This window comes from Sarcophilus harrisii, chromosome 6 (genome assembly GCF_902635505.1).
Source record: "Sarcophilus harrisii chromosome 6, mSarHar1.11, whole genome shotgun sequence".
Taxonomy (NCBI): Eukaryota; Metazoa; Chordata; class Mammalia; order Dasyuromorphia; family Dasyuridae; genus Sarcophilus; species Sarcophilus harrisii.
The window spans coordinates 234,617,693-234,686,100 of NC_045431.1; the positions used below are offsets into that span (position 1 = coordinate 234,617,693).

Consider the following 68,408-nt stretch of genomic DNA (forward strand, 5'->3'; position numbering starts at 1 on the left):
TCTCCTCTGCGTCTGTCCCTTCTGCTGTCTCCCCTCTTCCTCCCTTCCTCCTCCCCTCCTCCCTTCATCTTTTCACCCTCTCCCCTCCCATTCCCCCCATTCCTTCTCTCCGCCTCCCCTCCTTACTCTCTTCTCCTCCCCTTTTCCTCCCTTCCTCCCTCTCCTCTCTCACATCCCTCTCCCCCTCCCTCTCCCCTCCCTGCCTTAACCCTCTCTGCCCCCTTCCACCCATTCTCGGCAGCGTCCCCGGGCACTGCCAAAGCTCCGGCTCTTTCTCTTGCTGGAGAATGGCCCTTTCTCTAACAAGAAACGACGGCTCCCGGCTCCCGGCTCCCGGCTCCCGGCTCCCGGCTCCCGGCTCCCGGCTCCCGGCCCTGGCCCGGCTCCGGCCTCCTGGCTCCCGGGCTCCCGGCCCCGGCCCGGCCCCTGGCTCCCGGTGGTTCGCGGCCTCCGCCTCCCGGCCTTCCCCGGCCCGGGGCTCCGGGCCCGTCCGGCTGCCCGGGTCGGCCCTCCGCCCGCGGGTTCCCCCCGCGCTGCTCCTTCCCGGGGCGGCGCACCGCTCAGCCCCCGGGCAGGGGCAGGGTCCCCTCCGCGCTGCTTCCTCCTCCGGGCAGCGCGCATCCCTTAGCTCTGGCAGGGGCAGGGTCCCCTCCGCGCTGCTTCCTCCTCCGGGCAGCGCGCATCCCTTAGCTCTGGCAGGGGCAGGGTCCCCTCCGCGCTGCTCTCCCACATCCCCCGATGCTTCCTCTGCGTCCCGGCCTGCGCGTGTCCACAGTAGCCCCGGAGACGGGCGGCTCCTTGTGGGCCCGAGCTCGCAGGGTTTTGTTCCTCGCTTTTTAAAAATGTTATTTTATTAAAAAGACCGGGAAAGGCTGTAAAACAAGGCGAGCGAGCGGCCCGGCAGGCTCCCCAGGGAGGCTCCCCAGCACCGCACAGCGAATGACCCAGAACTGTCCCCGCGGGTCCGCGGGGTCTGGTTCCCGATCGGCTCCCGAGTGCGGGCGCCGGCTCAGGCCAGGCGTGAGCTCAGGCCGGCGCTCTGGGTAAGGCGGCAGGCCGGCTTTGGCCGCCAGGGGTCACTGACGCCCTCCGGACCTTTGGGCCCAGGGCCCCCCTGCCCCAGCCTGCTGAGTCCCTCTCCATTGGCACAGTGGAAACCGAGGAACTGCAGCAGGGCCACAGGAAGGCGCTCAGACTTCAGTCCCCAAGGATTTGATGCCGTTTCCCCAAAGGAAAGGTGGACAGTTCTTTCCCCCATTTCAGTCTTTTCTGAGCCCCTGGTCACCTGTGGGGCCAAAGCTGACCCAAAGTCGTCCATTGGCCCTAAGTCAGCGGGGGATGGGCCGTAGGAAGCAGAGTTGGCCCAGCCAACAAGGAAGGCTCCCCTGCCCCTCCTGGACCTCTGTGGGAAGCTTCTGGAACAGGTCCCGGGCCGTGACTTCCCATCTCTTTCATCTCCCAAGAAGGGTTGGAAATGGAAGAGTGGCCCACATGGAGCCAGCCAACATCTCCAGTCAGCTGGCCCCCTAGCTCCCGTCGGGCCGGCTCCCTAGCTCCCGTCAGCCGGCTTCCTTCCTCATAGGGCCCCAAGCAGCTTCCTCTAGGCTACCCCACCAGCCCGCCAGCCTGAGCCAATCCCAGCCCCCAAATAGGCCAGAAAGGCCTCCCTGTGGTGGCAGGAAGTAGGCAGTGGGTCAGAGAAGGATGCCCAGTGGGCAGAGAGGCCTCGAGCCTTATCCGTTTTAGCTCTTCCCCAAACTGGGGACTCAGTGGGAGAGACATGCTGGAGGCCGCTGGGGGATGGATGGACTGACATGAATAAGTGGGAGGGTAGATGGAGATTCGAGAGCATTGATTGGGCGCTGAGCTTAACTGCCGCCACAAGCAAGCAAGTCAGACCCCTGCTGGAGGGAGCCAAATGCAGGAAACGACTCACCTTACTAACCCTTTAACCCTCCCCGCCCCATCTCCCCACTGCTGTAGAACACTTGGTCCTCCCAGCTCCTTAAGCTCCTCTGAGACTCCTCACCATCTCCCCCTCCCCCAATTCAATATGGTACCAAGTGGTGTTGATTTTACCTCCCCAGCATCTCTGGTCAGTTTGACCTTTGCAGCATCTCTGGGATATGCCCACTTTTCTCCCCCGACATGGCAGGCTGGTACCTTCACCCCTGAACTCTTGGCAATAGCTGGGGGGGTCTGCCTCCCCCTTTCAGTCTACCTTCCATTCATCCACTAAAGTGATCTTCCTAAAACCCAGTTCTTATGTCACCCACTGCTCACTCCGATAACTCCAGTGTCTCCCTAGACAGGGATCCTTCAGACCATATAGGTAAGATGCTCTGTTTGGCATTCAAAGCCCTTTTAGCTCCCCCATATCATCCCAGTCTTCTTCCCCTTTGCTCCCCACACACCCTGTGTGCTCCCCTGTGCTGTTCCCGGCACGAGCCATTCCCTTGTGCCCTCTCTGGGCATTTCTCTGACTGCCCCTTCTGCCCTCCCCCCTGCTAGTTGCCTCCAATCCGCCCGCTCTCTCCTGTTTGCGGGACGTGCCTGTCACCAGACTCCCAGAGCAGAAACCGCCTTTCGCTTCTTCTTTGAAGAACTCTGATCAGCTTGTGGTTCTGATGACGGGAGCCCCCCCCCCCCGACTTGGGGGGCTGCCTGTGCCGAACCTCCTCAGCGCCACAAGGGCGCCAACAGTTCCCCGCTCAGGGTGTTCGTGGCCAAGGCAGAGAAGCACTAGACACCGTGTCCTCCGCGGATGAAAGAGCCCCAGAGGGGTTCTTGAGGTTAGGAAATGACTGACCCAGTGGCATTAAGAGTGACATGGACCCCGAGGCCAGTCACTTAACCCCATTTGCCTCAGCAAAAAACAAACAAAGGGACACGGCCCAGAAGGGTACCCACACCCAGAAAGACTTCGTGGAGGAGAGGACCCCAGTGAGTGGAGGCGGGGGGAGGAAGCTGGAGTGGACAGTCCCTGGGCCTGGCATTCTCTGTCAGGAAGACCCTCCCTTCTCATCTCTACTTCTTGTAGAGCTGAGACCAGCTGCCACCTCCTCCAGGAGACCTTCTCTGATTGCCACCCCCTAACATCCCGCACTGGAAATTAGTTACTTTGTGCCTGTTTGTATATACTCGCTGTTGTGTTCAGAGAAAAGATCAGGGGCCTCTGAGCCGCAAAGGATGCTGGGCTGGGGGAGGTGGGCCATGGGGGTGTTTCAGTGTGAATAGTAACAAAGAAACCTGGAGATTGTGCTCTGCTGGATTTTTCCTCAGTCTCCCTACGGGGCTCATCAGCCAGCTGGGATGCCCAGTGGTGAAAACGTTCTGGGAATCTCGCTTCGTGACTTTTCTGCAGAAAATAGCCCGGTGGTGCTGGGCGGCTCTGCTGTGACTCATGGGAGGCTGGGGACGGGTCGCTGGGGGCGTGTTCTTGGAGGAACATCCCAAACCTGGGAGGACCAACCTTTCCCCACATTGGGAGAGCACCATGATGGGTGAGGAGGTGCTTACCGCCGGAACGAGGTTCCCCCGATCTTATTCCATGGCGACAACATCTTTCTGATCAATCATTGGAGAGAGGGGGGAAGAGCTTGATGCTCTTCTTGTTCCTGCTGATTGTTTCTAAAGGGTCTGCTTTGCAGCGTCCGGAATTGCAGTTTCCAGGTTGTCCAGTGAGCACGTGATGCTCTTAAATGATTCCTGGGAACAGGCAACACAGGGAACTCCTTCCACGATGCTCTTATTAGGACTTTAGAGAGGGAGGTACAGTGAGAAGCCATGGCTGCGGGGTTTCCAGCCCTATCGCACTCGGGTGCCCTTCACTCCTCTGGGCCAACCAGAGGGACCTTCCAGCTACTCCTCGTTTGCCCCAGCCTTTCATCTCCTGTCTCTGCTGCTGAGGCGATTGGAGTTAGGTGACTTGCCCAAGGTCACAGCTAGGAAGTGTTAAGTGTCTGAGACCAGATTTGAACTCACCTCGTTCACCTCGCTGCCCTGTCTCTGTAACTTTTTGCTGGCTGCCCGTCACACCCCGGGGCCGGTATTTCACCTCAGTGGGTTGTTTCCTAATGGAAGGAGCCCTCCTTCCCCTACCCCCCTTCAGAGCAGCCAGAGATCTGACCTTTGTTGGCTGTCAGGACTTTCAGAATTGTCTCCTGAGCCAGAGGGGCGGGGGGAGGGAGACCTCTGCACTTCAGGTCTCTCCTTCCTGCCAGCCTCAGGGGGTAAGGATGACTCTGAACTGGGAGAAGGGGAGGGAATTGCCCTTTGCCCTATTGCACTGAGCTCTGAGCACGTGGGGAGCCTGTGTCTGGGACAGGACTTGCTGCCTGGTCCCGTCTCCCTGCCTCCCAGTCCCATCTCCCTGCCCTGTCTCCCCGTCTCCCTGCCGCCTTGCTGCCCAGTCCCGTCTCCTTGTCTCTTAAACAGGGTCTTGGGAGATTTCTAGGACAGCTGGCATCTTTGCCCCCGCCCGTGCAACCATTGGCCACCAGGGCACTCGTAACAGCTGTGACAGCAGAGACTGGCCAAGGAGGGAGGAGTTGCCAGAGAGAAATGATGGAAAAGCCATCACCCAGTTGGCACCGGTCGGGCCGTCCCGGGGAGGCGAAAGGGCAGCTCTGAGCCCCGGGCCTGTGGCCAGGGTCTCTGGAGGCTCAGACACAAAACTCTTGCATGATTGCAATCACCCCATGGCCTTTGGCATTTAACATTATCCCTTTTTCTCTGGGGTGGGGGGGGGGGAGAAGCTGCCCATTCTGGGCCTGATCCCCAGGTGGGCTCTGTGGTGTGGTCCACCTGGAAGGAGCCTCCCGTGAGGCTGGGATTGAAGCCATGGAGTCTGACTATCCTCCCGCGTCTGGGATCCTGGGAGGCAGGGGACAGGGACTACCCCAGGATGACCTGGGCCTGGCATCCTCATTAGGAAGACCCTTCCCATCTCTTTCTCTTGGAATCTAGGGCTCCCTTCAGAGCTCAGCCCAACTGCCACCTCCTCCATGAGGCCTTCTCTGATTGCCACCCCTGCCACCCCCCGGAAGCTTCTGGAGGGCAAGGGCTGGCTTTGGGGCTTTTACCCCCAGCATATGCCCGGCACGTGCTAGACGTTGTCCAAGAAGCCTTTGCAAACATGACCCCACGCCCCTCACTGCCACGAAGCTGCCCTGGGCCTTTCCAGCACCTTTAGTGCTCATGAGAGGCTTTCTTCTCTCCACGTCTCCTTTGCCCCTAGATGGGCCAAGATCTTGGGCTGCCCAAGTTGCCAAGGGCATTTAGGCTCGGGCCAGTAAGGGAGCAGCGAGAACCTCAGGAACTTGAGAGCCGAGCGCTCTGCTCCGAGGGGCGGGTGACGGGCGCCCGGAGCGGATGAGCGGGCCCAGGAGAAGCTCCCTGGCGGTAGGACTGCCCAGCCCCAGGCTCTCTCAGACCGCCTCCATCTGCTTCCCCAAGCACTGGTCCCCCACTCCCCACCGGTCTCCATCCCCTACGACCCTCCAGGTGAGCCCCGGGCAGCCCCCACGGCCAGGAGGCCTCCCGGGTAACAGCCCCGTGTGGCCGACAGGAGAGAAAGAGGCTCCTTTCCGGGGTGTTTGCCCAGCATGAGAAGCTGCCTTCCCTGTTCTTCCCTCAAAGGAGGATTTTCACAAAGCTCCAGGCCAGCCCTGAATCCGGTTTTTGTTTTTTGTTTTCCCAGGAAACCCCGGGCCTTGCCGTGGCCCCGGAGAGAGCATGACTTCTCTTTTCTGAACTGGGTGGAGACCTCGGCTTGGCCACGGTTGCCCAACATCTGTCCCAGCTGTGGAGGAGCCCTTGGCCAGGAGGAGCTTTGTCCCTCAGGGGGCCCGCCCTCACTTCCCGGTCCCAGAGCCATCTTTCCCAGAGTTCCTGGCTGGTCAGGAGGCTCTGGCTCGCCCCTTCCCCCTTGACCCACCTCCCCCAGGCTCCATTTCATTTGGCCCAGGCCGAGGCTGGCTGGGACCTTGGTCAGGAAGAGCTGCACAGGAAGGGGGAAGATCACGTTTTCCTCCACCCAGATTTCTCAACCGTTCTGGACAAAAGCATTTGTCATCCCTCTTTTCTGGGCAGCGTGCCTCCAGATGAACCCAAGTCCCCCTCCCTGCCCCCAGAAACCCCCAGCACAGCTTCCTGCCGCTCCTTTCTAAGCACTCAGCAGATTCTGCCCTGGCCCTCCCTGCCCCCCACTGGGCCGGCTGGAGGGGCCCTTCCTCGGGAAGGGCGCCACCCCCCGTCTGGGAAGACCTTTTCCTTCTGCAAGGTTGTCCGCTCGGCGGGCAAGCTCTGGGCACTGCCCTGGGCCCCGGCTGCCCCTCCCCTGGGCAGCCTACCGCTGCTGGGCAGGCGCTGACTCAGTGCAAGGGCCCTGGGGACCCTGGGGACGGCCTCCTCTTCCAGGCCAGCAAGGGTTTGGGAGAAGCTGAGTTACTCATCCACCCTTTTGTCCGTCCCTCCTTTACAGAGTGGGAAACTGAGGCCCAGTGAAGAACGGGCCGCCCAGACCCTCTGCAGCAGGGACAGCAGGTCCTCCTTCCCTGAGGCTGCTGGGGGGACGTCAGGAAGACCGGGCTCAGAACCCTGATCAGGTGGCTGGGCCAAGGCCGGGCCCGGCAGGGACCCGAGAGACAAGGCCCGGGCCCAGGGAGCGGCTTCTGCAGCCCAGGAGGGCCCCAGGGCTCCCTTCTCCCAAGCCGTGGCCCGGGCTTGGCTCAGAGGGCCAGTGACTGGGGGCAGGAGCTCTGTGTGAAGTCTTTCCTGCAGGGGAGGAGGGGCTCAGCCACGGAGGCACACAGCCGGCGCTTAATAAATGCTTCTTGGCTGACTGATGAACCGAGCCCCAGTTTCCTGAGCGAGAGGGAAGAGGGGAGTGAGCCTTTGGCAGGTGTCCAGGGAGAGCCGGAGTAAAGGCTCAGGCAGGGAGAGGGGGGGGGGAGGGGGTAGAACCAGGTCGGGCAGGAGCAGCGAGGGGGCACCAGTGCCTACAACTCTGGGACTGAAGTGAGGAGGGCCCGAGTTCAAGTTCTGCTGTGCGGGTCTTAGCCATTTAGCCTCTGCCTGCCTCGGTTTCCACCACCCGGGGACGTCATCGCGCTTCTCTCCCAGGGGAGCTGTGAGGCTCTGCCAGCCTTCCAGCCTTCACGGCTAAGGGGGGGGCAGAGCTGAGTCATGGGGGGGGAGGCTTCCCAAGGGCTCATGCTGCCCCCACTCCAGTGGAGCTGGCTGCTGGGCAGCTGCAGGTGAGCCCTGGGAGACTCAGCAGGCACCACTGACCTCCCCCAAAGAGAGGCCAGAGGAGGGGGCAGGGCCTCCGGCCGGCTCGTGCGCCTCTGATTTCCATTCTGAGGAAGGCTTGGGCGGCCAGCCGCTTGTCCCAGCTTGGTCTGGGCTCCACCCCCCCTCCCCTCCTCCCCTTAGAGGGGGAGCTCCCCCAGGGCCCCCGCTGCCCCTCTGCCTGCATTTGGCCCCTTCTGCTGAGAGGGGGCGCCGAAAAGCTCCGCCCTGGTTTTTAACTGTGGATTGGGGGAGGGAGCTTGGCCCCTGTGGACAGGGCGACTCTCACTGGGTGGGAAGTGGGTCCAGGGGCCTCCGCCCAGGCCCGCCCTCTCGGTGCCCAGGTATGGGGGTGGGGTGGGCAGGCCCTCCTTTCTCTGCCTCCCCCCTCCCCGGCATGGGCAGCGCTGCTCAGCCCGGCTCCAGCTCCAGTGCGTGGCCCACAGGAAGCCCCTCCTGGGGGCGGGCGGCCTGAGCTCCTGCCGCTGGACCAAGGTGGACAGGGGCCTTCAGAAGCAGAAGGGGCGGGTCCCGGGACAGCGTTCGGGACTGTTTGTGCCGCTGACTGCGGACCCTATCTGCACTTATTAGGCGCCTGCTGTGTGCCAGACTATGGGTCCAGGGGGTGAAGACACAAAGACAGCCAGCAGACAGGGGAGCGGACAGCTCTGTGGCCCGTGGGCAGGGGGGACTATCGGGACTGGGCGGAGCCAGCGGCTGGCAGGTCCTTCCCGAGCCCTCCTCGGGCTGAAGGGATCCTCAGTGGCCTTCGGCTTCAGAAGCCCATCCCTTCATCCCCGGGATGGGCCTGTGCTCTGTCCCTTAGTCCGTCAGCACTAATTAGGTGCCCGCTGAGTGTCCGGCACCGCCAAAGAAAGCCCTGTGGGGCCTGTGACAGGGCCGACGGCCTCGGGCCATGGAGGGGAAACTGAGGCTCAGAGAGGGGAAGGGGCGGATCTGAACCCAGACCCCTACTCGCATGCGCAGCTCCCTCCCCGCTCTGCCTCTCGCCTCGAGGCCTCTCTAGGTAACCAACCTCCCGGGCCCGGGGCTCACGCGGCCTCCCTCGCCCTCCGACCTGGAGGGGGCGCTCGCGGAGCCCGCGGCAGGGTGGGAGCAGGGCGTGCTCGCGGGCCTGGGCCCGGCGGGGGCGCGCACGCACGCGCGCGTCTGGGCGGGGCGTGCGTGGCCGGGAAGCGCGTGACCGGGGGCGTGCGCGCGCGCTGCTGCTGCTGCTGCTGCTGCTGCTGCTGTTGCTGCTGTTGCTCCCGCTGCGGAGAGGCTGAAGCGGAGGCGGCGGCGGGAGGCGCGGGCAGAGTCCGAGAGCGGGCCAGAGACGCCGCGCCCAGGCTCCCTCCGCCGCCATCATGCCGGCCGTGTCCAAGGGCGATGGCATGCGGGGCTTGGCCGTGTTCATCTCGGACATCCGCAACTGTGAGTGCGGGGCGGGGAGGGGGGAGGGGAGGGAGCCGGGGCTGCGCGTCCGCCCCACCCCCACCCGTACTAACCCCCCCCTCCCCCTCCCGGGGCCAGGGCTCATCCTGCCGCTCCCGGGAAGGCGGGAGCCCCGCCGCGGTCCCCCCGGATCCGCGCAGCTCCCCTCCCCCTCCGCGGGCCCCCCGCCCTGGTCTGCACCGCGGGGGGCCGTGGAGAGCGCGGTCTGGGCGCGGCGGGTGGGGGGGGGGACATGTCGGGGGAAGGGCCTCGGGGAGCCCCGCTTGCTCAGAGCCCCCTGGGCTGGGGGAGGGGGAGAACGATGGAGTGGGCGGGGTCTGGGCCCAGTGGGGGGGAGGGGGCATCCAGAACCAGAACCCCCCCCCCCCCGCGGAACTCCCCTCCGACCCGGGGTTCTTGGGAGCCCCGCGAGCTCTCTCTGAGCCTTGGCCCTGCTGTAAAGTGGGCAGGAAAGCGCCGGCCCGCGCTCAGCTCAGCCTCGGGCCTCTGGCCTTGGGGGGGGCAGAAGGGCTCTGGGAGGGGCCGGGAAGGCCCCGAGCCTGTCCCTGTGACAGCTTTTCTGGGTCTCACTCATAATTTAAATTCCTCAGAACCGGATTTAGCAGGTCCAGGAACCCTGGATTCCAACCGGGTCCTTGCCGCTTTCCCCCTCCCTCCCCTCCCCCGCCTCAGTTTCCCCTTGGTAAAGTGTCTCCCCATCTCCTTTCCCGATGGGGGCCTCCCTGAAGCCCCTGCGGCCTTTGTTGTGCTGGGGATTTTCAGAACTTCACAAGAAAATGTATGGGTTTGCCCGGGGCGGCCCGGAAAAATGACTGAGGAAGGGCAGGCGGTGGGGAGGGCCCCAGGCCCCAGGCGCCACAGGGGGCAGCCCTCCCCTCGGGCGGGAGGCGGGTCAGGTCAGCCGGCCCTTGATCCATCCGGGCGCCCCCAGGCCTCCTCCCTTTCACTTGTCAGCCCAGGCCCTGCCTCTGCCTTGTGAGAACTGCCCCCCCCCCCTTCCTGCTTTAGGGCCTCGGGGACGCCGGCCTGCGGGGGTGACAGCCAGCCCTGTCTGAGGGGGAGGGGGTGTTTTAAATGAGCTCTGGGAAAGAGCAGGCAAATGGAGCCCCCGGGAAAATGCCCGAGCTTTTGCTTTGGTGGGTTTGGGGTGTCCCCCCCTCCCCCCCAATAAGCCCTGAGGGCTTGGGGGAGGCCTGGGGCTACTTGGCCCCCGAGCCTCCCAGTCAGGCTGCTGCTGGCTGGGTGTGGAGGGGAGAGGGAGGGGGGAGGAGAGGGAGAGGGAGGGGGCCTTCCTACCCGGACTGCAGGGGGGCAGAAGGGGGTCTCCCATGATTGCGGGGCACAGTGCTGGGAGGGGTCCTGCAGATTCAGTTTCAAGACTGCTGCCTTTGGGCCAGGGCCTGGGGGTGGGGGAGGGAAGTGGAAGTAAATGAGTGACTTTGGAAGGTGCAGGAAACTTCCCAAAAATGGAGGCAGCCGCCCCCCCCCCCCCCTTCCCCTTTCCCTGGAAAACCAGGAAGCACCCTCCAGATGCCGGGCTTGGGGCCAGAGGGGTCACCCCCTGCAGGAACAGCAAGTGGAACTGCCCCCCCCAGGCTCCCTTCCCTTCCACATGTGTCTGTGGATGTGGTGCGGTCATTTGTCTTTTCTTTTTGTGGGAAGCTCCTTGGAGCTTAGATAGGCCGATGACTGGGGCACCCCCTCCCCCATGGGGGGGTGAGAAGCTCCAGCTGAGTTTCTTTGCCCCGCCCTCCGAGGAAGGAGCACATTCACCGGTTTACCTGGGCATTCGTTGCCCCCTTACCCCCTTAGGGAAGCTGGGGCCTGGACAGGCTGGAGAGCCTTTCTCTCCAGGTCTTCTCCCCTTCCTCAGGGGATTCCCGTCTGGGCTGGAGAGGCTCCTCCACCTTTGCTTCCGTTCCGGCAGCCCCAGCTCCCCATCTGGTCATAAGTGACCCAGTCTCGGACCAGCTTCTCTGCCCCCCAGAGAGAACTGCAGCAGTGTGTTTTTTAAATGGACGGCAGTGAACACTAGGCCTGGTGTGTGCAGTGCAGGTACGGCCAGAGCAGAGCTTCATGGGAACCTCCCGCTGGGCTGGCAGATGCTCTGAAGCCGAGGGAAGGGCCGCTTCTGGCTGTTCTACCGGGAAAGCCAGAGTGACCTCTGCCCTTACGCCCCCAAGAGGCCGGCGATTTGGTTGGAGGGAACGTTTGTTGCTACTGGGGGGCTTCGGGGGCCTTGGGAACCACAGGCCCGCTTAGAACAGCCCGGGAGGCTTTGGACCTGACGCTGGCGGAGAGGCTGCTGGGCAGGCCTGTCACGGCGGGGGGCCTTGAGGGACCCCTTTTGCTAGGGTCTCAGTTTGGCTGATTTGTTGGAGGGGGCCGAACAGGGCCCAAGGGCCAGGCCTAAGGGATGGCCAGAGCTCTGAGGTGAAGGCCATTGGAGGCCCCCCATGGCAGAAGCCCCCCCGACTCCTCAGGTGTCCACAGCAGCCTCGGGACTTTTGGGTGCTTGGCATGAAGCACAAGACTTTCTTTTCTTTTTTTTTTTTTTTTTTTTGGTGGAGGCAATTGGGGTTAGGTGACTTGCCCAGGGTCACACAGCTAGGACATGTTAAGTGTCTGAGGCCAGATTTGAATTTAGGTCCTCCTGACTTCAGGGCTTTTTAAAAAGGAGAATGGTCGATGATTTTTTAAGTTTACAGAAGCTGACCTCTGGCCCCTCTGGCCCCTCTGGGCCCTCTGGGCTGGTTCGGCCTTCTTTGGGAAATGGCAGGGGCTGGCAGGAAGGGGAGGAGCTTCTCAAAGGAGGCCAGTGTTTTCTTACTTTCTTACCTTTCAGCCTCACGAGACCTAGCCTTTGGCTGCCTTGTGCTTAAAGCTCTCGGCTGCGCTCCAGGAGGGCTCCCCTTCAGACCCCAGGCCTGCGTGCCGCATTGTCTGGCTAGACGCACCGTGTACGTCCGCTCTGTCCCTCTTCCTGGAAGAGCCTGGCACCTCCCTCTGGGACTCTCCCAGCCACCCTGCAAAGCCCGGCCCGGGCCCTTCCCAGCTCCCCAAGCACACAGCTCATCCTCTCCCTTGAGGTCAATTATCAGCCTCTCCTCAGGCCCTTTGTTCTCCTGAGCCCCTGGTGCCATCTTCATCCCTAATTGGCTGCTAGACATCTCCAGGATATCCTGTCCACAGCCAGCTCGTTATCCCTTCCTCTGGCTCTCCTGCCGGTCACCTGGGGGCCTCCTCACTCTCTCCCGCCGGGAGGCTGGGACCTTGCCTTTGGACGGCCGAGCCTTGCCATTGGCCCATGGCTGATGCTTGGGCCTTGCCATTGGCCCTGCAGCTGAACTTTCTGGAGTGATGCTGCCTTAAAGTAGAGGGAGGCCCCGGAGGGCAGGGGGGAAGCGGTTGCCGGGCACCTGCCGGCACCAGGCTCCGGGCTGCTTGTTTGTTGACTTCACAAATAATCTCTCATTTGATCCTCAGGACACCTCTGTTAGGTACTCAGAGAAACTGAGGCAGGCAGCGTGATAACTCTCCTTTTCTGTTTGTTCCTGGCCATGTCCTTTCTAGAGCCACACCTTCCCTCCTGCTTTTCTCTTCTCTGCCCCTGGGGCCACCCCCTGGTAGCTCCGGCCCCGCCTGTCTCCCCATCTCGCTTGGCTGCCGCCAAAGTGTCGTTGTGACCACCACCCTCTTCCCAGTTTGGTTTATTCCATGGCTGTTTGCTCTGGGATCAGCTTTCTGCTCGTTGCTTGGCCCTGCCTCCCTTTCCAGCCGCCCCCACATTGCACCCCATGCCTCCTCAGTTCTGTCCCCGTGCCTTTCCTGCCATGGAGCTGCCCCGGCTTCTTCCAAGATGTGGACGCTGCCTCCTGGCAGAGGCCCTCCCTCCGAGATGCCCGGGGAGGGGGGGGGGGCCCCGGGGGGGGGCCCCCCCCCGGGGGGGGCGGGGGGGGGGGGGGGGGGGTGTTCTGCTCGGAGCTCCCGAGGGCGGGCAGGCTTTTGGCCCTGCTTCACGCCATGGCCAGCACACAAGTAAACTCTCGAGGACTGAACGACTTGATCGTGGGGGGCATGTTGACTTTGAGGTGCTGAGGGTATCTCCATTTGGAAGTTGGGGTTCGGAGCTCAGGAGAGCTGCCATCTGGAAGGGAAGGGGGGAGGGCGCTGAGATCACAGAGGGATGAGTGGAGAGAGAAGGGGGCTGTAGGCTTGGGGAGCACCGTGCAGCTCCTGGAGCAGGTCCTCTCGGGGCCGCCCGTGGAGCCCTCGGTGGGCTCCGAGTTGTTTCCCTTGCTCCGCCAGCGAGTGCTGGCCGGATGTCTGGGCTCCCTGGGTCACTTCTTGGGCCGCCAGTTACTGTGTCCGGCTTCCACCCCCTTTGGGGGTGCAGCTCTGCACAGTGGCCATCCCTGCGCTTCCACGGGCTCTCCTAGCGGGACATCTGTGTGACTCACTTCACTAACAGATTGTTTTCCCCAGCACTGTCATATGTTCGCTTTGGCTGGTGTGCGGCTTCATCCCTCTGACTGGGGTTCCTTGTTGCCTTCCCAGAGCTTGATGGGATCCTGAAATGCCTGACAGGGCCCTGCTTTTCTCTAGAATATTCCTCCAGTGATCAAGGGAAGAAGGGGCAATTTGGGCACGGGCACCGGGCGGTCTGGGGGCACCAAGCTGGGCCTTCTGCCGTGGCGTGTTTCCTCTTTGTTCCCTCTTGGGTCACAGCCTCTAGCAGCTTGAGCACATTGGATTTAAATCTATTTAAATCAAGATTAGAAAGTCTAGCCAGGAAGACACAAGTGATTAGTTGACCAGAAATGGCTTCTTTAATGCTGAAGCCTCACAGCTCTGGGGAAAACGTGAGGGGTGTGTGTGTGTGTGTGTGTAAACACAACCTGCTCATGTCCTTTAGAATTTCTGCTCAGATTAATTCCATAACTAATGAAATGAAAACAAGTATTTATTGATTGGGTCCTATCAGCCTCCAAGCATTTATCCTCCTTCTAAGTAAGTACTTGGAGGCCTCTGGGGTTACAAAAGCTGCTTAGTTTAAAGACTGGAGTCACTCTTGAGAAGAGAATGAAGTCCTGAGCTCTGGGTGAGAGGATGTGGGTCTCTCTCCATGCCCCCACGGATCTGGGGGCCAGAAGACTTAGTCGTTAATGGAGGCCTGGGTAGAGTCTCAAGCCGATCAGGGCTGTGAGCTGAGAATGGAGCTTCCTTAAGTGCGGGGATACGCTGCTCAGGAACCTGTTGCGCAGTGTGCCCAGGGGTCGGCTCTGACCTTCGCTTGCCCATCGCACGTGTCTGGCTGGTGCCAGATGAAGTTTTTTTTCTCCTACTCCAATTCTTGCATCTCGTCCCTCCCCTTCAGGCTTCACAACCTGCTTCCCCTTCAAAAATGCTGCCTACAGAAAACTCAGGCCCTGCTCCTGCTGTGCTAGAATTTTGAAGGCTTCCCGCTTCAGCTTCATGCCTCCAGGTGCTTTGCCCCTTCATCCCTCCTCCCTGCAGTTGCCAGTGTGGTAGGGAAAGCACAGCCTCCCCCCCCGGTCCTGATGCTTACCGCAACAAACAAGTATGGCTTCTGTTGGCCTTTTCCAAGAGGCCTGCACGGCCTTGCTAGCCTTGGTTCTCTCTTGGATCCTGCCACCTGTACCCCCATCTCCTGCTCACTTCCCTTTTCACCGGTGGTAGGAGTCTCCTTCTTTACCCTCTAGAAGAGGGGAGGTTGGTGGCTGGGACCCCTCCCCTCTGAGGGTTACTTGTAAGTATCTCCCAGCCGGGGGAGGGGAGGAAAGGGGGAAAGGCCTCCCTCTAAGGGTTATTTTGTATCTGTTAGCTGCCCGGTGTCCTGCTCCCTGAGGGATACTGTATCTATCAAGTGGGTTTCCCTCTGAGAGTTACTTTGTACTTATTGAGGGGGAGGAGGGAGTATTCCTTCTAAGAGTAACTTTGTATCTCTTGCCTGGGGGGGGGGCAGGGCTGGCCTTCTGATGGTTACTTTGTATCTATTGAGGGGACTTTGCTCTGATAGTTACTTTGTATTTGTTGGGGGTATTTGATTTGTAGAGTAGGGACTTTGGGCCTAACATACTAGAGGGTCTTAAAGAGTCCTTGTGGTCACTCTCTTGGTCCTCTGCCTTTTGGTGACTCCATTGTCTGTTGCCATCTTCCCACTCCTGAATTTCCCCATATTCCTGAAGTCCTGATCTCCCTTGGAAGCCCTCGGCAGCACCTCTTCTTCCTCAAGCCAAACGGATCCTCTCCTTTGGGTCCTCAAAAACTCTCCTGTATGTGTCATTGTCATTGTCTCCTGTTCCACCCCCCACCCTGCACCGAGACTTAAAGGTAGGCTCCTTAAGAGTAGGAATTGCTGGGGGTTTTGGGGGGGGTTGTACTTGTATAAAAGCTTCTGGGACAGTGCTTCACACATAGTAAGGACTCAATCGTTGCTTGACTAGGAGACACATGAATCCAGGGGTAGTGATACAGACAGATGCTTGGGAAGAGTAGTGGAGTGGGAGGGAAAGCCAGCCCCAAATCACCACATTGATTTTGGATCATTCGCTTGTGGGGGACGGAGCTGAAGGAACCGGGGTCACATTTCTTTGGCTACTCGTGGATGACAGGACCCGACTGAGCCCCCCCCAAAGCATTTCATCCATGTTATCAGGAGTCGGCCCATTTTGTAGCTTTGGGAAAGCAAAAGGGAGCCTTTCGAAGGCTGGGACTCTCTTTGACCTCTTTGTATCCCCAGCCTTACCACAGTGCCTGGGACACAGCAGGCACTTAATATGAGTTGATTCCCACAGATGAACAAGGGAAGCTTAAATTGGCTTTTTGGCAGGTGAGTGGCTCTTCCTGTTCGCTCTCCTAGTTACAAATTGCAAGGGTGATCACCTCCTGTGTCATTTCCCAAAGTAGAATAAATGGGTCTGGGAGAAGGGCAGTTTTTTCCCTTCCGAAGTGCCAATTCTTCCCTCTGTGGCCCTTTGAACCCAGACCCTGCTCCCCACATTGCCTGCCTTGAACCCCTAGGGCTTCCTAACCTGGAGGGTACATGAACTTGGGGTGGGAAAAAAATGACATTTTCCTGTTCACTGATCCCCGGCTGACCTTGAGCCTTTCCTTCAATTCTAATGTTAACTGTTTTCTCTGGAATCTGCATCCCCTTCCCCACCCTCCATTTAAAAAACAAATTATGTACTTAAAGCAACCAGCACCCAAGCCTTTGCCTTCCCCTCCTTGGCCACTTGAGCCCCCATGTGTCCCTAGGGGGGAGGTGATGGCTGAAGGCTTCATGAGGCCCTGATCCCTGCCCCTTAGATCTCATTGATCACGGGGCTCACACCAAGTGTTCTGTCCCTAAATCTCAGTCTGTTCACAAAAGTCTGCAGAATTGTTCCTGTTGCTGAGGTTCTGCTCCTTCTCTATGTCAGTTCGAGGAAGGACTTCCCTGAATCTCTGAAGGCTTCTCTCCTCTCACTCCTGTGGGAGACCGCACACAGGGCCCCTGGGGGCAGCCCTGCTCTGGCTGATAACAACTCTGGCTAGACTTGCCGAAATAGCAGGACCCTAACTCGCAAGCAAGCGGGGCGGGAATAGTACACGCAGTTTGAGATTCCAAATGTCTTTCCTCTTGTAGTGATCCCATCACTTGCCGGCCTTTACCGGCCATGGGAACTTGCCCGTTGCTTCCCCCTTCCCTGGGATTGGGGGGGGGGGGTCACTTGGGGGGGTCAAATCCACTAAGTTCAGTTTTATCTTTAGTAGAATTTAAATAAAAATGGTGGATTTTAATTGTCACCCAAATCATGCTACAGATTTAAAAAGTAAACAGTCGTTAAAAGCTCAGTTTAGGGCTGTCTTCCCCACCCCCACTTGAGTCATTAAAATAGTCGAATTGGTAAATGTGCTTTCAGCGTCCCTGTAGCCAAATCCTTGAGCCCCATCAAACCTTAGCGCAGTGCCTGGGACACAGTAGGCACTTAATGTGTGCTACAGCCAACCTGCTGTTTACCCCTCGCTGGCCTCAGCCCACAGGCTCACGGGGCCACAGAGAGAGCCAGGTGCCTTTTGCCTGCGCTTCCCGGCCAGCAAACAAGTTGCCTTCCCGTGGGGAGGCCTTAGAGTCTGTCACAAGGGCCGTGGATACATCCACAGGCGTCCTTTATGCCCCTGGAGGGGACGTCCTCGCCTCCAGTGAAGGGGGAAGGGCTGCTCAGAGGGCGCGCTGGCCTGTGGCGGCGCCCAGCGTGGCTGGCAGAGCGTCCCTTGCAAGAGGGGCTGTTTGTGTTCCCAGCACTTCTCCCAGGGCCTGGTGCTAGCAGTTGCCTCCCAGTCCCTCCTGTGACTCGAGGAAGGAGGGAGACCTTGAGCTCTGGGCCATCTCGAGCTCTGCTTGCAATATCTTTTTTTAGGCCACTTATACTTCTCTTTCCAGGAGGCAGCCAGGGAGGAGTCACAGGACATAGAGCTCTGGGCCAGGACTCAGGGAGATCCGAGTTCAAATCCAACTTCCACCATGGGCTACTTGTGTGACCAGTCATGTCCCTCTCTGCCTCAGTTTCCCCAGCTGTAAAATGGGGAGAATAACACCTCCCTTCCTTTCCAAGGGTGTCGTGAGAGCTAAGGAAACTATTTTGAGAAGCTCTTAGCAAACCTTCCTGGGTCTAGGAACGCTCACAGTTCTTGTAACAAAGAACCTGCCAAAGAGGCTACACCTGCACCTCAGGGGCGGAGGGTCCTGCCCGTGATGACGGGGAAGTGGTCTGTCCGGGGTGCCCGAAGCCAGGAAAACGGGAGAGCCTTCTGCCGCATCCCAGGAGTCTGTTGGTGCAGGGAGTGCCCCCCAAAGTGGGCTGGGCTCCTGTGCTCTCTGGGCAGCCCAGCAACCCCTGGACTCGAAGCCCAGCAGGGAACTTCCCAACGGAGTTTCCCGACTTGGAGTCCCTGAAACAAGAGCTCCATCGGTTGACCTTTAAAGCATTACCTAAGGCACCTCTTTCATCAGACTTGCTTGAACATTATTAGAGTTAATCTGAAAATCTACTAATTACACTGTTTGTCTTCCATTACTAGGGTTTTGTGCCCAAAGGCTGTAGTAAAGGCAGTTACGTCATCGAAGAGAAATGGTTTTTAAAAGGTAGCTGGCTGGCTGGAACGCTCGCTGTGGGGGTTAGTGCTGGAAATCTGGGTGTCTGCTTGCCAGAGCTCTAGGGCAAACGGAGACAAGTTCTTTCTGCTTCTCCTTCTCCTCTTTTCTCTGTCTCTTTCTCTCTTTGTATTTCTCCTTCCTTCCTCCCTTCCTGCTTCCTCCCTCCCTCCCTTCCTTCCTTCCCCGACTCTAACCCTAAATTCCTTCTTTCTTCCCTTTCTTCCTTCCTTCTTTTCTCCCTCCCTCTCTCCTTTCCTTCCTCCTTCTCTCCCTCCCTCTTTCCCTCCCTCCCTCTCATCCTTCCTTCCCTCCTTCATTTTTTCCCTCCTTCCCCCCTTCCCCCTTTCTCCCTGTTAACTGCAGCCGAAGAGAGTCATCTGATGAAATGTATTCCCATCCAGGGGAGTCCCACGAGCCCTTAGTAAGTGCCATGTGCCAAGCAGGTGCTGAGCTCTGGGCTTTGTAACCCAAGGCAAAAGCCGTCTCCCTCCCCGCTGGGCCTTGCGCTTTAGCTGCGCGGGTGCAGCTTCTTTGCCACATTCTTTGTTAACCGGGAGCTTCCCTGTTCGCAGTAAGGTTTGCTGAGCTGGGATCGTTGTGAGGGACCAGGCCCAGGTTCTACTGGAAGAACAGAAGCTCAGGTAGCCGGGCACCTTCATAGCGCCGAGGCAGAAGGCAGAGGGTCGGGGACCTGGTTCTCAGAGAAGGCCCGGCTTGGTCTCTTGGTCCTTTCACTGTGGGACTCTGAGCAAACCGATATTGGAGTGGAGAGGGTGAAGGAGGAGGCAGATCCTTGAAGGGTTGTCGGCTCCTTCGGAAAAAGTGGAGACTCTGCCTCTCCTCTGTGGCGTTGTTGCCAAGGCAGCTTAGTGACACTGGCAGTGAGTGCCCGGCGGGCTGAGCCAGGGAGGCTTCTGGCCGTTTTCTCTTGCTGTCAGGGACCTCGATGGTGCCCTGGGGCTCCTCCCCCCTCCCTTCTTGGAGCTGCCCGAGGACGGGAGCAGCAAGAACGCACCCTTTGCTCCTGGGTGTGTGAGGAAGGAGGACTTTGAGCTGTGGGAAGGACGGAGCGCTGGGCAGATTCCTCCTGCTTGGCTCCTTCCCAGGAGGGACCCGAAGGGCCGGAGGTGGGGTCAGAGGCCAGAGAAGGGGCAGAGACGGAGGCTCCGCTCAGGCCTGGCAAGTCGAGGCTGCTCGGCTCCGGGTCGGCGCTGGGCCCTGGATGAAGGCACCAGATTCAGTAGCTTTGGGTTCTCCAGTGCCCGGGGGCAGCCGTAGATCTGGGCATTTCCTCACTGGACCGGGGTGCTGGGCTACGGTGGCCAGCTTCTGCCCTGTGGGGGGTTGGGTTTGCCTCCCGCCCTAATGGGGCGGGGGATGGACGTCACACAATAAAGCTTGAGGCGGTTTTGTGGACTGTGCCAGTTGTCCTTTTAAATTAAATTTTGTTCTTGAGAGGAACTCTCTTCTGCCTTGTTTCCTTCCCCTCCCCTTCCCTCTGTTGAAAGATAGGAAAGTGATTATACCAATCCCAGGAGACAGGACATTGCCCTTAACTCCCTAGTCCCCGTCCAGAGCCTTGGGCCCACTGCCCCTCAGCTGCTTTTCTGGCTGCCTTTGGGGTGGGCAGGGGATTTTTTTTTTTTTTTTTTTTGCTTTAAGAAAACAAATGTCCAGTTTGGGGGGACGGGTCAGTGAGACATACATGTTCCTAAAAATAGATTTAATTGGCTTAAAAATTGAGTCGTTGGCCATTTTCTTTTTTTCTTTTTCTTTGCTGAGGCAATTGGGGCGAAGTGCACACAGTTAGGTCAGATTTGAACTCGGGTCCTCCTGACTTCAGGGCTGGTGCTCTATCCACTGCGCCACCCAGCTGCCCCCTCGTTGGCCATTGTCAGTCGTTTTCTTCACATCCTTCTCATACTGCCTTGGACAGGACTCTGGGGAGACGTGAGACCGCAGTTCCCTTGGCCGGTGACTGGACTCTTCTGACCTGGGGCCGGTGATCATGTTTAGCGGGTTCCGGTTTCAGTGACAGAGTCCGAAGGCCCTTCTTTCCGAGCCAAGCAGGGAAGGCTTTTGACTCTGTGGGGAGTGGCCTTTGGTTTAGAAGGTCAGAGCTAAGCCACGTGGGGAGAGGGGAGAGAGTGGCCGAGGAGCCTGACTGCAGGCAGAGCCAGTTGTGACCGTGTGGGTGCCGGCATTGCCTCTGCTTGAGATGGGGTCCGGGGGGGGGCCCTAAGGATGTGGGTCTAGCCTGCTCTGCTTAATGGCCAGACGCTGGGGGCGGGGCGGGAGCGTGAGTGTGACGGGTGCATTACCAGGGTGCTGGGCAACAAACGCACACTCACCGTGGGCTTTTCCTTCTGTCCTCAGTTTGAGAAATGCATTGTTCAGTACTTGGGGAAAGGAGAACGTGTTTATTAAATGCCTGCTGTGTGCCAGACACATGCTGAGTGCTTTATAAATAGCTCATTTGATCCTTTTAACAATCCTGGAAGCTAGGGACTATTTTTTGTGCCTTTACAGATTAGGAAACTGAGGCAGACAGGTCGGCTGATTTGCCCAGGGTCACCCAGTTAGTAGGTGGCTCGATTTGAACCCATCTTCCACACTCCGGGTCTGGTTCTCTATCCACGTTTTTTTTTTTTTTCCCCCTAAAGAATTTCCTTTGATTTATCTTGGTTTGAAGTGACATTTTTCATGATGGCAGCAGGGTCTTCTCACCTGGCGCGCCTCCAGGTCCAGGGACTGGGTTTCAGGGTGTGAGTGGCCCTGGATGGTGAAAAACGACAACCTTTTCATTTTTCCGATTTGGGTTTGAAGTTGAGCGTTTCTCCCGGTCAGGGATGCAGCGTAAGCCTTCGTCTGGGCAGGGCTCCATCCCTCCAGCCCCGCGTCCTTGTGCCCACGGAAGGGGATGAGCTCCTCCTGCCTCAGGGAGAGAGCCAGCAGTGACCTTGTTATCTGGGGCAGCCAAGCAGGGCAGGGACCGCGTTCTCAGTTAATCTTGGGAGCAGGCCGGCCACCTGTTTGTCGCTTCCTGGGTGGGGAAATGCTCAGGAGACCCGAAGGCCCTGGGAGGGGGACGTGGGATTGGGCAGTCGTCGCTCTCTCCCGTTGGGTCTTGCGGCAGTATGTGGGCGCCCCCGCCTTCGTTTCTGGGCAGGAGACCCAGGGCTGAAGGGAAGGCGCCAGGAGGATGACCATGTAGGCTTTCCAAAGTGGGTGCCCACTTTCTTCCCCCTCTCCCCCCCCCGAGGATGAGCACAGTTGCCACAGGGCTCTGATTTAAGAACCCCCAGCAGCTTGGGTTGGCCCATGTTGGGCGGGACCTGGAATTCCAGGGCAATTTCCAGGCCCTTGATGTTCTGTCTGGCTTTGCCAGCTGGGTTAAAGCTCCAGTGTTCGAATCTTGCTCCATTCGGTCTGCGTTCTTTGGGGACGGCCACAGAGAGCCACCCTATAGGCCTTCTGGCTGTGAGTCTGCGAGCTCCTATTTGGAAGCCGTGGTGTACGAAGCCTTTACTTCCCCGAAACTTTTCCCAGCCCCTGGCTTGCTGGCAGGGGGTGCTGAGCCTGGCTTCCCACGGGCTAAGCTGACTTGACCCTGACCCTAACACTGTTACCTGGGGAGGAAGTCCCCTGGGTAAGTTGGGGCGGCACGCCCAGCGCCCAGCAGACCTTTGGGCTTAGCCGAGGGCCCTGTATTGGTTCCCATGGCGTTGCCATAATTACCCGCTGGCCCCTGGGGCAGGTTGGCGACTGGGGGCGGCTGGGGAAGCGCCAGGAGGGAGGTTTTGGGCCTCAGCAGTTCCTGAAGGAGGAGGGTCCCCGTGCCGGGGGTTCTGGCTTCGGTGGCCTTGCCAGCTGAGGCAGCAGTCCCAGGCTTGGGCTCAGGTGTATTTTGGCCCTTGCTCAGACTCCTTTCTGCCATCCCAGTTGGGTGGAAATACTCATTTAATGCTGTGCTAACGGAGATAAAATATCACAAAATCCCATCTACCAACCGTGTTACTGGCCCAGGTGAGATGAAGGGGACCTCGACCATGACCTGTGGCGATAGCTGGGCGAGCTTGCCCGCCTCCACACAGGACCCTGGGGGGCCTACGCTGCCCTTGGTGCTGGGTAAGAGGAACCGGGGCCAGTGAGTTAGACTGTGTGCTTGGCAAGCGTTTGTTCTCAGAGACCAGGACTGTGCCCTAAATCTTTATGTTGAGTGTGGGATTGGTGTTGCCACCAGCCACGAAGCAATGGAGTGAAACATGGTTTGGTTTTAGTGGGCCACCCTCCTCCTAAATGTGCCCAGGCTTGTGCCTCAGGGCTGGGAGCAGACCTCGGCTTTCAGGGTGGACGGGGTGGGGGGGGGGGTCTGAATCGGCAGCCCTTGGGCCTCCCCTGGGAGCCAGGCCCTTCCCGCTGCCCCCTGGTCCTTAGCACTCCTGGGTCCTGGGGAAGGAGTGTGTCGGTCGTAGGATTGCCGTGGCCTCTTCTCTCTCTGCTGCCCAGACACCAGTGGCCACTCTTTATATTTTGTTCCTCGGGCTGCCTTGTCCCAGATACTCTGGCTCAGGGCTGTCGAGAGGACACCGACAAAGACAATCCCCGCGCCTGCCCCTTGTGCTCGTGCTGATCCTGGCCCTTTACCTCCATGGGGGTAAAGCTCTAGTGGCCATGAGTGTGTGTATGTGCATGAGGGTTCGGGCATGGGCCGGTCCCTCTTGCTGGGGAGTCCGGAGGAGAGCCCTTTGTTGGGCCGATGCTTTGTGTAGCAGATAAACTCTCGGCCCTCATGTCGTGAAGGCTGACCTCGCTAGGTCGAGCCTCAGTGACCTCCCCTAGGCCCAGCTCTCGCTCCTCGGGGTCAGTAGAGAAGAATTTTTTTCTAGTAATGGCCGTGTTGTCATGGGGATAACATCGATAAGATGGCGACTCTTGTTTGCCCTGATGTCACTTGGGGAAATGTCCAAAGAGTGTAAACTTTCTATACCTTTTGACCCTGTCTCCGAAAGACCTCCCCCCAGAGGGGGAAGCTAACTATTTGTAGAAAAATACGGATAGTGGCTCTTTTTGTGGCAGCCAAGAATTATAAATCGAGGGGACGCCCATCAATTGGGGAACGGCTGAACAAGCTAATAGTAGAATATTATAAGAAATGACCAGTAGGATGCTTTCAGAAAAACCTGGAGAGACTCGGGTGACCTGATGCAAAGGGACGTGAGCAGAACCAGGGGAATATTGTAGCCAGCAATAATTGTAAATGACTTAGCTGTTCTTGCTCATACAGCGATCAACGTGATCCCAGAGCCCTCATGACGCAATGTGCTCGCCACTCTGTGGGAAGACCTGCTGTTGACTGAATACATTCTGGAGCATTCTAGCTTGGACTTTCATTTTTTTCTCTCTGATTCAAGTCCTCTTGGACAAAATGCCCAATATGGAAGTGTTAGCTATAATTGCACATGTACAGCTTATATCTGACTGTTTACTGTCTCTGGGAGGAGAGATAGGGAGGGAGGGGTAGCATTTGAAACTTCAAAATTCAAGTAAATTGTTAATCAGAAGGAAAATAAAGGAAATGTTCAGGACTTTGGTGAAGATTGGCTTTTATACAACCCTTTCTCAAGTGCCCAGAAATCGTTTACTGGCAAATACTCTTTTCCAGAGTAGGTTCCAGGGCAGCCCCCGGGGCTCTTTCATGGGCATCTGTATTTAGAGCTGTGAGTTTGTGAATTTTTTCTGGGATTTCCTTTTGTGAATTGTCAGCCTCTGAGCCTCCCGAGAGTCCCGGCAGCTCAATCTGGACTTGCCAACTTGGAGAAACAGGCGGTTTAACAAAACCAAATGCCTCTAATTGCAGTTTTCTGGCTTGTCACATGTTCGCAGAATCTGTGGCTGTGGCAATTAGCTTGGCTTGTTCTGAGAATTCTGGAGCCACTGGGGACAAGGGGCCCCAGAGATGAAACGGACCCCACCCTCTTCCCTTCTCCATCCAACATTTCCTGGAAATGAGGAAGTGCCAGGCCCGCGGCCGGCTGTCATGGAGACGGGCTTTCAAGGAGCTCACGATCTGCTGGTGTCCCCGTGGCAGCATATGCTGACCAGCAAGAAGTCTCAGTAAGGGGAGACTGACCTCCTGAGGCAGCCGCTCCCCAAGCATTAATTAAGCACCTGTTGCATATCAGGTACTGTGCAAAATGATGGGGACAGAAAGGAAGGCTAAAATGTAGTCCCTGCCTTCAAGGAGCTTGTAGTCTGATGGGGGAGACAGTTTACCCAGAGCTCTCTTTGAGCAGGAGAATCTCTGAGGGAAGGTTATGGGGGGCTGGGAAAGGCTTGGGGCAGAAGGTGGGACATTAACTGAGACTTGAGGGAAGTCAGAGAAGCCCGAAGGCAGAAACGAGGAGGAAGAGAGGTCCAGTAAAAATGCCTCCAGTCCAAAGATGGGAGGTCTTGTCTAAAGACTAGTCATGGAGCAAACGCGACGGGGAGGGCCCAGGTGTTAACAGCTGACCAGAGCATGTTGTATTTGTTTTTGGAGAGCAGAGGGCGACAGGGGAGATCCGTGCTCTAGGAAGATGATGTTTTGGGATGGAATGGAGGTCTGAGGCACGTAGATCATCCAGCAGTTACTGCAATAGGCAGGTGTTGGGGGACCTGCTTCAAGGCAGCGGATGGGAGATGTTGGGGACCTGCATCAGGGTGGTGGATGGGAGGTGTCGGGGGGTGTGCGTCAGGGCGGCGGATGGGAGATGTTGGGGGCCTGCATCAGGGCGGCGGATGAGAGGCACTGGGGGCCCTGTCACGGCGGTGATGCTGTCAGGAGATGGGAGCTTTGGGGAAGGTGGAATCATCAGGACTGATGAGGACTCGATGACTAGCTTGTGAGCCTGGGGACGGGGAGGCCGCTGGCGCCCTTGCCAATTAGAAGAGGGGAGGGGCCAAGGGAAAGAGCATGAGGTCAGATGTGGACAAGGTGAGATCCAGTTTGAGGTGACCTAGAGCTCTGAGCCTGGAGCACAGTCAGGAGACAGAAATAGCCTATAAATAGATCTGAGAAGCATCAGCAGTGAGGTGGTAACAGAATCTGTGGGAGCCGCTGAGATCACCGAGGGCAGCAGGGCCGGGAAGAGGAGGAGAGGGCCCAGAACTGAGCCAAGAGGATTCCCACAGTCTGTCAGGGCGGCAAGAGAGACCAGGAAGGAGGGGAGGCCAGGAGCAGGGAGCCTAAGGACAAGACGAGAGGGGCAAGAGGGAAGTTTTCTCTCAGGGCGAGCCTTGGGAGACTGTCCGAGGGCGGAGGGAGGATATTAATGGCTTTCTGCTCTGGAGCCTGCTGGGGGCAGTCAGCCTCTGCGGGGGCCGTCTGGGGAGAAGGAGCCCCCTACTTTGCAGGGTGGCCCATTGCATTCTGGGAGTGCTCTTGTGACTTCAGCATCACCTCCAGCCTCTCCATCTGATCCTCAGGGGGAAGCAGGACCGGTCCCTTTGCCACCTCGTTTCTGTCTCCGGCGCTGTCCAGATCCCTATTGTTTTCTTAAAATGAAAAATCTGAGGTGGTCTGACTAGGACAGTGAGCAGCAGCGGCGGCCCTCTGCCTCCTCACTCCTCTAAACAGATGCTGGAAGGCTTAGTGCCAGTGGCCACTGGCCCCGGCCCCGGGGTTGGGAGATCCGGCTTCAGTCCTGCCTCCTGAGCTTGGCTCCCTTCACAGCTTCCCCTTCGCCCATAAATAAAACGGAAGCAATAAAGTCATGAGGTCAGCTGGTGATGTGTGTGGCAGACACGGCCCGGGATGTCTCTGGAAACGCGCACTGTATGTTCTAGTGACCGCCGCGCTTAAGTGGAATTAGCTTCCTTGGCAGCTCCAAGGAAGTTCCCCAATCTCCAGATTGCCCCCCGCCCCCCGATATTCTGCCTCCCCCCTCCCCCTTCCAGCTGCTGATTTCTGGCCAGCTTTCATCTGCCTGCTCTCAGGCTCGTGAGGGTCGTTTCCCTTTCCAGGCCTGTTGGCGCGTCCGGTAGCTCCTCGGTCAGCATTTGCACGTGCATTTCTGCAGTCAGGAGCATTCCACACGGCTCTAGATGGCCATAAGCGCCTTATCTGGGACGGCTCTTATTTGTGGACCATTTATCAGTCAGGGGACTGGCGGAGGTTCTTGCAAGGAGACTGGCCTCCAGGCGGGATCTGCCCACCTTAGAGGAGAGGCCCGGGTCCTTCAGGGAGCCGGAGGGACTTTGTCCAAGGGCACAAGAAGGGTGAGGGGCGCAGAGGAGCCAGGGGTCAGTGGCTTTCAGACTCCCAGTCTGGGCCCCTTTTCCTTTGTACCGCGTGGCCTGTTGAAGGAACTTAGGCAGGCCCCCTCACGTGGCAGAGAGCGCCGCTCCCCTTTCTAATGTCCTGTGCCACCCCCTACCCCGGCCGGCAGACCCCCAGGTCCGGGAGCTCGTCGGGGCAGCGGCAGGCCCGATGGACTTGCCATCATTGAGGACGGCCGCAAGATCCAGGCCCTGGTTCTGTGTCTTCCTCCGAGCCCTGGCACCCAGTGGCTGGAACAAGGCTCCTCCCTCCTGGCTGGGAGGAGGCTCCTTGTGCATGGCTAAAGGCAGCACTTGGTTTCTGTTCTTTTTCAGGCAAGAGTAAGGAGGCGGAGATCAAAAGGATAAACAAAGAACTGGCCAATATCCGATCCAAATTCAAAGGTGAGTGGCGGGGCAGCTCAGCCGGCGGTCCCTTGGTCTTGCCTTTGTCAGCCCCTCTCGTGCTGGTCTCCCCCGAAGTGAGCATTCTGTCCTGCCCTTGGGGAGGGTCGTGAGAAGGGGCGAGGTGGGCTTTGGTGCATGGATCTCGCTCCTGTCATGGGGTGGGGGGCAGGCCAAAAACTCCCCGTGATCCCAGCCCCTGCCGGCCTCAGTGGCAGCCGGCCCTGAAAGGCTCTCCCGGATACGTGGGCAGAGGAATGACTGAAGAAGTGTGCCTCGAGTACTTTGCTGTGCGCGGACATCGCACATGGCTCCGGGGATCCACTTCCCTGCCCCCCAGGACTTTAGGTGCTAATGGGGGAAACAATGCCCAGAAGGAGAATGTTGGCTGGGGAGAGGGGGTCACTTGAGCCGGAGCTACCCGGCTGTGGGAGGGAGGAGTTCATTATTTCAGCACTGAGGGCAGGGCTGCTGGGAGAAGGGGGATGTGACGCGATCTGGTCCTGTCAGGGACCAGGCCCCCAGCCTGAGAGTCATTTCGGACTCCTTGCTGGTTGTCATCTTCCATACCAGAGTAGCCAACCCACAACCCCCCGACCTCTGGCAGGCTTCCCATCTGCTGCTGCAACTCCCAAACACTCCCTCTCCCACCTCTGACCCAGCCCCGCCCCATGATCCTCCTCACTTCATGCCTGGAACCTGGCAGTAGCTGCTAGGAGTCTGCCTGCCTCAGGTCCCTCTCTAATGTTTCCTCTGTCCAGCCACCAAAGTGATTTTCCTTCAGTGTGGGACTCAGTAAACTCCCGTGGCTCCCTATTGCCTCCAGGATCAAGCCCAAAATGCCCTGTTTGGTCTTCAAAGGCCTTCATGAGTCAGTCCCATCTCCCCCGTGTGGCCCTTCACCCAGTGGCCCCAGCCTCCTGGCTGTCCCACCAAGGCTCCGGGTCTCGGCTCCAGCCTGGAGTGCTCTCCCGCCTCCATTCCCAATACTGACCTCCCCGGGCTTCCTTGAAGTCCCAGCTTGCCTGCACTTTCGGCAGGAAGCCTCCCCAAGCCCCCTTTGTTGTGGTGCGGCATCCTCCAGCTTCTCCTGTCCAGAGCCCGTGTGAGTGCACTTGTGGCCCGCTGTCTCCCCGAAGCTTGAGTGAGCCCTTGAGTCTGGCACCGCCTGTTGCTCCCTGGATGGCCTTGAAGCTGGGCCCGGGGCCTGGCGCCGCGAAGGTGCTTGATCAGTGTTTCCTGACTGATGGCTCAAGCGTATGGAGCTTGGGGTTTTCTTGGGGGGCGCTGGGTCTGACCGATTCTCATCCAGCAAGTTGTCAGACATGGGCTTCCCAAGGGTGCTGCCCCCCCCCCCCCCCCCCCCCCCCCCCCCCCCCCCCCCCCCGCCCCCCCCCCCCCCCCCCCCCCCCCCCCCGGAAGCCAGATGAGCTCCCCGTGAATGGCTCCTGTTTGCTGCTGACGTTGTGCTGGCTCCCCGACAAGGCATCTCTCCAGAGCTCGGCGCACAATCTAAACAAGAAGACCCAAGTGGATGAGGAGTGTTTCTCGTCCAGATCCCGAGCTGCGGGTGGAGGTTCAACCGGAGAGCTGCTTGATCTGTGAGAGCATCTTGGACAGATCATGCCAATGGCCCGTGAGCTGGGCCCCAATTTGGCCGGCGGAAGGGGACCAGCTAGGTCACCCGACCAGGCCGAGCAGCCTCCCCAGCAGAAACAGAAATCCACCTAAGCATCAGTCGGCTATTTTCCAGGTTTGTGGCAAGTTATGTCCCAGTTATGTTCCGTGGTGGGAAGCCACGAGGCGCTTTCAGGAAGCCGCAGAGATTCCAACTTGTGGATCGCTCAGTGCTGAGGGTAGGGGCCTGTTAGTGGCAGCGAACGTCTCAGAGGCCACGGCATCAGCGGGATCAATTGGCGAAGACTCCAGTACCACCATGTGGCGGCCTTCAGATGGAACTGTTTGAGCTGTTCCCAGGATTTTGGTTCTTGGCTCTCGCCCTAGATCTTTTCCCTCCACCTTGTGCTACCTGGAATATGCAAGAAACTCCCCGAGGTCAGAGGCTGCTTCATTTTCTCTTTCTGTGAAGCTTCAGGGACTGGTTACATGTTCATTGCCCTGATGGCTCTGGAGGGGACAGCGAGGTCGGTGACCTTGTCCAGCCCTCCCCCACTTCAGTCCAGTTCATTTGCATGCCATGGCATCTCCTCCCTGATGTCAGGGTCCTTTTCAAGAATGAGGAACCAACAACCACAATAGCAAGTTCATCGATTTAATGTGGTTTCTTTGGGCTCTCGTGGAACATCTGGGCGGATCTCTGTGATCCTTTGTAAGCAGGGAGGAGTCGTCTCGAGGGGGGGCGTGGGGTTCAGGACTCAGTGGTAGAAAGGTGATAATTGAAGTCATAGGAACCAGAGGATGGCAAAGACTAAAGGAGGGAGTGTCTAATATTTGAGGAGCATCTTGCATGGCTCATGAATGGATGGATGGACAGTTGGACAGATGGTTGGATGGATGGAGGGGTGGCTGGATAAATGGACAGATGGTTGGATGGATGGACAGATGGATGGATGGTTAGATGATCGGATGAATGGATGGATGGTTAGATGGACGGACAAGATGGATGGTTGGATAGATAAATGGACAGATGGATGGATGGTTGGATGGATAGATGAGTGGGATGGATGGATGGATGGTTAGATGGACGGACGAATGGTTGGGTGGATGGAAGGATGGATGGATGGTTGAATTGACAGGTGGAGTATATACTTAATGTTGGAGGAATGTCATACATGGCTCAAAGATGGATGATGGACAAAGGGAGTGCTTAATGTTTGAGGAATGCCTTTTATGACTCATGGATAGATGGCTGGACAGAAGGACTAAATGCTTAATGTTGGAGGAATGCCATTTATGGCTCACGGATGGATGACAGATGGCTACAGGGAGTGCTTAATGTTGGAGGAGCGCCTTATGTGGCTCATGGATTGACTGACAGAACTGACAGCCTGGGGACCCGTGGTGGCCCCCTGGTGCTTACCTGCCTCTCAGAGGGGTTTGGGGATAGTTTTATGTCATGTTACTTCCTGCTGTCTCCTTTCTTCATCTTATCCCAGAAAGCTCAGCAAAGTAGTCAGCATTTCACAAAAAGTCTGACCCCAAGTAGTGTTCTGACCCAACGTGGCATTCTGACCCTGTATGGTGTTCCGACCCGGTGGCCGCCATCTCCCTGGAGAAGGTGGGCATCTCCTCACGTGGCTCATGGAGGGGAGCACAGAGCTGGGAAACCTTAGCCTTCCCTCGGCTCCCTTTGGCAAAAGTCAGACAGCGGGCGGTCTGCAGCTGGTCCAGACACATGGAGCTCTCATCACGTCCAAGATGTGAAGGTCCATCCACACACACCTGCTCTTTCTCTCTCTCTCTCACACACACACACACACACACACCCATACACATACACGTTCATACTCACACGAATGCGCCTCTCAGCCTGGACCCCGGGGGCCAGGAGCTGTCCACAGCATCTGTGCACCCACTCTTGCTGGCCTTGGGCCCAGGGGTGTAGTGTGCAGAGTGGGGACGTGTCCAAGCAGACCCTCATTAGTCTCCCCCCCCCCATAGGAGACAAGGCTCTTGATGGCTACAGCAAGAAGAAGTACGTGTGCAAGCTGCTCTTCATCTTCCTCCTGGGCCACGACATTGACTTCGGTCACATGGAAGCGGTGAACCTGCTGAGCTCAAATCGCTACACAGAAAAGCAGATCGTGAGTGTCACCTTGTCGCTGAGCTCTGCTAAGGTTGGGGCGGGCTGCAGCCAGGATGGGCTCGGCCCGGCTCCTGCCCTTCTGGGGGTCCCAGAGCGCCCTGCACCGGGGGCGGGCCCCTGTGTGCTCGTCAGGCTGTGGTGCGGCGAGAGGAGGAGCAGGGCCGGTGCTCCTCTGCGGGGGCAGTTCCCTCGGGAGCGGGGCCGACTTTGGTTTGCCAGAAAACTGTCAAAGGCACTGAGAAGACCAAAGTCTGGCCTGCAGGGGGTTTGGGGGGAAGGCACGCCCAGGAACTGGCAGAGGTCAGGGAAAGCTGAGTCTGAAAGGAGGGGAAGAGGGAGGGCCTCCGGGCGGGTGCCACGGAGGAGGGGAGGAGGAGCACCGTGGTGTCCGAGTTGGAGCTAAAGGGAGAGTTATGCCAGTAAGTCTGAGGAGAGGTTGGGGTCAGACTCCTGGGGGCTTTAGAAACCGAGCAGAACTTCTCTTGGGTCCTCAAGTCAGTAGGGAGCCATTGGGGTTAATTGAATGAGGAGGGCCATGGTGGGACAGGGAGACTTAGCGCTGGGGAAAGGACACGGGGACACCTGGAGGCGGCGTGAGGTCTAGAGTCAGAGGGATGTGAGTTCAGAGTTAGGCTCAGGTGCTGTCTTGTGACCCTTCCCCTCTGCCTCAGTTTCCTCATCTGGAAAAATGGGGTCAGTCACATCATCTGCCCCAGAGTTGGGAGGACTTTGTAGTGTTGTGCAGACCTCGGATCACTGACAATGAGCATGTGACGTCCCCTGGGAGGTGACATCATCTAGGGAGAGAGGGAAAGGGGAGGGGAGGGCCCAGAATAGACTTGGGGGTGGAGAGCCAGGGTCACGATGCTGGTGACTTATTTAACACCGGCCGTTTTTGAGGCACTGCGCCGGCACTTTACAAATAACAGTCTCACTTGTCCGTCACAGCCGCTCTGGGAGGGAGGTGCTGCAGGTGGGAGGGGTCCACGGGTCGCTCCTGCGCTCCTCCACGGGCCGGGGGCAGCAGCTTGCGCTCCTCGGGCATCCTGGGAGTCCTCGGCCTGCCTGGGGGCAGAAGGCCCATTGTGGGAGGGCAGGTCCGTGCTCGGGCTCCCTTTGCTTCAGTTCCAGGCTTTTTGCTGCTCCTGTCTCACTCTCTTTTCCCTGGGACACAGGGCTACCTTTTCATCTCTGTCCTAGTGAACTCCAACAGTGAGCTGATCCGCCTGATCAATAATGCTATCAAGAACGACCTGGCAAGCCGGAACCCGACCTTCATGGGGCTGGCTCTGCACTGCATCGCCAACGTGGGCAGCCGCGAGATGGCCGAGGCCTTTGCCGGGGAAATCCCCAAGATCCTGGTGGCCGGGTAGGTGTCTGCCCTGGGGCAGTGGGCCCAGAGAGGGGGGCCCCCCCTCACCACGTGGAGGGAGCAGGGGGCTGCGCCTCGGTGCCCCTCAGAGCTATACTATTGTAAGGGGCGGCCTTTGGGCAGCACAGAGAAGCTGAGGAGGTCCAGAGACTGTCCCCATCTCTGCCGGGCAGAAGACCTAGACTCCCCCAGCGAGGGAGGAGACCCTGCCCTGCGGCGGACGGCAGGGCATGAGCCCGAGAGCTGGCTGGCCGACCGGCTGCTTGCCCGCCTCCTCCAGCGGAGTCCTGGGGGCACCATTTTCCGTGCAAGAACATCACGGTCACTCTGTTGCCCCATCCCTTAGAAGTACCCCCTCTCCCCAGCCCCGGCAGTTTCAGGATGTGACATATAGTGTGAGAGCAGAAGCAAGACGGCAAAATAGTCTGCGTGGCTGGTGATTCCCTCCCAGAATCCCTGGGGCGGGCCCAGAAAATACACCAGACCGAACCAGCATCGGGAGACCTGAGGCAAGATCACGAGTCGGTTTTTGGGCCCAGGCTCATGCGGGAAACAAATCTTCAGACCCTGGGGAAGGAGCAGGACTAGCTATTTGGGGCCAGACCGAGCATTCTCGTGCCTAGGGAGAAGCATTGGGGTAAGAAGGGCCCTTAACTCCAGGGGGAGTGTGGGAGCAGGCGCCAGCTTGCATCTCTGCCGCCCACTGCTCACAGACCCGGAGCCGCTGAGGGCGGGACCTGTGCCCGGGGCAGGGCTCTGGTGAGGAGCTTACCAGGCTCTGAGAGAAGAGCAAGCTCAGAAGCAGCCGCCACTGGGTGACTCGGTGCCCAAGAGCAGGGCGGAGCCCAGCTCCCGCTGCCAGCCCCACCTGATTCCTGCAGGGGAAGACCCAGGCCAGGAACCTCTGACCCAAGGGGAGTCTGCAGTCCTCCCACCAGGGCCAGCAGAGCCTCCTTGCTGGCTGACAGGAGCCACTCCAGCAGGTCGTGCTGAGGCTCAGACCCAACCAGGTCACCGACCTCTGAACTCAGACCCGGGGGCAGAGAGTAGCTTTCGCCCGCATCAGACCCCTCTGGGATCATTTCTGAGCTCTCTTGAGATCCACGTGGCACTCACCCCTCCCAGAGAGTGACAGCAGAAGTGGCCCAGACCTTCCCTTCAGAGCCCTGACAGAAAGTCCTCCTAATTCAGTGGGAAGCCTTGAAGAACGAGCAAGAAGCCATCATAAATGTGCTCTTATGGCGACAGGGATGCTCCGGGCCCAAATGCGGAAGGGAATGACCCCCAAATGTCCCCAAGAAAAGCCTGAAAGGAAACCACAGACTGGCACAAACTCAAGTAGAATTCCTAGAAGAGAAAAAAAGCAAAGGCTTAAAAAAAGTTAAAACTGTTTCTATAAATGGAATGAAAGCCGGAGAGAAGAAAAGGGGAAAGAAATGGGAGCCAAGGAAGCCGGGCCTGGGAAGGGAATTCGCTCGGCTTGGCACCTGAGGTACAGATCTTTGCCCAGGCACAAACACTCTGAAAATGAAAAAGTGCCAAAGAGAAGCCAGTGACTCCTCGAGGTAAAAAACAAAATTAAGGTCAGAAGACTGAAAAAGAAAGAGAAAAGCCAGAGCATCTCACAGGAAAAATGACTGACCTTGAAAACATTGATGAGGAGGGAAAAAACGTTAAGAAGCGTGGAAATCCCCGACCAAAAAAAAAAACAAGAGTCAAGACTTCAGATTTCAAGAATTCTTCAGAGAAAACTGTCCAACTCTCTGAGAACCAGGGGGATGAAGTGGAAATAATCTCCCGGTCACCTCCTCAAAGTGAAAACGAGCAGGCCCATCCCAGCCCAAACCCAGAGCTTCCGTGATAAAGAGAAAACCCTGCAAGTGGCCAAAAAGACAATTCAAGCCCAAGCTGCTGTAGTCAGTCACATAAAATTAAGCAACTTAGCTTTTCAGGAATGAAAAGCTTGGAAAACGTATTCTGGACAATGTGAGTTGATAACCAAGAATAATTTAGCCAGCAGAACAGAAGGAAAATTGATTTTGAAGTAGAGGTCTTCCAAGTATTGCTGATGAGAAGACCAGAGATGTGGAGAAACTTTGAAGTTCAAGTACAGGAAATACAAGAAACATAGAAATATAAACATGAATGAACAGTGATAAAGGACTAAACAAAGATTAACCACTTTCATCTTAATTTTGTAAACTTTTTCTTTTATCTGTGGTCAGAAAGGGAGTCTAATTAGCCACAAGATCTGGGAGGTTTTCTGTTTTGTTGATCGTAGAATGGAAAGAGATGAGAAAGGGAGTAAACTAAAGGGGAAGGGAAATGGAGAAGTGTCTCCCATTTTCAGAGCGTAAAAGTCAATACACAGAGAAGGAGAAAGAGGTGGTGAGAGGCTGGCTCTTGTATCTCTTGAGTGAATTGATCAAAGGAGACACGTGCAGACACAGCATTCATTATGGAAATAGCATGAAAACAGGAAGGAAAGGAGAGAAGGAAGAGTTAGTTTGAGGCAATGGGTTAGTTCTATGGAAAACAAGTAAGGATGTGCAGAAATATATCCGGCTCCTTTTGAGTAAGTGGAGAAGACGGCAAGTTAAGGGACACCCAGTGGAGGATAATGGAATCCTGTTCTTGTGCTATAGGAAATGCTGAAGCAGATGGTTTCCCAGGAAGACTTTGTATGAACCGATGTAAAGGAACAGAAGTGGGAGAACGTATAGGTGCTGACAGCGGTTGGATAAAGCAAACGTCTCTGAAAGACGCAGGGACTCTGGTCACGATTGCAGAGGGGCAGCGATGAGAGCTGCCAGGCTCCTCCTGTGGGAAGAGCAAAGGACACACATGTGGGCATTTGTTGTCCGTGACTACGCTTGTCGGTAGCCAGAGCTTTATTTCTTTCATTTCTAAGTGAGGAGACGGCAGAACAGAGAAGGTGAGGAAGACATCACAGAGGATAACACATGTCGGTGGTCTCCACGGTGAGAACCTTCCCTTCCCCTGGGTCTTGACACGTTTCTCCTCGACTCTTGGCCCTGACTTGTGTCTGCTGGAGCCTGTTCTCAGAGGTGACCTGATGGCCGTCCTGCCCCTGCAGCTGTGTCCCCCCCCCCCCCAGTCTGGCCCTGACAGCCATTCCCTGAGCAGTGGTTGACACCAGACCTCTGTGAAAGGCAGGTCCTGGACACGGGGAATGCCGGAACACCACAGGAAAGAGCAGGGCGGTTCCAGCGGAGCGGACTCTGGAGGAGCATGGGAGCTGGCAAAGACTGAGATCTTGGGGCAGCCAGGGGGCGCAGGGGATAGAGCGCCAGCCCCGAAGTCAGGAGGACTGAGTTCAAATCTGGTCTCAGACACTTAACACTTCCCAGCTGTGTCCCTGGGCAAGTCACTTAACCCCAATGGCCTCAGCAAAAACAAAACAAAAACCAAGAATTAAGACTTCTAAGGCTCAGGCTCACTTGGCCTCCCCTCAGATTGGGAGGCGCATGCTAGGTGTTAGGCCCCGGATGTATCAAGATACAGGCAGTGGGGGGCTAGCCCTGAACAGCACTGCTTGGGGGTCTGGGGAAGGAACCCAGGAGATAGCACTGGCACCCCTCTGATTCTTGTTTCTGCCAGGGAGAGAGGGGCTCAATGGGGAAATGTGGTAGGGCTGAATCGCAGTCTCGCCTAGGGGAGAGTTCCCCAACACTCTGGGGTGCTTCCAACTCTGCGTCGCTCAGTGTAGCTCCCCTTCTCTTTTCTCCCCCTTCGTCGGCCTCGTGTGTTGTCCGGAAGGCTGACTTCTGGCTCCTGCCCCTCTTTCGGGGCTTCTGGTGGGAGCTGCCTTTTCTCCCGGCACGTCGGGCCGCGGCCCAGCTGGGGCCCGAGCACTTGGTGTGTGCGGTGAGTTGTTCTTCCTAATGGATGGGCCTGTTGGTCTTTCAGAGATACCATGGACAGCGTCAAGCAGAGTGCGGCCTTGTGCTTGCTGCGTTTGTATAGAACGTCCCCGGACCTTGTGCCAATGGGCGACTGGACCTCCCGCGTGGTGCATCTCCTTAATGACCAGCACTTGGTGAGCATCTTGGGCCGGGGGGAGCTGGAGGCCGAGTCCCTCTGGCGAAGGGATGGTTAGATTTTTTTTCCACATCACTCCTGTCCGTCTTTGCTCCATGGTTGGACCTGGGAGAAAGGTCATGGATTTGACCTCGGCATAAAAAATGACTTAAAAAAATCCTAACTTGTGTCCACTGGAAGCCCCACATTTGAGGAAAGAGGTGGGGACGGAGCAATGATGGGTCAGTGTTTGTTGCAGGGACAATTTCTTTCCTGTCACATTGTTTTCCCTCATAAACTCCCTAGTTAGAAACCCCTGATGAAGTGCTTGTATTAGTGATTCATTGAGGGGACTGCATCTCTCCATAAAGTCAAAGGCAGAATTAGAAAAATGATTGTTAATAATCAGCGATTTGGGGAGACCCAGAGTAGCCCCTTTTTCTTTAGTGCTCATTTCAAAAGTTCAGTCTCTGGAGGACGTTGCTGAGAATGAGGTTGGATTAACTTTCTTAACCGTCTTGTTCAGACCCCACTCAGTTGTGGGCGACTCAGTTTTCGGTGGCATAAATTATTTGACTAGATTGTCTAAGCTGGGGCTTCCTTAGAAGTAAACAACACTTACATTTTCCTTGTTATATTGACATCATTTATTAAAATCCCTAATTAACCCAGAAATTGTGCCTCCGGAACTTTTTAAACATCATAGGCAGAGGGAAAATAGGTTTACTACTGCGCTGTGGCTGGAGCTGTGGGCTAATCCATCAGCTGTTCTGGAAAGCGGCTCGGAACCATGCCCCCAAATCTACCAGGTAGATACCCCAGAGAGATTAAAGAAAAAGGGAAAGGCTCTATATGTAACAAGAGATCATAGCAGCTCTTCTTGTAGTGACCAAAAATTGGAGAGTAAGAGCAGGCTCAGTTTGGGCGAACAAGTTCTAGTCTCTGAATGTGACAGATCCGCTCATGCTACAGGAAATGTGGGACGGGATAGTTTTGGAAAAATCTGGGAAGATTTATCTGGACTGAAGTGAGGAGAACCAGAAACAGTGTTGCAAAGATGAACGATTTTGGAAGACTTCATGTTGCTGATTGCTGCAGTGACTGCCCACCTCCAGAGAGAGAAGTGCGGGTTAGGATGGCAGATAGGGGCAGATTTTGTTTTGTTTTCCTTTTTTTGGACCTACTGATTTTTTATTTCACCCCACTTGCCTGGGGGAGGGGAAGGAGATAAATTTGGAATGGAAAATAGAGTAAAATGGAGATTTTTTTTTAAGTATGAAAGAAGGGTCAATTCCAGTCTCTTTACCTTGAAGAACGTAACTGTCCAGTGAATGGTGCAGCTCAGGACAGTTTTGGCCCAATAGATAAAACTTAGATAAAAATGAGCATGCTGGGATGGGAAGGAGGCTGGCCTTATGGCAGCCCCTGAGAAGGCCCTTTTCCTGTGAGGGCACGTATCTGCTGCTTCCAGCCTTGACTTCTCCCTTTTTAAAATGAAGCCAGAGGATTCTTGGCCTTAGGCACCCATGGACCTACAAGGGGAGGTTGTGTTTCAGGGGGCATTTATTTTTTCTCACCCCTTACCGAGGGTGGATGAGCTCATTTAGACCTTAAGCCTCCCCCAGGCTTCCCCTGCTTGCCAGCTGCCTTGGAGGGGCAGGGGCTGTGACTTAAGCCAAGGGGGAGAATCAAATGTTCTCCATGAGCTCGATCCGCCATCCATAGTCTTTGGACCCTTTGGAGTCCCCGCCTTCACCTTTTCCCAGCCTTGGTCCAGCAGTGGGCCAGTTGTCTGGAAGCCTCTGCTTGTCTGAGGAGTTGTCCTGATTGGGACCCTGCCATCCTCATTCCTCCTTCTATATAAAGGGAAATGGGAGGGCTGGAAGCTTTCTGCAAAGCTGTCTCTTCTTGGGGTGGTTTCCTTCTGCTTTTTTCCAGCTGGGTGCCTGTGACTGCAGGGGCCTGTCAGATTTGGGGAGCTCTAATGCCCCCCCCCATTCCTATACTTTGGGAGTGAACAGCCATAGTGTGACCAGAGAGGAGCCTGTCAGATTTGGGAAGCATTGGTGGCCCCACAGCCCCAGGAGCCCATCAGATTTGGGGAGCATTGGTGCCCCCTCTTTCATGTACTTTGGGAGTGAACAGCCACAGTGTGACCAGATAGGAGCCTGTCAGATTTGGAGAGCCCTGGTGTCCCCCCGGCTCCTGTACTTTGGGAGTGAACACCCACACTGTGACCAGATAAAACCCCATTCTCTGGAGCTTCCTTTTCCTTTAGTGAGAATTTCACGGGTGCCGGGCACTGTGGCAGCTGCCCAAGTGCCAGGACCTGCCCCTGAGAGGCTTCCATGGACGAGAACGTAGGAAAAGTGCCCGGCTGCCTCCTCCCCCTTTCCTCCCCCATGTTGTGCATCTCCTGGCTCTTGGCACCGTGGCACCCCCTCGCTGCCCTAGAGGGGAACTGGGGGAGGCATTCACTGAAGGAAGACCTCACTTCTCCCTTCTGCCCCAGGCTCTTGTGGGCGGGGCCGCCTCACTTGAGCTCCACAGGATCCCTCTCCCCTGGTGGGAACAAATGGCACCTCGGGTGACCCTTCTCTGGGCTACCGAGAGCGAGTCTGGCAGGGCAGGGAACGGCAGAGAAGAGGCTGACCCAGCGGCATCATGGGGACCCGGCAGTCACGGCAAGAACCCGGAGGAACCTGTTTTGCCATCGAGTAAAGGATCTCTTGCTCCTTATTGCTCACTGGGGGTTTTCCCATGTCCTAGGGCTACAGCTAAAGAAAATGGAGCTGAGCACATGAAAACAATGTTTCACTTGATTCTTTAGGCATTGATTGAGCACCTGCTGTTTGTAACCCCGTGCCAAACCCAGGTGCTCAAAAGACAGAAATGAAGACGGTCGGTTTGTTTTCTGTAGCCATCACTAAGGGGGACGGTTCTTTGGGAAAGTGGGATTTAAAGACAGAGTCGGTGGCGGAAAGTGCTGGGTTGTGATCACCTAAAACTCGTGGCTCTTTTTTCTTTCAGGGTGTGGTCACTGCTGCTACGAGTCTGATCACCACGCTGGCCCAGAAGAACCCAGAAGAGTTCAAGACCTCCGTGTCCTTAGCAGTTTCCAGATTAAGCAGAGTAAGACTCTCCCTCATCACCTCCTCCTGCTCGCATGAAGTGCAGGCTCTGCTGGGCCCTGTCCCCAGTCCTGAGCTGGGGCCATTCCCCACTCAGGAAGGAGCTGTAATAATCTAAGGAAAGGTGGGAGCTGGGGGGGAGCGGCTTTGTAGAGCGGCCAATCGACCCATGGCCTTTCTTGGAACAGTCGTGTTAATTTGGATACGAGAGGAGGGAAGTGGCGGAGGTCCCCAGGAGCAGGAGCTGAAGGCGGGGGGGGGGGGGGGGGGGGGGGGGGGGGGGGGGGGGGGGGGGGGGGGGGGGGGGGGGGGGGGGGGGGGGGGGGGGGGGGGGGGGGGGTCCAGGTCTGTGGGGACTTCTCAGCCATCCAGGCCCTCGTGTGGTTGTGGTCACACCTGTAGCTCGTTGGCTCGGCGCGGGTCTGGGTGAGAGATCTAGGTCTTTGGCGGGTTCGCTCCATGTCCCTCTGAGCCCTGCCTGTGGCCAAAAAGACTGAAGCTCTCTGTGCCTTGTAGTTGCCAGCTGGAATACGGCTGCTCGCCCTCAAGAAGCCCTGGGGCGGTGGATGGAGGACCAGCCTTGGGGCCGGCGTGGGTGCCCCGGCGAGGTCCACTCCCCTCTCGGTCCTCCAGGCCACTTGGAGGTGGGAGCGAGTTTGCCAAAGGGCCCCAAACTATTTGTTGCTGGAAAAGAATTGGTTTTCGTTTTTCTGCAGCAACTGTGTCTGTGGGGCCCGATCCTTTCATCGGAACGCTCTCTGCCAAGGAAAGACCTTGGTGCACTTCTTAGTCATGGGAGACACTCTTCATGTGCCTTTGGATCCCTCAGTTGCCCACCCTGTCCTGAGGGAGTCCTGATCGTGGGAGGGGGAGATAACGGGACAGGGCTGTCTCCTGCCGATGGGATTTAGAGTCACCCTTGAGATGGTTCACTGCAGCTCGGGGGTCCTGGAGGCAGACTCCGCAGGGCTCTGGGATACTGTTTGTCTCCTGAGTTTGGGGCCAGTGCGTGGCAGGATGAAGAAGGAATAGGTGGATTCTCATGTGGTGCCAGTAAAGCCCTTGAACATGACAAGGTTTACTTGAAAAGGATTTGCTGATGGGGATGGAAGGTGGCTAGAGTGAGAGGAAGCCTGTTTCCCTGGAACATCACCTTCCCAGCAACTTAGAAAACGCACCACAGCAAGCTCTGCTAGGGAAAGCCCCCCCCACCCCTCCCCCCCCAAAAAAAAAGCCACAGTGAGTCCTTGTTCCAACCCAGGCCAGCTTAGGAGAATAGGAGAAGAGGTCTGTGGATATTTGGCGGGGCTGGCCACAGCAGCAGGGAAAGTTCTAGCTGACTTCTAGACTGAATCTGAAGACCTTCTTCTGGGATCAGGGCAGCGCCATCCAGCAGCTCTCTCACTCCTTACCTCTGCCTAGGGCAGAAAGGAGGTGTCAAGGTTGATTGAGGAGAGACTGAGTAAGGGGCATGCTCCAAACACTGAGGATGTGGCTTTGATCCCACAGGCAGAGGGGGAATCTCTGTTCCAGTCTTTAGCCCAGTGTCTAGGAGCCTGACAGATTTACAGTGGAATAACCCAGGGCAGAATTCTCAGATCAAAGGGGAGTCAGAGAAGCTAATTGTTCCCTCTGAACCTGCAGAGCCTGTCACGGGGCTTACGGTGACCTAATTCAGCAGTGGTCTGTGAAAACAACCACACAGTAGTCAGCAGATCATACTTCAGTCAGGAACTGCAGAACTCGGACTGGGAGGGCAGTGAACAGACCTATTCCCAGATCTCATCGCTTCAAGGACACCAGAAGCAGGTAGACTCCCAGTCAGAGCAAGCTCAGGCTAGACCTCCCCCCATACGTGAGCAGAGCCTAACACCAACATCAAATTCAATGTCAGCAAGGAGGCTGGAAGAATGAATAAACAAAGAAAGAGTCTGACGATAAATAATATATAATGTCTTGAAAACATTGTCAAGCAAGGCCTCAAAGAAAAATGCAGATTGGACACAAGCCCAACAAGAAACTCAGAAGATCTAAAGAAAAATATTACTAAGTAAGAGTGATAGAGGGAAAAAATGGGAACAGAAATGAGAGCTGTGCAAAAAAGTTACCACAAGAGAATCAGCAGCTTGGTAAGAGAGATACAAAATCACTAAAGGAAATAATCCCTGGAATTGGGGAATGACTGACTATGTTATGGTATACTTGAATGTAGTGGAATATTATTGTTTTATAAGAAATAATGAGCAAGCTGGTTTCAGAAAAGCTTGGAGAGATTTACATGAACTGGTGCTAAGTGAAATTAGCAGAACCAGTTGATCATTGTATACAACAAGATTATGTGATGATCAATTGTGATAAACTTTTTTCAACAATGAGGTGATCTTAGACAATTCCAATAGACCAGGGATGGAAAATACCAGCCACATCCAGACAGAAAAGTATGGAGACTATCAAAGCATAGTATTTGTACCTTTTTGTTATGGTTGTTTGTTTGCTTTTTTTTTTTTTTCTTTTTGTGTTTTTTCCCTTTTTGATCTGATTTTTCAAGTGCAGCATGAAGAATATGGAATTATGTTTAGAAGAATTTTTAAATATGTAAAATAGACCAGGGATGGAAAATACCAGCCACATCCAGACAGAGAAGTATGGAGACTATCAAAGCATAGTATTTGTACCTTGCTGCCATGGGGAGGGGAGAGAGATGAAGGAAGGAAGAAAGAAAAAATTGGAGCACAAGATTTTGAAAAGGTGAATGTTGAAAACTATTGAGGGGAAAAAAATACTATTTAAAAAAAGAAAAGAAAAAAACTCCTTGAAAATTAGGTTTGGCCAGATAGAAAGTAATGACTTCATGAGACATTAAGAAATAAAATAAAATTAAAAAACTGAAAAAAACAGAAGAAAATGTGAAATATATCATAGGCAAAACAGTTGATCAGGAAAAGAAATGAAATTTTTCAGAATGAATTGCCTAAAAGCCATGAACCAAAAATGAACTTGGACATCCTATTTCAAGAAATAATAAAGGATAACTTCCCAGATACCTTGGAACTAGGAGGCACGTTAGAAGTTGAAAAAGTTCACTGCTAACCTTCAGATAGAAACCCTAAGATGAAAACTCCCAGGAATATTATACGTAAAATCTAGAACTCCTGGGTGAAAAGCAAAACAGACTTTAAAGGTAATGATTAAAAAAAAAGGATAAGTAGAAGAGAATAATGTGAAGACCGAGTTAGCACCCTGGATATCTTAGAATTAGCCAGAGTCAGGATAAGCAAAAGTCCTTGGTCTTTATTCTTGGTCTTTGGGGTAGAAGTGAACAAGATGGACGTGAACTCTTCCTCTACTGCCAAAAGTGATTCTGGCTTGTCTTACTCCACCCCCTAATCCTTCCCACAATTCTCTGTATACACCAAAAGATTGAACCAGCACAGAATAGTGGGAAGGGCCATTTTCTAAGCATATGCTAATAGAGTATTGTCCATTCTGTAGTTAGCCTTAAGTGCTTTGTTGTCCTCAGTGCATCAAGAGTTTCAGCCCTTTACAGAATAGGATAGAGGGACATATACAGCAATCTTAACTGTGAATAGAATAAACTCAACCATAAAATGAAATGAGTTGGAAACCAAAATCCAACTTTGTAATTTACAAGAAACATATTCAAAACAAAAAGACCACACATACTATTAAAATAAGGGGTTAGAGCAAAATCTGTTATGTTTCAGCTGAATGAAAAGCACTGGCAACAATTGCAATCTCAAGAAAAAGCAAAAATAGACCTAATTAAAAGAGAATCAAGGAAACTAGATGTTAAGAGATATTATAGACAATGAATTAACTTCCCAAATACTAATCTTAATGATTATTAATCACAAATATTGATTTAAAATATTAAAATCTTAAAGGAAAAAGTTAAATGAGTTTCAGACAAAAGTAAAGAATAAAATGATAATAGCAGGAAAACTTCAGGCAATCCCTCTCAGACCTAAATAGTTATAAAATAAGAATGAAGTTAAAGAAATTAATAGAATTTTAGAAAAGTTAAATATGATAGACCTTTGGACAATGTTGAATGGTAACAGAAAGGAGTTTCTTTGTTTCTCAACTGTGCATGGCTCCTTCACAAAAATATATTAGATCATATAAATCTTACAAGCAATTGCAGAAATACTGTGTTTCTTTTTCTGACTGTAATACAATGAAATTATATTCAATAAAAGGCCTTTGAAGCATAGATTAAAAATTATTTGGAGACTAAATAACTTAAAGATTGGATGTATCAAAGAAAAGATCATGAGAAATAGCCAGAAAGTTCATCAAGCATAATGACAACAATGAAACATGCCAAAAATTTGTAGGGTACAGCCAAAGAAGTACTTGGTGGAAATTTTATATCTCTAAATGCTTACATCAAAAAAAAAAAAAGTACAGATTGATAAATTGGGCATGCAGCTAAAAAACAAACAAAAATCCCCCGAACCTTGAGATATCCACAAATTAAATCCCTAATTAAGCATCAAAACAGAAATTCTGAATATTAAAGGAAAGATGAACAAAATAGAAATTGTTTAAAAATTGAAATAAAACTGGAACCTGATTTTATTTTTTTATTTTTTTTTCAGATTTGATAACTTTATTAATAACTTTGATTTCTTCTAAACATTGTTCACATTAGTTGATGACTTATTAATTGTGGAATAGATCATGTTTTTATAAATTTAGTTAAGTTCCCTATATATTTAATAAATTAGGCATATAACAGAGAAATTCTCCATAAAATTCTTTCTCACCTCCATTTTCTGTTATTTATTTAATTTTGTCATCATAAGTTTTGGATGTGCAAACCCTTTTTAATTTAATGCAAACAAAATCATCCATTTTATTTCCTATGATCTCCTTTATCTTTTGTTTAATCACTAGCATAGTTTTCTATTTCTTTTTGTAATTCATTTAATATTTTCTTTAAGAATTTGGATGTTAAATCATTTGCTACATATATGCTAAGAATTAATATTTCTTCATTTTCTATGATCCTTTTAGCATGATGTGGTTTCTCTACTTGTCTGTTTTAATTACATATATGTATATATATATATATATATATATATATATATATGCTTTGTCTGAGATCATTATTGCTACCCTTGCCTCTTTTATTTCAGCTGAAGCATAATAGAGTCTGTTGTAAGTCCTTTTTTTTTTTTTTTTTTTTTTAAATTTTATTAAATAACTTTTTATTGACAGAACCTATGCCAGGGTAATTTTTTACAATATTATCCCTTGCACTCACTTCTGTGGAACCTGATTTTAAAAAAGGAAAACAAACAGTAAAATAGATAAACCATTTTAAAAAAAGAAAGAAGAAAACCAAATGACTAATTTCACAAAAGAAAAAGGTGAATTTTTAACCAATGAAGATGAAATAAAAGTATCAAATAGGAGCCATATAACTCAAGCCAATAAAACTGACGATCTAAATGAAATGTTTGAGTATTTATAAAAATATAACTTGCCCGTTTGGCAGAACAAGAAATAGGAATAACTGTACCTTAAAAAAAGAAATTAGGCAAGTCCATAAATGAATTCTCCAAGAAAAAAAAGCTGAATCAGATGGATTTACTAGTTAATTTTATCAGACATTTAAAAAACAATTAATTCTAGTACTAGAAAAAAATAGGTAAAAGAGTCCTATCAAATTCCTTCTATGACATAAATATGGTTTTGATCTAACCAGGGAGGGTCAAAATAGAGACAATTAGCTCAATTTCCCTTAGAGTATTGTTACAAAAATTGAAATGAAATAAAATACTAGCAAAGAAATTATAGCACTTTTTCATATATTGTGACTAAGCTAAATTTATGCCAGAAATTCAGGCTTGATTTGTATTTATGAAGATATGAACATAAGTGACCACATCGGTGACAAAAGTGGTAAAAGTCCCAATTGTTTCTACATATGCAGAAAAAAAACTTTGAGAAAGTGCAGTACACATTCTTATAAAACAAACAAACAAAAAAAAAAAACACAAAAATAAATGAAGTTTTCCTTAAAATGCTAAGTAGTATCTAAACTAAGAGCAAATATTATCTGTAATGGGCACAAGCTGGAAGCTTTTCCAATAATATCAGGAGTGAAGCAACAATATCCGTAATCACATTATTCAATATTAAAGGAATAAGCATAGAGCAGTAAAACCAATTATCAGTAGCTCTATGGGGAAAAAAATGCTTTAAATTAGTAATGGTGGGATTATGGGAAAATGGATACACTTTTTTCTTCTTTTTTTTTTAATGAAAGCTTTTTATTTACAAAACTTTTGCGCAGGTAATTTTTCAACATTGACCTTTGCAAAACCTTGTGTTCCAAATTTACTCCTCCTTCCCTCACCCCTTCCCCTAGATGGCAAGTAATACAAGTTAAATTTGTTAAAATATATGTTAAATATATTGATATGTATACCTATTTATAATTGTCTTGTCGCACAAGAAAAGTGGGATCAAGAAGGAAAAAATGAGAAAGAAAAAATGCAAGCAAACAACAGAAAGAGTGAATGCTGCGTTGTGGTCCACACTCGGCTCCCACAGTTCTCTCTGAGTGGAGATGGATCTCGTCATCTCTGAACAAGTGGAACTGGCCCGAATCATCTCATTGTTGAAAAGAGCGATGGCCATCAAAATTGATCGTATAATTCTGTTGTTGCCGTGTATAGGGATCTCCTGGTTCTGCCCACTTCCCTCAGCATCGGTTCCTGTCAGTCTCTCCAGGCCTGTCTGAAATCCTCCTGCTGGTCGTTATCTACAGAACAATAATATTCCATAACATTCGCATCCCAGAACTTATTCTGTCTTTCTCCAGCTGATGGGCATCCGCTCAGCTTCCAGTTCCTTGCCAACTAAGACACTGTTGATGGGAATGTTAACTAGTTCAGCCATTGCTCCCCCAGTCTTTGACCCAGCAACCCCACTATAGTCTGCAGCCCAGAAGGATCAGAGAAAGAACCCATATTTGTGGCAGTTCTCTTTGTAGCAGCAAAGGGTGCGAGACTGAGGGGATGCTCCCTCCCCGGGGAATGGCTGGACGGCTGTGATCTGTGAGTGTGAGACACTGTTGTGCTAAGAAATGACAAGGGGATGGTTTCAGAAAATCCTGGGAAGACGCGAGCGGAGGAAAGGGGAGGGGGCAGAACACGGCGGCGGCGGCGGCGGCATCGGGACGGTGGTCTGCTCCGGAAGGCGAGGGGCCCGCGGTGAACGACGCTCTGCACCCCCATAGAGAGCACTAGCCGACGTCCTCCCCTTTCTCTCCTCTTCGCTCTCTCTCCAGCTATCAGTTTCTCATTTGTTTTGTGTGGCCAAAAGGGTGCCTGAGGTTTTTCTTAGTGAATGTGGAAGGAGAGGGAGCGGAGCATCAGGAACTGGAAGTAAAACAGAATCATTTTGAGAATAAGAAAGGGAATCGCTGCTGGAGTGCTGATCCTGGGAAGACCCCATGCTCTCGGTCCTTGAGTGACTGATGGGTCGGGGGGAACTCTTCGCGCCCAGGAGTGACCACCCATTCCACTCCCTGCTGCCCGTCCTTCCCAGGGTCTTCAGAGGGTCCCTGGGGCTTTCTAGCATTGGTGCCCCAGGCCCTGGGGTAACAAAAACGAGATAGTCCTGCACTCGAAGCGTCCGTTCTCATGGGGGAGGACGTTCACAACATATATGGCAGAAACACGAGGTGGATGAACGCCCCTTTCCAGCAGAAAGCTGATTCAGGATTGGCCGAGGGAAAGGCACGAGCTTAGGGCAGAGTGAGGGGTCATTGGGGTCTTCAGAGGAAGAGAGGGTCCTGGGGTGGGGGAGGGCTGAATCCGGCCCCTCCCCTCCCTTGCCTGCAGGAAGGCTTTCCCTCCTGTGCCCTTCCCTCCCTTGGTCGCCCTGTTTATGCACCTGTAGAATGGAAGGTGGGCAAGGGCAGCTGTGGTCTCTTCGGGGCTATGGGTCCCTGTGGGAGCAGATGAAGGGGGGCTCGATCCTCCCCTCCCACCATGGTCCACTTGCTTCTTCTCCAGATCGTGACGTCCGCATCGACCGATCTCCAGGACTACACTTACTACTTTGTGCCGGCTCCCTGGCTGTCGGTGAAGCTTCTGCGGCTGCTGCAGTGCTACCCGCCCCCAGGTAATGTGGCCCCCAGAGCGCCGCCGGGCGCCTGAGGCCTCCCGTGGGGTGTGAGCGATGCGCTGACGAGCCGGGTCGTCCCGGCGGCTCTCCCGGTCACCGCCGGGGTCCTCCCCTGGGCTCGGCCGCGGGGCAGACTTCCCCTTCGCTGGTTGGCGTGTCCCCAGGGAGGCTCGGGATGAGACCAGTATACAGTGGGCACTGAAAGAGCTCTGGAAGGGTCAGAGGTGGCCAGGCTCGCTCGAGTCTGGGGGCCGGCCGGGGAGCTTGGGTACCGTACAGGCGAGGGCCGGGGCTCCCCTGAGGTCATACGGCCATGGGGCGGGGACGTCGAAGCTGGGCTAATCGCCCACGTGGGCTGTTGAGACAGGTGCTGGGATCGAGGGGACCTCTCTTTCGGTGGGGAGGGGCCTGGGCGGGGGGACAGCGCCTTGTGTGGGACAGGGTACTGCCCCCCCAGACCGGCCACGCGGGCCGGGCCGCCCCTAAGTGTCTTGGGTGTCTCCTAGAAGACCCTGCCGTGCGGGGCCGCCTGACTGAGTGCCTCGAGACGATCCTGAACAAAGCCCAGGAGCCCCCCAAGTCAAAGAAGGTGCAGCACTCCAACGCCAAGAACGCCGTGCTCTTCGAGGCCATCAGCCTCATCATTCATCACGACAGGTGTGCCGGCGGGGCCTGGGGAAGCTTGGGGGCCCAGGGGTGGCCCGGGGAAGCTAATGGCCCCTTAGGGGCCCAGGGGTGGCCTGGGGCAGCTGACGGCCCCTTGGGGGCCCAGGGATGGGCCAGGACAGCTGATGGCCCCTTGGGGGCCCAGGTCCTGTCTGGCCCAGCAGAGTTTGCTTTGGAAGCACCGAGGGTGGGCCTAGAGGGGGCTGAGTGCAGCTGTGCCGGAGTCCAGGGCGGGGAGACTCCGGAGGCTCTGTGCCCTCCTCAGTTGTTAGGCTGCAGAGGCCCCTCCCTCCTGGTGGGGGCGGGGAGGTGCTGGGGCCCCAGGACACCCCCCCCCCCACCCCCACCCATTTTGGCTCTTTTCTCTCCTCCTGGCAGCGAGCCCAACTTGCTGGTCCGCGCCTGTAACCAGCTGGGTCAGTTCTTGCAGCACCGGGAGACCAACCTGCGGTACCTGGCCCTGGAGAGCATGTGCACCCTGGCCAGCTCCGAGTTCTCCCACGAGGCCGTGAAGACCCACATAGAGACGGTCATCAACGCCCTGAAGGTGGGTGCCCGTGGCCTGTCCCACGCCCCCTGGCCCCGGCCCCTGCGCGGAGAGCGCTCAGGCCCCCCCTTCTGTGCCCTAGACGGAGCGGGACGTGAGCGTGCGGCAGAGAGCGGTGGACCTCCTCTACGCCATGTGCGACCGCAGCAATGCCCAGCAGATCGTCGCCGAGATGCTCAACTACCTGGAGACGGCCGACTACTCCATCCGGGAGGAGATCGTGAGTCCTCCGGGGCGGGGGGAGGCCGGGCCCATCTCGCGCCCATCGGCCCTTCCTATGTGGGGGGCGCCAGCCTGCCTCGCGGTCGGCCCTTTTCTCGCCTGAAGGGCCCGGGGCGGCCAAAGGCCGGCGGGTCAGCGCGAACCGGGCTCTTCCCTTGGAAGGTCCTGAAGGTGGCCATCCTGGCTGAGAAGTACGCGGTGGACTACACCTGGTACGTGGACACCATCTTGAACCTGATTCGAATTGCGGGGGACTACGTCAGCGAGGAGGTCTGGTACCGCGTCATTCAGATCGTGATCAACCGGGACGACGTGCAGGGCTATGCGGCCAAGACCGTGTTTGAGGTGGGCCCGGGGACCGCGCCGGCGTGGGGGCTGGGGGCAGCCTTGAGACAGGGCCGTGCTGGGCGGCTGTCTGTCTGCCTGCCCCCCTCTGTCTGTCTCTCTGTCCATCTGTCTGCCCGTCAGTCTGCAGGGCCCTGCTGTGCAGAGCATGGTGGGCGGGGAGAGAGGAGGACGAGGCAGGAAGGCTCAGGGTCGGGGGAGTCCCGTGAGCTCCCCCAGGGGTGCGTTCCCTGGGAGGCTGTGGGCTGTCCATGCCGGCTCCTGACCCGGCCCCCGCTCATCCCCAGGCTCTCCAGGCACCGGCTTGCCACGAGAATCTGGTCAAAGTTGGCGGCTACATCTTGGGGGAGTTTGGAAACTTGATAGCCGGCGACCCAAGGTCCAGGTGAGAGCCTCTCCCCGTGCTCTGCCCGGCCCGGGCCCTGGCACCCATGGGGGTTAAGGGGGGCTCGGTGGGGGGCCTCTGCAGGGTGGGGCGAGGGGCCTGCTGCGGCTCCCCCTCACTCTCCCCGTGGTTTCCCCTCCCTCCCAGCCCCCTCATCCAGTTCAACCTGCTGCACTCCAAGTTTCACCTGTGCAGCGTCCCCACGCGGGCCCTGCTCCTCTCCACCTACATCAAGTTCGTGAACCTCTTCCCCGAGATCAAGACGACGATCCAGGACGTCCTGCGCAGTGACAGCCAGCTCAAGAACGCCGACGTGGAGCTGCAGCAGAGGGCCGTGGAGTACCTGCGGCTCAGCACCATCGCCAGCACGGACATCCTGGTGAGGCGCGCGGTGGGGGCCGGGGGGATGGGGGGGCCGCACAGCGGGGGGCCGCACAGCGGGGGGCCAGGAAGCATGGCAAGGGGTCAAGGGAATGGGGGTGGGGAGCAGCACAGTGGGCAGGGGGGGTGGGGCAGCATAGTGAGGGGGAGCAGTTGGGGGCGGGGGCTGCCCCTCACGCCGGAACAAGATGGCTGAAGGGTCTGCCCTCGCCCGTCTCTCCAAGGCCACAGTGCTGGAGGAGATGCCTCCATTCCCGGAGCGGGAGTCGTCCATCCTGGCCAAGCTGAAAAAGAAGAAAGGGCCCAGCACCGTCACGGACCTGGAGGAAACCAAGAAGGAGCGGAGCGCGGACATGAACGGGGGCACCGAGCCGGCTCCGGTCAACGCCAGCGCAGTGGTATGTCCCTCAGCCAGCAGGGGTCCCCCCTCCCCTGGGGCTCTTGCACCCTCCCCCGTCCCCTGGAGGTGCCCGCTGCCTATTGGGACAGCAACTTCCTCGGGAGCTCGGGGTCTGTGGCCAAGGTGTGGGACCGCGCTCAGCTTCTCCGGGGCGTCCGCGAGCTTTTGGTCGGTGCCCGCGGCTCCCCCAAGCGCAAGGGTTTGGACAAAGGCCCCCTGTGTTTTGGGGCACCCCTCGCTCGGTGCCCTCCCAGGCCCTTCACACGCCTGGGACTCTCCAGCGCCTTTCACAGCCTTCCCTCCCACAGACAGATGGGCCTGGGGAGAGTGGGGTCAGCCCTGTGCCCACACTAATATAGAGCCCGGGGCCCAGGCTGTGGAGGCCGAGACCTGAGCTCCGGGCTCTCCTTTCACATGCCCGTCTGGAGGAAATGGGTCCGAGCCCGGGCATCCAAGAGACTGGCAAAGGCCTCGGGGTCTGTGCGGGGTTCCTGGAGGGGATAAGGGGGGTTACTTGGGGGGGCTGCTTCCCCATCTCTGAAGCTCATGAGCTCTGAGCCGGCCGGAACCGCCCCCTATGGGCCGTGCCCTGGGCATCGTTGGCACAGAATCGGGTCCTGGTGGGTTGGTGTCCTGAGAGCCCCGGGTGCCCGTGGCTGGCACTCTCCATCCCCTCGGGGCGCGGGGGGGGGCCTGGTGGGCCCTGAGGGGTCCTGCCCCCGGGCAGCCCGGCACGCTGTGACCCCTGTGTCTGTGCGCCCCTTGAAGGTGCCTCCTGCCGCCCTGTCTCAGGATGTGTGGCCCGAGCCGGCTCCTGTGTCCAGGCCTCGCCCCTCCGCTCTCCTGGTCTCTCTGCCTCCTCCCCATGGGGGTCTGTCCCGCCCGCAGCCAGGAGCACCTCTGCTGAGCCCTGGAGAATCCCTTCTGGAGGTTTTCTGGGGCTTGGCTCGCGGCTGGGGCGTGCCCGAGGCGGCTTCTGGCCATCACTAACGGCTGGTCTGTGGGGGGGCTGCACGGCGTCGGCTCCGCGTGGAGGGGCTCCGCCCCAGGGCGCACTTCTTCAGCTGGACAGCCGCGAGCGTGGGGGGCTCGGGGGCCGGGACCGGGGGGGCTGCCAGAAAGGGAGCGGAAGCTTGGAACTGGGGCCCAACACCCTGTTTCTGTCGTGGGCACAAAGGGGTGGTTTGAGGCCTTGGTTACTCAGAGAAGTCGTCCTGCCGCTGCTTCTGCCGCCTCTCCCCCAGCCCTGCCCCCTTGTGGCCGGCAGTGATGCCACGGGTCTGGGAGCTGCCCCTGGACTCGGTCACGGTTTTGAAGCCGAGGGGATTCTGCAGTCGGGTCTGGAAGGGAGTCGGGGCCTCTCAGACTCCCCTTGGAGCGTTGTTGCAGCCAGAGCTCGGCGAGCTCGAGACTTGGGGTGGGGCTCGTCGGCCGGAGTCGGCCAACAGGCTGGAAAACGGGCAAGTGGCACCGAGAAGACGTGATCCGGGAGAAGAGAAGGTGAAAACGGTGCCAAAAAATGCTCATTGGACCAGGCCCAACAAGTATCCCTGGAAAAGTTAAAGCAAGACCTGAATCAGTTGTGAAAAATCAGGGTAGAACAGGCAGGAAAATCACCAGAGGAGAATTAACAGCTCGGTCAAAGAGGCGCCGAAAGTGCTGCAGAAAATTCACCGAGGTAAAAAATCTTTAAGAAAGTCTCATTGGCTGCACGGAAAAGGAAAAGCAGAAGCACCGAAGAAAAGGATTCCTTGGACATTCGAATCGGGCAAGCGAATGACTCCATGAGACGCCAAGAATCAGTGAAACAAGTAGAAGAAGGAAAAAGTAGAAGAAAATGGGAAATCTCTTATTGGAAAAATAAATGACCCGGAAACAGACAGAGGAGAGAGAACTTAGGAATTGTTGGACGACCTGAGAGCCATGATAAAAAAAATAGAGAGACAGAGACAGAGAGAGAGAGAGAGAGAGAGACAGAGAGTGAGTGCCTAGCATCATGCCCTGCCCCCATATAATTCAAGAAATTACGGGGGGAAATGACCATAGCCCCACATTTCTTTTTGCGCTGCGTTGCTCCCAGGGTTCTCCGCGGGCCGGCCCCCTGGCGGTGCAGCCGGTCCCGGCTCTCGCGCGTCCTGTGTTGCTTCCTCTGACCACCATCTGCACTTCTGGGAGTTACCCAGAAAATAGACTTTTGGGCAGACATTTACCTGGGGGAGGGGAGGTGGCGCGCTGGGGAAAGAGCAGGTTAAGGGAGGCGGCAGTCAAAAGCACGAGGGCCGCTGAGGAGGGTTGGGACGGAAGAGGAGGATGGATGGAAGACAACGGGAAAGCGGCAAGGTGACAGTCAGGGCTCGCAGGGGTCAGACCGCGTGGGACGAGCTCAGCCAGGAAGCAGCAGCGGCGCGGATCAGGAAGAGGAATGGGAGGCGCACCTGGGGCAGGAAGAGACCCCCAAGGTAGGAGAGCGGCTGGAGCAGAATCGCTGACGCTGTAGCTGAGGGGAGAGGGGCAGCAGGCGCCTCCTCGACAGGTGGAAAACAGCCGACTCAGAGGTAACGGGAGAAGCCGCGCCGCGCAGAGGGAAGCAACGTCGGCGCTTGTCTGACGGAGACCTCGCTGGTCAGATGTGTTCTGAGGAAGGAAGCAACTTTCTGAAGGAAGATAAGGGCCCTCCCCAGGTGTGAGTGGTCGCAGGACGGAAACGGGCAGTTTTCCGAGGAAGAAATCCCAGCTCTGGTCCCGTAAAAAGTGCTCTGAGTCCCTTAGATTAGAGAAATGCAAATTAAACCGGCTGAGCTTCCAGCTGCTCAAAAAGGACCCGGGCCGGTGGGGACGAGGAGCTGGGCCCAGAGGGCTTTGCAGCCTGCGTGCTGATACAGCCGTTCCAGAGCTTAAGCTCGCACACGTGCAGGAAGGGGGAGCAGCTCTTTGTGGTGGCAGAGGCCTGGAAGCCGGGGCGCGGCTCATGGTGGGGATCCCTCTCTGAGAACTGGTGCTGGGCGGATTTTGGAAAAGCCCAGAGAGCTTGGCGTGAGCTGGCGTAGAACCAGGGCGCGTGGGCGGCGGCACTGGGACGCGGTGGGCCGTGAGCTCCCCCCGGCCATGCGTGGTCCGAGCGAAAATGGCGCCCGTGTCCCGAGGAGGAAGAGTGAGACGCTGCGGACCGGAGCAGCCGCCGCCCCTTTTGGGCTTTGTCCTTGTGGGTCTCCCTTTTGTCTACTCTTACGTTACAAACATGGAACTAAGTTTCATGTGGTTATGGGGACGTTCTGTTGGGTCCATAGCGGATTTTTGTTAAGGATTTTTCATTGTTTTTACTTCTTAAAGGCCTTTTCTTTTCCTTTGTTCTTCAAGAGCACGGGCCGAGGGGCTTTTCTGTGCAAGCCTCGGGTGGGGGCCGCGCTCACTCGGGGGCAGGTGCTCTCCCGGTGCCCTTCCCCCGTCGCCGCCCCAGGGGTGGGGAGAGCCCGAGCGCGGGGCCCTGACCCGCTCCGGCCTCGTAGCCTTGATGCTGCAGGGGACGCTTGGCTGGGCCGTTAACACGTGTGTCTGCGGCAGGGGAGGCTTGTGTCGTGGGCGCGAGGAGCGCCGGGCGGCTTTGGGCGAGCCTACGGGGAGGGGCTTGGCGGGCGGCCGCTGGGGCAGGAGGGGGTCCCTTTCCGTGACCGCGCTCTTTCTCTTGCAGTCCACTCCTTCTCCGTCCGCAGACCTCCTGGGTCTGGGCACCGGCCCCCCACCCAATGCAGCTCCCGCTCCGGCCTCCAGTGGCAGTCTGCTGGTGGACGTGTTCTCTGAGCCCGCCTCTGCCGTGACCCAGCTCGCTCCTGGCTCACAGGAAAACTTCGCAAGGTAGTTGGTGTGTTGGGGGCTCCGGAATGGACCCCCGAGGGACGCCTGATTTCCGGCTGGCCTCACTTGTCTCTGTGACCCCCCCTTGTGCCAGTGCTGTGCCCGGGTCAATACCAGCCTTTGTTCCTGTGCTTGGGCTGTGGCCTGGGCACTTGGGGCTGAGTGACCCTCCAAGCCCTCTCTCACTGGGGGTCTCGGGCAGGCCCTCATTCCCGAGGCTCGGGCGCTGCCCGGAGACCCGGCTCATCCCGTATTCTCTCCCCCTCGTCTGCTTAGCTGCTTGTCCCCTGCTTTTGGTCTGGTCTGGGTCTCGCTTCCCCGCTGGGCCTCTGCTCCCACCCTTTCTGCTTCATGGTCTGACCAGGGTCCCTGCGTCCCCCCACACCTGCCCGCATCTTAGGGGTCGCACTGAACCGCGGCTCCCCTGGCCCGTCTTCGGGGCCCCTCTCTGCCTCCCGGGAGCATCCCCTGGCCTCTGACCCCCTCTGTGCAGCCTCGGCGCCCCTAGTGAGGGGGGAGGGGGCTTTCTCTGGCCCAACTTCCCACGTGCCCATGGACCGATGGCGCCGCCCTCGCCCCCTTCCCCCCACCGGCCTCTCCCGGCTCGGCTCTGCTCTGTCTACACTAACCCTGACTCTCGTCTCTGCTGCTTCCTTCTCTGTCTCCTCTCCGCCGCTTCACTTAGCCCCGACCTGGCTTCATCTGAGCTGGTTTCTGAGGAGCCCTCTGAGGCGGCGCGGGGCGCCGATGAGCTGACGCACAAGTAAGCCACCCTCCCCTCTCGGGGCCGGGCACTGCCAGGGGCAGAGGGCCCCTGCGGCTGCTGTGCTCCTGCTCCTCTTCTTCTTCCTCCTCTTCCTTGTCCTTATCTTCCTCTTCTTCCTCCTCCTCTTTCTCTTCTTCCTTTTTCCTCTTCCTTCTCTTCCTCGTCCTCCTCTTCTCCTTTTCCTCTTCCTCCTCCCCCCCAGGACTCGGCCCCTGAGAGGCCAGCTTGTTCCCGTAGCTCCCGGGGGGCAGAATTTTGTTCCCAGATTTGGACCCGGCCTCCAGGAAGCCCTTGACCTTGTGTTCCCTCCAGTTCCTCAGAGAGCCGGACGAGGGCTCGGACACCTCCATACCATGGGTGTCTCCACCTCATTGATCCCCAGCCTCAACGGCTCTTAGGTCGCGGGGGGGGGACCTGGGCAGTGGGCGCCGCTCATGCGGGGAAGACCAGTGAGGTTGGCAATCCGGCCCCCCCGGTTCTGAAAATGGCCGCTTCCCGCCTCGCCCAATCCCTAAGCTCCCGGCCGTCCCTCTCTCCCCAGGTTTGTCTGTAAGAACAACGGGGTGCTGTTTGAGAACCAGCTGCTGCAGATCGGACTGAAGTCGGAGTTTCGCCAGAACTTGGGTGAGCCGCGGGCGGCTCCCACTTCCCGGGCTTGGGGTGTCCATGTTCCTCCCCCTCCTGACACGGGGGTGCAAACGTGGGTCTTCTCTTCTCTCCTAGGCCGCATGTTTATATTTTACGGTAACAAGACTTCCACGCAGTTCTTAACCTTCACCCCGACGCTGATCTGTTCCGACGAGCTGCAGTCCAATATCCTTGCTCCCGCCTCAGTGGGCCCCGTTGCCTAATGTGGGGTCCCAGGCTGTTCTGGGGAAGGCCTGAGGCCCACGTGCCCACTGGCCTCTTGTGACCCCTCTGTGCTGTGGGGCTGGCAGATGGCGGGACCTGGTGGCTGGCAAGGGCCCAGCGCTCTCCCGGCGGGCTCCTCTTCTGCCCTCAGGCCCCGGCTCAGTCATCTCATTGGCCCAGCTTTTATGGGACGGACACACCTGGGCCCCATGCCCACCCCGCTCTGGGGCCTGGCCCAGACCCACTTGGTTGAGCTCCTTTGGGTCTCTTCCTTTTGATTCTTTCCTGCCATGATTTGTGGGGTTTGCCCAGCGGGATGTGGCCCTGCTTGGGGCCTCCGGATCGGCACCTTCACGGGAAGGGGGTGACAGCCTTCCTGTGTCAAGCTTAGGGGGTGTCTCCGGAGTTCTTGGTGTTAAGGAGCCGGTTCCCCAGGGGAGGGGCACACAGGAAGTGGGGGGCCTGGGCAGAACTGCAGGGCCTCCGCGCGCTGCCGGTCCAGGGCACCGTGCTGCAGCATCTCTGACATGTGCCATTGGAGCTTTTTGTGGTTTTCCCGGGTGTCCTCTGGGCAGCCTTTGAGGGCTGTGGGCAAGGGCTGGGCCCTAGCTACAGTTGGCAGGCGAAAGCTGTCAGAGGGTGGGGCGGCTGGGCCCACACTGAGCTGCCTCAGGCTTTCTCAGGGCTCTTACCTCGAGAGTCTGTCCTTGGAGGTCAGCATTTATTAAGCGCCTATGGTACTTTGTAAGGTGCTGGGGATACCAAAGGAGTCAAAAGGTAGTCCCTGCTCCCCTGGAACTCTCAGTCTAATGAGGGAAACGAGAGCAGCAAAATGGGAGCCTCCCTCACTGTGCAGGCTCCTCCCCAGCCCACGTGCCATGGCCTTTGGGGCCACTTCTGGGGGGCACCACGCTGTGGTGCTTTAGAGTGATGAGGACCACTCCCAGCCTCAGTTTACCCTCCTCCTCTTCTTCCTCATTCTTGCTGCTTAGGGAATCTGGGTGGATCTCCTCATCTCTTTTTGGCCTTCAGAGTCTCTTCAGGGGGTTCTCCCAGACCTACCTTCCCCTTCCCCTAATGCCGGGGTCCCTGGGCCTCCAAAAGGGCTTGAGTGTGCGGCCCTGCCCCCCAGGGATGGGGCCCTACTTCTGGGCACAGCCTGTGATGCTGGGGGGGGAAGGGGAGACTTCGACTTCCACCTTTGCTCACATTCTGGGCTCCTTAACCCGCTGGCACATCTGAACCTGCAGACCAAGCCAGTGGACCCCACTGTGGATGGGGGTGCCCAGGTGCAGCAGGTGGTGAACATCGAGTGCATCTCCGACTTCACCGAGGCACCCGTCCTCAACATTCAGTTTAGGTGAGTGTGGGAGCGGGGCTGTGGCGCCGGGCCTCGGAGGCAGGGGGTCTTGCGCCTGGCTGCCCCGCCATGCTATTGGCCTTGTTGCCCTTTGCCTTGGTGCCATGCTTCACCATGCCCCGCTTTGCCAGGGGCTTTTCGTGAGCCGCCCTTCTGGGTGGGAAATAACCATGGCAGGGGCTCCCCCAGCTCTGAGAGCCTATCTGCCAACTGGGGCCTTCCTGGAGACAAGTTTGGAGAGACGGGGTGGCCGACCCTGCCAGTCTGGGGCCCCTTCATTAGGAGGGCGGTGCCCCTCACGCCTGTATTTGGTGTGGAACACTTGGCTGTCAGAGCATCGCCAGGAGTGTCCCCTTCTGCCTTCTCAGAATCTGGGCCTGCGGGCTCCCCTCTCGTTGAGGTGCTTAGGTTGGCACTGGCTGACCGCTTCCTCCCTGGGCCATCGGGTTTGGGCTGGCTGCGAGCCTGCTTGCCTGCAGCGAGTCCTGGACGTGAGGTCTTGGCGCTGCCCCTCTCTGGCCATGGGCTCTGGGTGCTTTCTAAACCCAAAGTGGGCCTTGGTCAGTGGCGCCCAGAGGCCGTGGGTGTTTTCCCTGACCTACGTTCTGTCTCGTGTGTCCGGTGCCAGGTATGGGGGAACTTTCCAGAATGTCTCAGTCAAGCTGCCCATCACACTCAACAAGTTCTTCCAGCCCACAGAAATGGCTTCCCAGGATTTCTTCCAGCGCTGGAAGCAGCTGAGCAAGTGAGGCCTTTGTGGCGAGCTGGGGAGCCGGGGGGTGGCGCACGGGGGTCGCGGTACCAGGCGGTCTTGCAGCTTTTTCTGACTCACGGCTCCCTCAGTCCCCAACAGGAGGTACAGAACATCTTCAAGGCCAAGCACCCAATGGATCCGGAGATCACCAAGGCTAAGGTAATGTGTGCGCCGGCAGCCTAGGGAAGGGGCCCCGAATTGGGCCCGGAACTTTGGACCACAGAGCTGAGGTTCTCTCTGTCCTGTTTGGCGATTACCTGTCTTGGATCTCTTTGGAATTCTCAAATATACCGTGGGCCATGGTGGGCCGAGGGCCGTCAGAGGTCTGCTCAGCTGGGAAGCAGAGGGACGGGAAGGGGGCTCTCTGGGGGCCCTCATGGTCCTGATCCGTCAGGCAGATATCCAAGGCTGCCTCTCCAGGAAGGCCGCCGAAAGCCTCGTGCTTGCAACTCCAGGGCAGGCCTTGATGCCCAACTGCGCTGCTTCATCACCTCCCCTTTCTCCCGGGCAGATTATCGGCTTTGGTTCCGCTCTCTTGGAAGAGGTAGACCCCAACCCGGCCAATTTTGTGGGGGCCGGCATCATCCACACCAGAACGGCCCAGATCGGGTGCTTGCTGCGCCTGGAACCCAACCTGCAGGCCCAGGTGAGGAGAGTCTAGTGTGGGGAGGGCCCAGGTGGGAAGAATCTAGCGCAGGGAGGGCCCGGCACAGGAGGGCTCCCACCCACCCCCAGACCAACACAGCTCTCTCATTTCAGATGTACCGGCTGACTCTTCGGACAAGTAAAGAGACCGTCTCCCAGCGATTATGTGAGCTGCTCTCGGAGCAGTTTTAACAAATGGGAATGCAGAATCAGTGCGATTTTGGCGTGTATTCCTCCTCATTGTCTCCATTATCCCCCGCAAATAAATATACCTTGTACCCCAGTGTCTGAATATTGCCGTGTGCCTGAGGACTCCCCCCAACCTATGGTCCATCTGTCAGATAGCAGCGTCAGAAGGGACTCCCGCGTTGGTTTCAGCTGTCGGCCCCCACGTGGTCTCGACGGATTACTCGCCGGGAACAAAGCCGTCTGCTTTTGCGGGAATTGAGACAATTCTTCGCTGATGTCTGCCGGGAGAGGAGGAGGAGAAGGAGGAGGAGGAGGAGGAGGCGGAGACAAGTGGGTGTGAATGAGAATGTCCATCAGCCATGGGGCTGACTGGTCAGCAGAGACCAGGGTCTGAAAGCAGGAGGGGGGGGGTGGCACCGGGGGCTACCCTCTGGGCTGGCAGGCCGCTGGCTCGGGGAGTGTTCTTGGGCCACTAGCTTTCACACGGTATGTGTGGCCATGAGCTGGGCAAGGACAGAGGAGAGGAGCGGGGGTTCAAGGCCAGCAGGCTCCTATGTCTGTGCCCACACAGCCAGGTGAAGGACCCGCATGAGCAGATACCCCCATTTAACCTCAAAACAAGTCACTCTCCTGGGAACTGTTAAGGGAAACTGAGGTGCTTGCTCAGTGGAGCCCCGCAGCCGTCCTACGGAGAGCCATGGGCCTGGGATGGTGGGATGGAGAACACTGACACAGGGCTTACTGAGGGCTGGCTCCTGGAGCTTGGCAGGTGGGCCTTTGTCTGCCTGTGGGCCCTTCCCTGCCCTGACCCAGATCCCGGGCGGACCCCCTGGCTCCTCTCAAGCACACGCTGCTCCAGTTCCTGTTGTAGGGGCCTGACTGGGCTGGGGCCTAGCGTACCCCAGCCTGATTCTGCTTCCTTCCTGTGCCCCCATCCTCTGGCCACGGGCGTCCATGCTGTGCAGTGACCCGGCTAGAACCCACAGAATCCTCGTTTGTGTCGCCCTGTTGTGACTTGGGCTTGCCAGAGTGATGTATCCTGTCCTTCTCTGTTCCTTGAGCTCATGGAAACAGTGTTATTGTTCAAAACACAGTATTTAGGCGTCGCCGTGTGAAAGGCACTGAGCACCCCACATGACCCGCCTTGGGCTGGCCAGCGTGGGTGGCTCCCACCACGTGGACCCACAAGACGTGGACCCACGAGGTGTGGACGGCAAGTAGCTCGGCTCTCGTGGCCCTGTCCCCACCCCTCCCCCAGTGCCTCCTTTTCCCTCAGGAGTCTTCATCATGACATTTTGAAAACCCGTGAATTGGTCAGAAAAGTGTGTTATCTTTTAAAAGAGAAATAAATGGCTAGAACAGACCCAGAATGCCTTGGTTGTCCTTGCCACAGGGGATTCCTGGGGGAGGATTCTCTGCAGACCCTCTGCCTTCCAGAGGAGGCCGTGAAGAGCCACATGGGGCTTGTGTGGAGTGGGCTGCTGGAGCACCTGCCGCGGACTCCTCAGGGCCAGGGCCGGCGGGGGAGACTGCCCACTCTTTTCACACGGAAGCCTCCAGCTTGGCGCTGATGTCATGCTGGGCTGAGAAAAGACATGGGGCTTGAGACCCGCCATGAACCCGGGAGGGATGAGGGTTCGAGCGTTGGGACCAAGAAAGTCTTTCTGGAGGGGGCAGAGGCCCGAGCTGGAACACGGGGGAGGCCGCCTTGTGGTCAGGGGTGGGAAGCTAGGCAGCCAGACGGGCTGGAGGAGGACCATGAAAGGCAGAGGGGATGGAGGAGCCCAGCCCAGCCCCGGCCGCCTCGGCGACGCTTGGCAGCTGCTTCCCTTTTGTTGGACTTGTGGCACTTGGAATGGGGGGCTTCAAGAAGCCGCCAAGGTCCCAGCCCCTCTTGGGTCCATCAGTCAGAGCTGGGAGTTCCGGAGGGGAGGGGCATTCAAGGACATTGAGAAAGGGTCAGCAGGGAGACCCAAGGGACCGGTGTCCTACGAAGTGGCTGAACCAGCTGGAAAGACAAGGGAATGCCCAGGTCAGGGGTGTCAGGACCTGGATTCAAATCCTGGATCTTAGTCCTGCCGGGGGTTAGTCAGCTAACCTCTCTGGCCCCGCCTTATAAAGTTGCAGCGATTCCTTAGATGGAGGAAGGAGATGAGCACCGATTAAGTGCCGACTGTGTGCTGGTGATGTCCTTGCGCCCCCGAGTCGGAGTCAGGAAGGCTCCTCTTCAGGAGCTCAGATCCAGCTTCGCTGGTGACCTGGGTAAGTCACTCCACCCTGTCTCCTCATTTATAAAATGAGCTGGAGAGAAGGAAATGGCCGACCCCAAAAGGGACTGAGGGGAGCCAGAAACGACTGGAAAACTATGGGCTCTGCAGGTGCTGATCACGCTGCTGCCTGAAGAATTGGGGGCCGCCAGCTGGCCCCCCAGCAACCCCCGGGCGGGAAATCAGGTCACAGCCACCACGCCCACGGCGGATTTGAGTTATTCCAACTATTTGATTAGTCTAGCAAAGATTTTTTATTTAAAAAATTTACATCTAGCCTTACAATACAGAAATCGGAGGCACCGTCCTGATGGGGGGGGGGGGGGGGGCAGGCGTGCTGGGGCCCGGCCTGCACCAGACCCTTTTCCTCTAGGGTCCAGGTGCCAGCGACCCCCTCTGTCTCAGGGCCAGCCTCCCCCCGGCCCCAGCCTCATTCCGGGAGGGTTAGGAGACCAGAAATAACGAGGTCCTCCTTCCCTTTAGCCAGTTTGTGGGAAGTTGTCCAACGAGTGTCTAAATGACCCCATCTGGGCAGCCGCGGGATGAGGGTCAGAGCCCCAGAGCAGGGCGGGCGCACTTGCTGTGCTGCTGATTTGGGGCACAAGAGCCTGCGGTTCCTAGTGGACCCTGAGCACCCGTGGCAGCGCACAGACATGGCCATCAGGGTGCGCAGCGCCGGGGATTGCACACACAGCTGCTGAACACCTGCACTTGGACCACGAGCCGCCTTCCCGGCGTCCCTCGGTCTGGACACTGAAGCGGGAGGTCTTTGGTGTAGGTGGCGAGCGGATGGCAGCAGCCACAGCCGGTCTCCAGCTTCAACGTGCCCGGATTGATTCTGGACAGAATAAGGGGGCGCTCAGGGCACCGGGCAGAGCCTTGGCCCCTTGGCACCCTGAGCGCTTCCAAGGGGACCCGGACGCCTCCCACAAGGCTCCCGGGTCTTGCTGTGCCCCGAGGGCTGTCCCGGGTTCTTGGTTGCCGCTCCTCACCCCATTTCTGTTCCACAGCAGGAATTCTTAACCCTCGGGGTGCCCCAAACCCCTCTGAGGCTCTGGGGGAGTCTCAGGATCCTCCCTCAAAATAATGCTTTCCATCCTTTGAAGAAAGGCTTAAGTTTCAGGGAGGAGCCCTGAGATCTAGCCAGGTGAGGCCCCCCTGTTTCAGAAGGACCAGGTTGGGGCCTCTGTTCTGCAGGGGTGGGAAAGGAGCTCTGCCAGCCGCCTCCACACTGGGAGGTGCCCTCAGCAAAAGGGCCTAACGCCTGCGGGCCCCAGAGAGGAAGGAAGTTGGAGCCGGAGCCCTGGGGGGCTGGGAAAGGGGGAGGGCCCCAGTCTCACCTGGAGGAGGAGGGGCAGAATCCTTCCGCCGGGTCAGGTGGGTGGCGGCCAGTCTCTTAACGATCTTCAACTGCAGGCACCGGCTGGAGGAAGGAGGTTAGAGGCAGATGGAGAAGGGGCCGGGCAAAAAAAAGGGGGCATGTGTGAGTAAAAAGGGGAAGGTTGTGTTGTAAGAAAGGGAAGTGTGGATGGAAGTGGGTGGGTGTGAATGGAAGTGTGTGTGTTAGTGATGTGTGTGTTTTAAGTGGTGAATAAAGTTGGGAAGTGGATGTAGTGTGTGTGAGGGGTGATGTGGGTCTGTGCCCCCCACCCACGACAGCTAACACGGTAGGATGAAGAGGGTCCAATAGGAAGCAGAACACCTGTGGAGCCTGAGGGCCAGGTGCTGGCTGGGGAGGAGGCTGAGCTGGGAGGTCCTGGGCGGCTGGCAGGAGCTGGCCCAGCTGTGGCGGGCGGAGGCTGAGGCCTGGGGGTGGCAAAGGAGCAAGGAACGATTGTTGGGGAGGCCGGTCGGGAGACCCAAGTGTGAGCACAGTGGCTGGGAGAGCGCAAGTAGTGGGAGGCGGCGCTGACCTAGCCTGGAGTAGACAGCCATGGGGTTGGGAAGCAGGGCGGGGGAGCCTGCTGGGGACAGAGGCGAGATGGGGGAGGGGGTGGGCGGGCTGAGGGAGTGAAGCTGTCCAGGAGGGACCATGGGGCTGCTGGATAAGGGAGTGAAGGTGGACACAGGCGTGGTGAGAATGGTGGAAAACACAGTGGAGGAGGCTGGAAGGCTGTGGGGGGGAGAAGCTGAGGCAGAACTGCTAACTGGGGAGAAGGAGGACGGGGTGGGTGGAGAGCCTGTGCCAGGGGGGTGGCTGGTTCGAAACGCGGTAGACATGGACACATTGGGAAGCACGGCCGAAGTGGTCTCAGACACAGTGCTGGATGGGGAGAGGAGGCTTGGGGTGGGCACAGAAGAAATCAGAGTCGTCCGGACTGGGGGTTCAAATGTGGAGACTGGGGAGGAGAGGCTGGCCAGGGAGCTAGTTGGGCCTAAGGAGGCAGGAGAAGGTGGTGAGGAGGGAGAGGACTGAGACACGTGGGAGGAAATGGGGGGGCCAGAAGTAAGGCTTTCAGTGCTAAAGGAAGGAAGGGCTGCACTGGAAGAGGTGAGACGGGAGTGGGTTCTGTGGCTGGAGGGCGAGACAGAAGTGATGGAGCTGAGAGGGGAGGAAAAGGGCTGGGTCCCAGGAAATGGGGTGGTGGTAGGGGAGGAAGAAGGCAAGGGAGATGAGGGCAGAGGGGTGGAGTCAGAGGGGCCCGTGGCAGGGGATTTGGTCAGAGTGATGGAAGAGGTGTGCAAGGAAGAGGGGATGGCTGAAGAAGTCATTGAGACAGGGAGAGAGGAGGATGCTGGGAAAGTTGAATGAATGCTTGTGCTGGGTTGTGCTGCCGTGGTATGGTGTAGAGTAACGTGAGCTATGCTGCTGGTGATGGGGGCTATGCTGTGGTGACGGGTGGTGCCTGAGGTGACAGAAAAATTAGGAGAGGGAGTGACACTTGTAGTTCCGGAGGAACTTATGTTGGGTAAAGATGAAGTTCTATAGGGTGATGAGGAGGGAGTCCCTGTTGGGGTGGATGCCGTGGTACCCTTCACGGTGGCAGTGGTGACTGTAGTGGAAGAGGTGTGTGTGCTGGATGGGAAAGATGAGGAGGTCATTGTTGTGTGAGGGAGAGAGGTGGATGTGGGCAGAGAGGCAGGAATGATTGTGCTGTGCTGGTGTGCAGATTGTGTGCCAGTTGACATAATCCCGAAGTGCAGGCCTGTGGGTTGATGGTGGTCCTGTAGGGACGGACCAGTTGTGGCAGGGTTGTGCGAGTGGTGGTTGTAGTTGTGGTGATGGGTCTAGAAATGGGGGCACTGGTTGTGTGTTTGGGTGGAGTGACTGAAGAAGTGTTGGGACCGGTAGAAGAGGCTCGAGTTGTGCTCTGATTAGAGGCTGTGGGTGATAAGGTGGTGGTTGTATGTGAAGAGTGGGAGGGTATCCCTGTTGGCGTGGATGCCGTGGTACCCTTCACGGTGGCCGTGATGACTGTAGTGGAAGAGGTGTGTGTGCTGGATGGGAAAGATGAGGAGGTCCATGTGTGTAGGGGGAGAGGATGGGGTAGAGAGCAGGAATGATTGTGCTGTGCTGGTGTGTGTGGGATTGTGTGCCAGTTGTTGACATATCCATCTGGGGCCTGTGGGTTTGGGTGGTCCTGTGGCAGCCAGTTGAAGGGTTGTGCAGTGGTGGTGAGTTGTGTGATGGGTCTAGAAATGGGGCATGGTTGTGTGTTTGGGTGGAGTGATTGAAGAAGTGTTGGGACCGGTAGAAGAGGCTTGAGTCGTGCTCTGATTGGAGGCTGTTGGTGATAAAGTGGTGGTTGTATGTGAAGAGTGGGAGGGTGTCCCTGTTGGCGTGGATGCCGTCGTACCCTTCACGGTGGCTGTGGTGACTGTAGGAAGAGGTTGTGTGTGCTGGATGGAAAGATGAGGAGGTCATCAATTGTGTGAGGGAGAGAGGTGGATGTGGTAGAGAGGCAGGAATGATTGTGCTGGGTGTGGCAGATTGGGTGAAGTTGTTGACATAATCCAAAGTGCCAGGGCCTGTGGGTTTGATGGTGGTCCCTTGTAGGGGACGAAGCCAGTTGTGGCAGGGTGAGGGTGGTGGTGTAGTGTGGTGATGGGGCTAGAAATGGGGGCACTGGTTGTGTGTTTGGGTGGAGTGATTGAAAGGTGGACGTGAAGAGGGAAAGGGCTCGAAGGGGGTGAAAAGGGGTGGGGTAAGGGGGAGGGTGTCCCTTTGGGGTGGATCGGGATTTTGGGGAAGATGGAAGAGGGGGTGGATGGGAAAGATGAGGAGGAGGGGGGAGAGAGGGGATGGGGAGAAGGAGGAAGAGGTGGGGGGGGAAAAGGAATAAACTAGAAAAAATGGGAAAAGGAATTTGTGGGGTTTGTGGGGTTGGGTGGGGAGGGATAAATGGGAAGGGTTTTGGTGTGTTTGGGAGGAGGACTGAAGGGGGGACCAAAAGGGAGTTGTGCCTTTGAGGCTGGGGAAAAATTTTGTTGAAGAGTGGGAGGGGTTCCCTGTCGTGGATGCCTTGGTCTTCATGGCCGTGATGACTGTAGTGGAAGAGGGGTGTGCTGGATGGAAAAGATGGGAAGTCAAGGGTGAGGGAGAGGGGGATTGGGTAGAGAGGCAGGAAAAATTTGGCGCTGGGGTGTGTGGATTGTGTGCCAGTTGTTGACATAATCCACGGCCAAACCTGTGGGTTTGAGTGGTCCTGTAGGGACGGACCGTTTGGGAGGGTTAAAGTGGTGTGGTTGTGGTGATGGGGGGTTGAAATGGGGGGCACTGGTTTGTGTTTGGGTGGAGGATTGGAAGAAGGGGACGGAGAAGAGGCCGAGTTGTGCCATAGGTGTGGGTGAAAAGTGGTGGTTTAGGAAGAGGGGAGGGTGCCCCTTTTGGATGCCGTGGTACCCTTCCCACGGTGGCTGTGGAAGGGAAGAGGGGGTGCTGGATGGGAAAGGAGGAGGTCAGGGTGAGGAGAGAGGGGATTGGGTGGGGGGAATGATTTGGCTGTGTTGGGGATTTGGGAGGACATAATCTGAGGAGGCCTTGGGGATTTCCCGGGACGGAACCAGTTTTTTAGGGTGGGAGGGGGATGGGTTTGAAATGGGGGGTTTGGGGGTGGGGATTGGAAAAGGGGGACGGTAGAAAGGGGAAAGGTTTTTGGAGGCTGTGGGTGATAAATGGTGGGAGGAAGGGGGAGGGGTTTTGGGGGTACCCCCCAGGGCGTGGGATGCCAAAGGGAAAGGGAAAGAGAGGGGTTTTGGTGGAGGGGAGGTGGATGGGTGAGGGCAGGAATGACGGGGTGTGTGCCAATTGGGCCAGTTGTTGACATAATCCCAAAGTGCCAGGGCCTTGGGTTTGATGGTGGTCCTGTAGGGACGGAAACCAGTTTGGGCAGGGTTGTGCGAGTGGTGGTTGTAGTTGTGGTGATCTAGAAATGGGGGGGCACTGTTTTTTTGGGTGGAGGATTGAAGAAGTGTTGGGACCGGTAGAAGGGCTGAGGGGCCTGATTGGAGGCGGGGGGATAAAGTGGTGGTTGTTGTGAAGGGGAGGGGCCCTGTTCGTGGATCCGGTTCCCCTTTCAGGGGCCGTGGGGACTTGTGGAAGATTGTGTGCTGGATGGGAAAGATGAGGGGTATTTTGTGTGAGGGAGAGAGGTGATGGGTAAGAGGCGGAATGATTGGCGGGGGTTGGTTGGCATTGTTGACATAATCCCAAAGGTCCAGGGCCTGTGGGTTTGAGGTGGCCCTGTAGGGACGGGAGCCAGTTTTGGCAGGGGTTTGAGTGGTGGTTGTGGGGTGATGGGGAGAAATGGGGCACTGGGGGTTTTGGGTGGAGGATTGAAAAGGGGGAGGTAGAAAGGGGTTTTTGGATTGGAGGCTTGGGTGAAAAGGGGGTTGAAGAGTGGGGGGTTCCCCTTTGGGGTGGATGGGGTTTAAAGTGGAGGGGATTGGGAAAGGGGTTTGGGTGGATGGGGTGGGAATTTTGGAGGGAAGGGTGGATTAAAGGAGGAATATTGGTGGTGGGTCCGTTGGCCCGGGCATTTTCCCAGGGGCCAGGGGTGGGGTTTGATGGTGGTTTGAGGGACCCGGGGAGGGGTCAGTGGTGTTTGGTTTGGGAGGGACTGAAGGGCCAGGGTTTGGGGGGGGGGTGAAAGTGTTGGGCCTGAAGAGGTGGGTTTGCCTTGATTAAGGGGTGTTTTGGGAAAAGTGGGGGTGTTGTGGGTGGGGGGTCCCTTTCGGGGTGCCGTTTATGGCGGGAGGGGAAGAGGGGTGTGTGCTGGATGGAAAGAGGATGAGGCATTTTGTGTGAGGGAGAGAGGGGATGGGGTACAGAGGAAAATTGTGCTGTGCTGGGGTGTGTTCCAGATTTGTGTGCCAGTTGTTGACATAATCCCCCAGTGCCAGGCCTGGTTTGATGGTGGTCCTTGAGGGAGGAGCCAGTTTGGCAGGGGCGGAGTGGTGGCTGTAGCTGTGGTGATGGGTCTAGAAATGGGCATTGGTTGTGTGTTTGGGTGGAGTGATTGAAGTGTTGGGACCGGTAGAAGAGGCTGAGCGTGCCTGATTGGAGGCTGTGATAAGTGGTGGTTGTATGTGAAGAGGGAGGGTGTCCTCTGCGTGGATGCTGGGTCCACTTCACGGTGGCTGTGGTGACTGTAGTGGAAGAGGTGGCTGGATGGAAAGATGAGGAGGCCATTGTTGTGTGAGGGAGAGAGGTGGATGTGGGTAGAGAGGCAGGAATGATTGTGCTGTGCTGGGTGTGTGTGCCAGATTGTGTGCCAGTTGTTGACATAATCCCAGAAGTGCCAGGGCCTGTGGGTTTGATGGTGGTCCTGTAGGGACGGGAGCCAGTTGTCAGTGGCAAAGAGTGGTGGTTGTAGTTGTGGTGATGGGGCTAGAAAATGAATTGGTTGTGTGTTGGGGTGGAGTGATTGAAGAAGGTTGGGACTGGTGAAGAGGCAAGAGTTGTGCTCTGATTGGAGGCTGTGGTGAAAGTGGTGGTTGAAGCGAAGAGTGAGGGTGTCCCTGTTGGGTGGATGCCGTGGCACCTTCACGGTGGCAGGGGACTGTAGGGAAGAGGTGGGTGGATGGGAAAGAAGGGGACATTGTTGTGGAGGGGAGAGGTGGATGGGAGAGAGGGCAGGAAAGATTTGGCTGTGCGGGGTTGTGTGCCAGTTGTTTAAAATCCCACCAGGGCCAGGGCCTGTGGGGTTTGATGGTGGCCCGTAGGGACGGACCAGTTTGGGCAGGCAAAGGAGTGGTGGGAGGGGTGATGGGGCCGAAATGGGGCCTTGGTTGTGTGTTTGGGGGGAGGACGAAAGTGGGACCGGAGAAGAGGCCTGAGGGCCTGATTAGGCCTTTAAAGTGGTGGTTGTATGTGAAGAGTGGGAGGGCCCTGTTTGGATGCGTGGCCCCTTCAGGTGGGTGGTGACTGGGTGTGGAAGAGGGGGTGCTGGATGGGAAAGAGAGGAGGTCAGGGGAGGGAGAGAGGTGGATGGGGGAAGAGGCAGGAATGATTGTGCTGTGCTGGGTGTGTGTGCCAGATTGTGTACCCAGTTGTTGACACTAATCCCATGGGGCCAGGGCCTGTGGGTTTGATGGTGGTCCCTGTAGGGACGGAGCCAGTTTGTGGCAGGGTTGTGCGAGTGGTGGTTGTAGTTGTGGTGATGGGACTCGAAATGGGTCCAGTGGTTGTGTGTTTGGGAGGAGTGACTGAAGAAGTGTTGGGACCAGTAGAAGAGGCTCGAGTTGT

At 56.5% G+C, this 68,408-nt stretch overlaps 1 protein-coding gene across 4 annotated transcripts; it reads left to right on the top strand.

Annotated features, from left to right (window-relative positions):
• Positions 1–8,480: 8,480 nt before the first annotated feature.
• Positions 8,481–59,817, top strand: AP2A2 (adaptor related protein complex 2 subunit alpha 2). 4 transcript variants are annotated; one of them, XM_031942511.1, is made up of 23 exons: positions 8,481–8,727; positions 26,546–26,614; positions 30,236–30,378; positions 31,556–31,749; positions 35,683–35,812; positions 38,824–38,925; positions 46,979–47,087; positions 47,597–47,747; positions 48,135–48,303; positions 48,386–48,523; positions 48,688–48,870; positions 49,158–49,255; positions 49,403–49,634; positions 49,861–50,034; positions 53,725–53,888; positions 54,574–54,651; positions 55,196–55,278; positions 55,378–55,467; positions 56,743–56,866; positions 57,495–57,611; positions 57,710–57,779; positions 58,132–58,266; positions 58,380–59,817. In XM_031942511.1, the coding sequence occupies exons 1-23, from the start codon at positions 8,661–8,663 to the stop codon at positions 58,455–58,457; spliced, it is 2,898 nt and encodes a 965-aa protein (XP_031798371.1). In that variant the 5' UTR covers positions 8,481–8,660; the 3' UTR covers positions 58,458–59,817. The 4 variants fall into 4 exon arrangements, with proteins under 4 accessions (XP_031798371.1, XP_031798372.1, XP_031798373.1 ...); XM_031942512.1 differs by having other exon boundaries at positions 47,600–47,747; XM_031942513.1 differs by lacking the exon at positions 54,574–54,651 and having other exon boundaries at positions 8,482–8,727.
• Positions 59,818–68,408: the final 8,591 nt, after the last annotated feature.

Coding starts and splice junctions, on each gene's coding strand:
- AP2A2 (XM_031942511.1), top strand. CDS start 8,661: ATGCCGGCCGTGTCCAAGGGCGATGGCATGCGGGGCTTGGCCGTGTTC. Junction 26,615..30,235: donor TATCCGATCCAAATTCAAAG/GTGAGTGGCGGG, acceptor CCCCCCCCATAG/GAGACAAGGCTCTTGATGGC. Junction 55,279..55,377: donor GGAGTTTCGCCAGAACTTGG/GTGAGCCGCGGG, acceptor CTTCTCTCCTAG/GCCGCATGTTTATATTTTAC.